General features: G+C 46.3%; 2 protein-coding genes across 2 annotated transcripts; both read right to left on the reverse strand.

The window, feature by feature from the left end:
* Positions 1-24,112: 24,112 nt before the first annotated feature.
* LOC132657153 (epididymis-specific alpha-mannosidase-like) lies at positions 24,113-31,250 on the reverse strand. The gene is made up of 3 exons (XM_060417688.1): positions 30,711-31,250; positions 26,220-26,340; positions 24,113-24,352 (listed from the first exon to the last, which is right to left on the reverse strand). Exons 1-3 carry the CDS (start codon positions 30,846-30,848, stop codon positions 24,255-24,257), a joined length of 357 nt encoding a protein of 118 aa, XP_060273671.1. The 5' UTR covers positions 30,849-31,250; the 3' UTR covers positions 24,113-24,254.
* A 134-nt stretch (positions 31,251-31,384) lies between these two features.
* Positions 31,385-48,850, reverse strand: LOC101117079 (epididymis-specific alpha-mannosidase-like; the record flags this gene model as incomplete). The annotated part of the gene is made up of 9 exons (XM_060417739.1): positions 31,385-32,387; positions 33,360-33,552; positions 33,630-33,740; positions 34,854-35,106; positions 35,603-35,794; positions 41,836-42,110; positions 43,696-43,829; positions 48,193-48,331; positions 48,581-48,850. Coding segments are annotated over 9 exons (2,136 nt in total), but the record flags the coding sequence as incomplete, so codon positions are not given.
* Positions 48,851-62,452: the final 13,602 nt, after the last annotated feature.

Here is a 62,452-nt window from a genome sequence, read left to right on the forward strand (position 1 = left end):
GTTCTGTTACTTTGGCGCATGACTCTAGTACACAACTGTTTGTTGTTGTTCAGTCAGTGACTCTTTGTGACCCCATGAACTGCAGCACACCAGTCTCCTCTGTCCTTCACCGTCTCACGGAGTTTGCTCAAACTCATGTTCATTGAGTCAGTGATGCCATCCAACCGTCTCATCCTCTGCCACCCCCTTCTGTTGCCTTCAGTCTTTCCCAGCATCAATGTCTTTCCCATGAGTCAGCTCTTTACATCCAGTGGCCAAAGTATTGGTGCTTCAGCTACAGCAACAGTCCTTCCAATGAGTATTCAGGGTTGATTCCTTTAGGGTTGACTGGTTTGATCTCCTTGCAGTCCAAGGGACTCTCAAGAGTCTTCTCCAGCACCACAGTTCCCAAGCATCAATTCTTTGACACTCAGCCTTCTTTATGTTCCAGCTCTCACATTGTACATGACTACTGGAAAAACACAACTCTGTTAACTCTATTAATTCCTTTTCCCACTATGCCAGCTGGGGTGAATCTTTTCCCAACCCTCCTGTCTTCATGCCAGGAGAAAGTTATTCCCCCCGCCCCCACCCCCACAGATTAGCTTCCACTAAAATGACGCCTGATATGGACTCACCCTACTTCTCTTAACAATAAGCCTCAGAAAGTTTCCATGGAATCTCTTCTAATTGCTTGTGATTCCCTCTGTGTCTTGCCCCTTTCAACTCTCTGTCCCCACTCCAGACACAGTTGTAGTCCTACTTAGCAGACTGTTGTCACTCATCAAATATGCAGAATGGTGCACAATGGAAGGCAGAAAAAATGTGATAGGATATGCATCCAAAAGACAGAAGCAGGCTGCAGTGCTGTCTTGAAAACATGTGGAAAGGTCAATGTTCTATCAAGTTTAACATGAAGTCCTGCAGACAGTTCTTTACAATCAATAACATAAACACAAAATTTGGGCAACAGTTTATATGATAAACATCTGAGGGTCGTGGGACATGTATTCATTCATTCAACAAGTGCTGAAGTTTCTGCAAGTAGAGCAGTGAACAGACAAAATTTCCTGCCCCTGCAGAGATTTTGTTTTCTGAGAAGCTGTGGTTGGGTGGATATTGGTGGTTGGTGACTCATCTCTGACAGCTTGTGAGCTCCTAAAAAATGCCAGCCTAAGCCTTAGCTTTCACCCTGATCAGACTCAGGTCTGTGCAGACTCTCAGGTGGTGGAAGAGTGAATTTGGTTTTGCTTCTAATAGTAGAATTGCCTTATCAAGATGGCAACCTTGATGAAGATCCATCTGCTCCATGGTGTCAAAGGGCAGGTAAGTGTGTAGTTTTTCAGTGACAGGATCTACAGCTTTCCAAAAGGTTTCAGAAGTGTCTATTTTCAAGCCCTGGTCTACCAGGCAGCGACCTCCATGCTTCTGGAGATAGTCAGGTTTGGTCTGAAAGGTGTCTCTCAGGAATATCACAGAAGAGCTTCCTATATGGAATGTACTGAGTTTTGTTAGGAGTGAGGGGAGGAAGAGTGGAGACGATACATGTCTGGGCCACAGTGCACTCACATGAGACTCAAAGGTACAGAGAAAGTATCACAACTTTATTCTGACCATAGTTAATCTGGTCATTTTATGAGTCAAAAAAAGAAAAATAAATGCATAATTCAGTTTATTATTTTCCTTGAAGACTTGAATATTACATTTTTTATTTTTTAAATTAAATCTATTTATTTTAATTGGAGGCTAATTAATTTACAGTATTGTAGTGGTTTTTGCCATACATTGACATGAATCAGCCATGGGTGTACATGTGTTCCCCATCCTGAACCCCCCTCCCACCTCTCTCCCTATCCCATCTCTCAGGGTCATCCTAGTGCACCAGCCCTGAGCACCCTGTCTCATGCATCAAACCTGGACTGGCAATCTGTTTCATATATGATAGTATACATGTTTCAATGCTATTCTCTCAAATCATCCCACCCTCGTCTTCTCCCACAGAGTCCAACAGTCTATTCTTTACGTCCATACCTCTTGCTGTCTCGCATACAGGATCATCATTACCATCTTTCTAAAATCCATAGATATGTGTTAATATACTGTATTGGTGTTTTTCTTTCTGACTTATTTCACTGTATATAATAGGCTCCAGTTTCATCCACCTTGTTAGAACTGATTCAAATGCATTCTTTTTAATAACTGAGTAATATTCCATTGTGTATATGTACCACAGCTTTCTTATCCATTCGTCTGCTGAACAGCGTAAGAGGGTTGGTTCACTTTCTCCTCACCCTCTCCAGCATTTATTGTTTGTAGACTTTTTGATAGTAGCCATTATGACCAGCATGAGATGGTACTTCATTGTGGTTTTCATTTGCAATTCTTCTTTGGAGAAATGTCTGTTTAGTTCTTTGATCCATTTTTTGATTGGTCATTTATTTTTCTGGAATTGAACTGCAGGAGCTGCTTGTATATTTTTGAGATTAATTCTTCATCAGTTGCTTCATTTGCTATTATTTTCTCCCATTCTGAAGGCTGTCTTCACCTTGCTTATAGTTTCCTTCATTGTGCAAAAGCTTTTAAGTTTGATTAGGTCCCATTTGTTTATTTTTGCTTTTATTTCTGATATTCTGGGAGATGGATCACAGAGGATCCTGCGTGACTTATGTCAGAGAGTGTTTTGCCTATGTTTTCCTCTAGGAGTTTTTTAGTTTCGGGTCTTACATTTAGATCTTGAATCCATTTTGAGTTTATTTTGCTGTATGGTGTTAGAAAGTATTATAGTTTCATTTCTTTACAAGTGTTTGACCAATTTTCCCAGCACCACTTGTTAAAAAGATTGTCTTTTCTCCATTGTATATTCTTGCCTCTTTTGTCAATGATAAGGTGTCCATAGGTGCATGGATTTATCTCTGGGCTTTCTATTTTGTTCCATTGAACTATATTTCTGTCTTGTGCCAGTACCATACTGTCTTGATGACTATAGCTTTGTAGTATACTCTGAAGTCAGGCAGGTTGATTCCTCCAGTTCCATTCTTCTTCCTCAAGATTGTTTTGGCTATTCGAGGATTTTTGTATTTCCATGCAAATTGTGATATTATTTGTTCTAGTTCTCTGAAAAATACCATTGGTAGCTTGATAGGGATTGCATTGAATCTATAGATTGCTTTGGGTAATATACTCATTTTCACTATATTGATTCTTTCAATATATGAACATGGTATATTTCTCCACCTATTTGTGTCAACTTTGATTTCCTTCATTAGTGTTTTATAGTTTTCTATTTTTAGGTCTTGTGTTTCTTTAGGTAGATATACTCCTAAGTATTTTATTCTTTTTGTTGCAATGGTGAATGGAATTGTTTCCTTAATTTCTCTTTCTGTTTTCTCATTGTTAGTGTATAGGAATGCAAGGGATTTCTGTGTGTTAATTTTATATCCTGCAACTTTACTATATTCATTCAGCTCCAGCAATTTTCTGGTGGAGTCTTTCTGGTTTTCTACGTAGAGGATCATGTCATCTGCAAACACTGAGAGTTTTACTTCTTTTCCAATTTGGATTCGTTTTATTTCTTTTTCTGCTCTGATTGCTGTGGCCAAAACTATGTTGAATAATAGTGATGAGAGTGGGCACCCTTGTCTTACTCCTGACTTTAAGGGAAATGCTTTCAATTTTTCACAGTTGAGGATAATATTTCCTGTGGATTTATCCCGCAAAATTGCACTTGTCTCACATGCTAGTAAAGTAATGCTCAAAATTCTCCAAGCCAGGCTTCAGCAATACATGAACCGTGAACTTCCAGATGTTCAAGCTGGTTTTAGAAAAGGCAGAGGAACCAGAGATCAAATTGAAAACATCTGCTGGATCATCAAAAAAGCAAGAGAGTTCCAGGAAAACATATATTTCTGCTTGATTGATTATGCCAAAGCCTTTGACTGTGTGGGTCACAATAGACGGTGGAAAATTCTGAAAGAGATGGGAATACCAGACCACCTGACCTGCCTCTTGAGAAACCTATATGCAGGTCAGGAAGCAACAGTTAGAACTGGACATGGAACAACAGACTGGTTCCAAATAGGAAAAGGAGTACGCCAAGGCTGTATATTGTCACCCTGCTCATTTAACTTATATACAGAGTACACTGTGAGAAACGCTGGGCTGGAAGAAGCACAAGCTGGAATCAAGATTGCTGGGAGAAATATCAATAACCTCAGATATGCAGATGACACCACCCTTATGGCAGAAAGTGAAGAGGAACTAAAAAGCCTCTTGATGAAAGTGAAAAAGGAGAGTGAAAAAGTTGGCTTAAAGCTCAACATTCAGAAAATGAAGATCATGGCATCTGGTCCCATCACTTCATGGGAAATAGATGGGGAAACAGTGGAAACAGTGTCAGACTTTATTTTGGGGGGCTCCAAAATCACTGCAGATGTTGACTGCAGCCATGAAATTAAAAGACACTTACTCCATGGAAGAAAAATTATGACCAACCTAGATAGCATATTCAAAAGCAGAGACATTACTTTGCCAACAAAGATCCATCTAGTCAAGGCTATGGTTTTTCCTGTGGTCATGTATGGATGTGAGAGGTGGACTGTGAAGAAAGCTGAGCGCCGAAGAATTGATGCTTTTGAACTGTGGTGTTGGAGAAGACTCTTGAGAGTCCCTTGGACTGCAAGGAAGGAGATCAGTCCTGGTGTTGTTTGGAAGGAATGATGCTAAAGCTGAAACTCCAATACTTTGGCCACCTCATGCAAAGAGTTGACTCATTGGAAAAGACTCTGATGCTGGGAGGAATTGGGGGCAGGAAGAAAAGGGGATGACAGAGGATGAGACGGCTGGATGGCATAACCAACTCGATGGACATGAATTTGAGTGAACTCCAGGAGTTGGTGATGGACAGGGAGGCTTGGCGTGCTTCGATTCATGGGGTCACAAAGAGTTGGACAAGACTGAGTGACTGAACTGAACTATCATATATGGCTTTTATTGTGTTGAGGTATGTTCCTTCTATGCCTGTTTTCTGGAGGATTTTGTCACAAATGGATGTTGAATTTTGTCAAAGGCTTTCTCTGATTGAGAAAGGCTTTCTCTGATTGAGATAATCATATGGGTTTTATCTTTCAATTTATTAATGTGGTGTATCACAGTTTTGCGAATATTGAAGAATCCTTACACCCCTGGGAAAAAGCCCACTTGGTCATGATGTATGATCTTTTAAATATGTTTTTGGATTCTGCTTGCTAGAATTTTGTTAAGGATTTTGCATCTATGTTCATCAGTGATATTGGCCTGCAGTTTTCTTTTCTTGTGGCATTTTTGTCTGGTTTTGGTATTAGGGTGATGGTGGCCTCACAGAATGAGTTTGGAAGTTTACCTTCCTCTGCAATTTTCTGGAAGAGTTTGAGTAGGATAGGTTTAGCTCTTCTCTAAATTTTTGGTAGAATTCAGCTGTGAAGCCATCTGGACCTGGGCTTTTCGTTTGTTCAAAGATTTCTGATCACAGTTTCGATTTCTGTGCTTGTGATGGGTCTGTTAAGATTTTCTATTTCTTCCTGGTTCAATTTTGGAAGGTTATACTTTTCCAAGAATTTGTCCATTTCTTCCACGTTGTCCATTTTATTGGCATATAGTTGCTGATAGTAGTCTCTTATGATCCTTTGTATTTCTGTGTTGTCTGTCGTGATTTCCCCATTTTCATTTCTAGTTTTGCTGCTTTGATTCTTTCCCTTCTTTTTCTTGATGAATCTGGCTAATGGTTTCTCTATTTCATTTATCTTCTCAAGGAACCAGCTTTTAGCTTTGTTGATGTTTGCTATGGTCTCCTTTGTTTCTTTTTCATTTATTTCTGTCCTAATTTTTATGATTTCTTTTCTTCTACTAACCCCTGGGGTTCTTAATTTCTTTCTTTTCTAGTTGCTTTAGGTGTAGAGTTAGGTTATTTATTTGATTTTTCTCTTATTTCTTGAGGTAAGCTTGTATTGCTATAAACCTCCCCCTTAGCAGTGCTTTAACTGAATCCTATAGGTTTGGGGTTGTTGTGTTTTCATTTTCATTCATTTCTATGCATATTTTTATTTGTTTTTTTATTTCTTCTGTGATTTGTTGGTTATTCAGAAAGGTGCTATTTAGCCTCCATATGTTTGCATTTTTAATAGTTTTTTTTTTCCTTTTCAGTTCAGTTCAGTACAGTTGCTCAATCGTGTCTGACTCTTTGCGACCCCGTGAATCACAGCACACCAGGCATCCTTGTCCATCACCAAGTCCCCGAATTCACCCAACACATGTGCATTGAGTCAGTAATGCCATCCAGCCATCTCATCCTCTGTCATCCCCCTTCTCCTCCTACACCCAATCCCTCCCAGCATCAGGGTCTTTTCCAATGAGTCAACTCTTTGCATGAGGTGTTTTTTCCTGTAGTTGACATCTAATCTTACCACATTTTGATCAAAAAAGATGCTTGGAATGATTCAATTTTTTTTTTAATTTACCAAGGCTAGATTTATGGCCCGGATATGATCTATCCTGGAGAAGGTTGCATGTGCACTTGAGAAAAAGGTGAAATTCATTGTTTTGGGGTGAAATGTGTTATAGATATCAATTGGGTCTAACTGGTCCATTGTATCATTTAAAGTTTGTGTTTCCTTGCTGATTTTCTGTTTAGTTGTTTTGTCCATAGATGTGAGTAGGGTATTAAAGTCAGCCACTATTATTGTGTTACTGTTAATTTCTCCTTTCATACTTGCTAGCGTTTGCCTTACATATTGCAGTGCTCCTATGTTGGGTGCATATATATTCATAACTGTTATATCATCTTCTTGGATTGATCTTTTGATCATTAGGTAGTGTCCTTCTTTGTCTCTTTTCATGGCCTTTATTTCAAAGTTTATTTTATCTGATATGAGTATTGCTACTCCTGCTTTCTTTTGGTCTCCATTTGCATGAAATATCTTTTTCCAGCCCTTCAATTTCAGTCTGTATGTGTCCCTTGTTTTGAGGTGGGTCTCTTGTAGACAGCACATATATTGGTCTTGTTTTTGTATCCATTCAGCCAGTCTTTGTCTTTTGGTTGGGGCATTCAACCTATTTACACTTAGGGTAATTATTGATAAGTATGATCCCATTGCCATTTATTTTGTTGTTTTGGGTTTGAGTTTATAAACCTCTTCTCTGTTTCCTGTCTAAGAAGATCTTTAGCGTTTGTTGGAGAGCTGGTTTGGTGGTGCTGAATTCTCTCAGCTTTTGCTTGTCTGTGAAGCTTTTGATTTCTCCTTCATATTTGAATGAGATCCTTGCTGGGTACAGTAATCTGGGTTGTAGGTTTTTCTCTTTCATCACTTTAAATATGTCCTGCCATTCCCTTCTGGCCTGAAGAGTTTCTATTGAAAGAGCAGCTGTTTTCCTTATGGGAATCCCCTTGTGTGTTACTTTGCTGCTTTTAATATTTACTTGTTGTGTTTGATCTTCATTAATTTAATTGATATGTGTCTTGTGGTGTTTCACCTTGGGTTTATCCTGTTTGAGAGTCTCTGGGTTTCTTGGACTTGGGTGGCTATTTCCTTCTTCATTTTAGGGAAGTTTTCAACTATTATCTCCTCAAGTATTTTCTCGTGGCCTTTCTTTTTGTCTTCTTCTTCTGGGACGCCTATGATTCCAATGTTGGGGCATTGTCAAATGTTTGACATTGTCCCAGAGGTCTCTGAGGTTGTCCTCATTTCTTTTAATTCTTTTTTTTTTCTTTTTTCCTCTCTGCTTCATTTTTTTCCATCATTCTATCTTCCCCTCACTTATCCTATCTTCTGCCTCAGTTATTCTATTGTTAGTTCCCTCCAGAGTGTTTTGATCTCAGTTATTGTATTATTCATTATTTATTGACTCTTTTTTTTTTTTTCTTCTAGGTTCTTGGTAAATAATTCTTCTGTTGTCTCAATCCTTGTCTCCAGACTATTTATCTGTAACTCCATTTGGTTTTCCATATTTTGGATCATTTTTGCTATCATTATTCTGAATTCTTTTCAGGTAGACTCCCTATCTCCTCCTCTTTTGTTTGGTTTGGTGGGCATTTATCCTGTTCCTTTACCTGCTGAATATCTCTCTGCCTTTTCATCTTGTTTAGATTGCTGTGTTTGGGGTGACCTTTCTATATGCTGGATGTGTGAGGTTCCTCTTTATTGTGGAGGTTTCTCTCTGTGGGTGGGGTTGGACGAGTGGCTTGTCAAGGTTTCCTGGTTAGGGAAGCTTGTGTTGGTGTTCTGGTGGGTGGAGCTGGATCTCTTCTCTCTCGAGTTCAATGAAGTGTCCAGTAGTGAGTTTTGAGGTGTCTATGAGTTTGGTGTGACTTTTGGCTGCCTGTGTTTTAATGCTCAGGGTTATGTTCCTGCATTTTTGGAGTTGGTATGTCTTGCTCTAATACTTGTTGGCTCTTGGGTGGAGCTTGGTTTCAGTGTAGGTATGGAGGCTTTTGGATGAGCTGTTGTTGATTAATGTTCCCTGGAGTCAAGAGTCTTCTGGTGTTCTCATGTTTTGGATTTAAGCCTCTTGCCTCTGACTTTCAATCTTATTCTTACAGTAGCCTCAAGACTTCTCCATCCATACAGCACTGATGATAAAACATCTAGGTTAATGGCGAAAAGATTCTCCTCAGTGAGGAACACATAGAGAGGTTTACAGAGTTACATGGAGAAGAGAAGAGGGAGAAGGGAGATAGAAGTGACCAGGAGAAGAAGAGGGGGAATCAAAAGGGGAGAGAGCAATCTAGCCAGCAATCAATTCCCTATGTGTTCTCCACAGTCTGAAACACTCAGAGAAGTTCACAGAGTTACATACAGAAGAGAAGAGGGAGGAAGAAGATAGAGATGACCTGGAGGGGAAGAGGGGGAGTCAAAAGGAGAGAGACCAATCTAGCCTGTGATCAGTTCCCTAAGTGTTCTCCATAGCCCAGAATATCCAAAGAGATTCACAGAGTTGGATAGAGAAGAGAAGGGGGAGGAATGAGATAGAGGTGACCTGGGGGAGAAAAAGGAGAGTCAAAAGGGGGAGAGAGCAATCAATCAGTAATCACACTCCTGAGTAAAATTGGGTACCGAAGATTGGATTCTTAAAGTTACAAAATTGATAACAAATACCAAAATCAAACATTAAAAATCTAGAGTAGAGGTTTGACTCTCAAAAATACAATATTAAAAAAAAAACAAAAAAACAAAATCACAAAAATGAATATATATAAAAATAAATATATATAATGAAAAAATATATATATGAAATTTGCTTTAAAATAGGGTCTTTTTTTGCAAGGTAATAGTAGGTTATAAAAATGAAAATTAAAGGAGTAATAAAGAACTTAAAAATAAAAAAATTTTAAAGATGTTGTTTGTCAGTTGCTTCATTTGCTATTATTTTCTCCCATTCTGAAGGCTGTCTTTTCACCTTCCTTATAGTTTCCTTTGTTGCGCAGAAGCTTTTAAGTTTAATTAGGTCCCATGATAATAATAAAATATACCTAGGAATTCCTCTGGAGCTGTCGAGGGCAGTGTGGGTTAGTTCAGTTTCAGATAGTTCCTTGTTCCAGCTTATACTTCTTCTCAAGGTCTATAGGCCCCTTCCAATGTAGTCAGTGCTAACTACAGGGTTTTAATCTGTTGCACCTGTCACTTCCAAAGCAGCTCCCTCTTCTTTGTTTATTTTGGCTTCCTCTGTTTGCAAGTCTCTTCAGTGTCTAATTTCTGCCCTGACACAAGGGGGTGAAGGTGGTCACTTATTAGGGCTTGCTTGTTCAGTTGTGCTGTGGGGAGGGAGGAACACTGAAAACAAATGTCATTGGCGTGTGTGGGGAGTGCAGTGTTGGGGCCACACTGGGTTTGCCCCTGCTCACGATGTGTGTGCTTTCCCAGTCTACACTGCTCAAGCTCCAGGTTGCTCTGCAGGAGAACTCTCTAAAGCGGGCCCTGGGTTGCATGCACTTCCCAGGTCTAAGCCACTCAAGTTCAGGTTCTGGGGTATTCCACAAAGGCATAGACTCAGGTGGGCCTGCGTTTTGTGCCCTTCCCAGGTCTGAGCAGCTCAGGCGACCAGGTGCTTGGCAAGTCACTCTCCCAGGTGGGCAGTGCGTCTTATCACCTCCCTGGTCCTAGCCGCTTGGTTTCCTCGGTGCACAGCGAGAGTGCCATCTCAGGTGTGCTGTGTGTCTCCTCTGGGGGGCTGATCTCTGACTGTGAGCCTCCTGTTGGATGTCAACTGTCTAGGATCCCAGGAAGACTTGGTTAGCAGCTGGGAGCCTGCTCACAGTTTGGTGGAGGATGCGTCTCTGAAGCCAAGATTGCCCCTAGCCTTCTGACTGGCTGTTGCCTGCTTGTCTCTCTGCCTCTGGCAGGGGGAATGGGCCAGTCTGCTCTCTTCTGGTATTCTCTCAGTCCTTTGTTCTGTGAGTGCACCAGGCTGTGCCTTAGAGCTTTTTGTGGGAAACTTCTCTCTTTTTCTCTCTCTGGCCATCCCACAGTTTGGGCTGCTCTCTCACATTAGCTACTTCAGATTGTCCTCAGGGCATTCAGGCCCAGTCCTTACCCTAAGCAATGCAGCCCATGCCTCCCTGTTTAGCCCCTGCTCACTGCTGGTAGATGTGACTGTCTGGGCTACTTCTCCCCTGGGAGTTGCAATTAGGCATGTCATCTGTGGGGTTTTTTGGTTTTTATTTTCCTCCCAGTTATGTTGCCCTCTGAGATTCCAAAAACTCCCCACAGACCCACTGGTAAGAGGGTTTCCTGGTGTTTGAAAACTTCTCCTTCATGATTCCCTCCCCAGGACCCATCTCCATTCCTGACTTTTTGTCTCTCTTTTTATCTTTTATATTTTGTCCTACCTCCTTTCAAAGAGAATGGGCTGCCTTTCTAGGTGCCTGGTGTCATCCGCCAGCGTTCAGAAGTTGTTTTGTGGAATTTGCTCAGCATTCAAATGGTCTTTCAATGAATTTGTGGGAGGAAACAGTCTCCCCATCCTATTTCTCCACCATCTTAGGACCACCTCCGTAATTCAGTTTAAAGGTAATCCGACCTGATTGTTTATGTGTGTGTGCCTGTGTGCTCCGTTGCTCCAGTCTTATCCAACTCTTTGTGACCCCATGGACTGTAGCCTGCCAGGCTCCTCTGTCCCTAGGATTCTCCAGGGAAGAATACTGGAATGAGTTTCCATTTCCTTCTCCAGGAGATCTTCAGAACCCAGGGATTGAGCCCGTGTCTCCTGCATCTTCTGCATCTCAGGCAGATTCTTTACTGCTGAGCAACTGGGGAACCCCCGATTGTTTATACCTAGGATAATGCTGAGCCTCTCTGGGGTAAAGTGATTGGCTCCTCAAATAACCACACTGCCCCTGCATCTCTCCTGAAGGTCCTGGGGTTATGGAATGGAAGTCAGGCACACACAACTCCTGATCTTTGGGAAGCATTCCCTGGTGTCCTGATGGTTCTATGGGGCTGGGGCATTGGCTGGGCACACTGGGCTTCTATCCCTCTAGATGCTCCTTTCCCTGCCAGCCTTCCCAGTGCAGCCTGAGGGTGGAATAATATATGAAATGTTCTTCCCACTTGTCAGAGCCCAGTCACTGCCTGGAGGACTTATCCTCATCTTGGATCCTACCAGCTGCAGTCCCCTGAGTGACCACCAAATCCACCTTCCAGCTCACCTGTCCTCTTGTTCATACCCAGCTCCACTGCAGAGCCACCCACCTGCTTCAGCAGCAGCCTAGGAGCCCTACCTGGTGTCAATACAGCATCATACCCCAGGGAGCCTGGTGATACCACTCCATCCACATCAACAAAGTAACCAAGGTAGTTCACAGGCTCTTATTTCCCTCAAAACAGCAGACTCAAGAAATCCCCTGCTGCTAATATGACCTAGTTTAAATATGAAATAAGCTTTATTCAAAACATTAATTCTTCAAAATGTTCACCATTGTTAAAATTAGAAGATGGGTATTTGTTATATAAGGCCATCCCTGGTGGCTCAGTGGTAAAGAATCCACCTATGATGCAGGAGATACTGGATCGATCCTTGGGTCAGAGGATCCCTCTGGAGAAGGTAATGTCAACTCACTCCAGTATTCTTGCCTGGAGAATCCCATAAACAAAGGAGCCTGGAGTCCCAAAGAGGTGGACACAGCGACTAAACAACAACAGCAATTCGTTATTGTTCTATCTCTCTTTGTGTTTAAAAATTTTAAGAAAGAAGAAGGAAAGAAAGAAAAAATAAATAAATGAACAAGCACACGCATGAAATTTAAGTCTTTGCTTTTCAAAATCACCAGAAAGAGTTGTGAGTACATAGCCAGTATAAAGCAAAACCTCAGACTGAGAGCCCATTGAGACAGTTATATTTTTTCACACCTAGGAAAAAACTCACCAAAGTCACTTAATGCCTCAAGGAGGCTCAACAGTGGCTGCAGGCCAAACAGGGGAAACCTGTTAATATGCCTAGGGTGAGGCCTGGCCATTTCCAGATTTCTATTCCCTCATTTCTAAAATAAGAGACTTGTACTACATGATAATGAGCACCATCTAGCATGAGTCGGGCACTTTACATGCTTTCTCCCCAATTTTGAGCACAATTATTGAAGATATGGGGCTTCCCAGGTGGCTCAGTGGTAAAGAATCTGCCCGCCAATGCTGGAAGATGCAGGAGATGTGGGTTCGACACCTGGGCCAGTAAGATCTCCTGGAGGAAATGGTAACCCACTCCGGTATTCTTGCCTGGGGAATCCCATAGAGAGTGGAGCCTGGCAGGCTACAGTATGTAGGGTTGCAAACAGTTGGACATGACTGAGAACAGAAACACACACATTAAAGATATATATTAATATCTGCATCTTTAGATGGGAAGTTTTATTTTTATTTTTAAAATTTATTTATTTTAATTGCAGGCTACTTACTTTACAATATTATAGTGGTTTCACCATACACTGACATGAATCAGCCATGGGTGTACATGTGTTCCCAAACCTGAGCACCCCCTCCCACCTCCCTCCCCAACCTATCCCTCTGGGTCATCCCAGTACACCAGCCCTGAGCACCCTGTCTAATGCAATGAACCTGGACTGGTGGTCTGTCTCACATATGATAATATACATGTTTCAATGCTATTCTCTCAAATCATCCCACCCTCGTCTTCTCCCACAGAGTCCAAAAGACTGTTCTATACATTGGTGTCTCTTTTGCTGTCTTGCATATAGGGTTATCATTACTATCTTTCTAAAATACAAAAAAAAAAAAAAGTGTTACTGTACTGAATTGGTGTGTTTATTTCTGGCTTACTTCGCTCTGTATAATAGGCTCCACTTTCATCCACCTCAGTACAACTGATTTAGATGTATTCTTTTTAATGGCTGAGTAATACTCCATTGTGTATATGTACCATGGCTTTCTTATCCATTCATCTGCTGATGGACATCGAGGTTGCTTCCATGTCCTGGCTATTATAAACAGTGCTGCGATGAACATTGGGTACACGTGTCTCATTCAATTCTGGTTTCCTGGGTGTGTATGCCCGGCAGTGGGACTGCTGGGTCATATGGCAGTTCTATTTCCAATTTTTTAAGGAATCTCCACACTGTTCTCCATAATGGCTGTACTAGTTTGCATTCCCACCAACAGTGTTCCCTTTTCTCCACACCCTCTCTAGCATTTATTGTTTGTAGACTTTTGGATAGCAGCCATTCTGACCAGCGTGAGATGGCACCTCATTGCGGTTTTGATTTGCATTTCTCTGATAATGAGTGAACCTGAGCATTGTTTCATGTGTTTGTTAGCCATCTATATGTCTTCTTTGGAGAAATGTCTGTTTAGTTCTTTGACCCATTTTTTGATTGAGTCGTCTATTTTTCTGGAATTGAGCTGCAGGAGTTGCTTGTATATATTTTTAGTTTAATTCTTTGTCAGTTGCTTCGTTTGCTATTATTTTCTCCCATTCTGAAGGCTGTCTTCTCTCCTTGCCTATAGTTTCCTTCACTGCGCAAAATCTTTTAAGTTTAATTAGGTCCCATTTTTTTATTTTTGCTTTTATTTCCGTTACTCTGGGAGGTGGGTCGTAGAGGATCCTGCTGTAATGTATGTCAGAGAGTGTTTTGCCTGTGTTTTCCTCCAGGAGTTTTATAGTTTCTGGTCTTACATTTAGATCTTGAATCCATTTTGAGTTTATTTTTGTGTATCATGTTAGAAAGTGTTCTAGTTTCATTCTTTTACAAGTGGTTGACCTGTTTTCCCAGCACCACTTGTTGAAGAGATAACCTTTTCTCCATTGTATATTCTTGCCTCCTTTGTCAAAGGTAAGATGTCCAAGGTGTGTGGATTTATCTCTGGGCTTTCTATTTTGTTCCATTGATCTATATTTCTGTCTTTATGCCAGTATCATAATGTCTTGATGACTAGCTTTGTAGTATAGCTTGAAGTCAGGCAAGTTAATTCTTCCAGTTCCATTCTTCTTTCTCAAGATTGCCTTGGCTATTCAAGGTTTTTTGTATTTCCATACAAGTTGTGAAATTATTTGTTCTAGTTGTCTGAAAAATACTGTTGGTAGCTTGATAGGGATTGCATTGAATCTATAGGTTGCTTTGGGTAGTACACTCATTTTCACTATATTGATTCTTCCAATCCATGAACGTGGTATATTTCTCCATCTATTTGTGTCATGGATGATTTCTTTTATCAGTGTTTTATAATTTCTATATATAGGTCTTTTGTTTCTTTAGGTAGATATATTCCTAAGTACCTGAATGGTCTAGTGGGTTTCCCTGCTTTCTTCAATTTAAGTCTGAATTCAGCAATAAGGAGTTCATGATCTGAGCCACAGACAGCTGCCAGTCTTGTTTTTGCTGACTGTATAAAGCTTCTCCATCTTTGTCTGCAAAGAATATAATCAATCTGATTTGGGTGTTGACCATCTGGTGATGTCCATATGTAGAGTCTTCTCTTGTGTTGTTAGAAGAGGGTGTTTGCTATGACCAGTGCGTTCTCTTGGCAAAACTCTATTAGTCTTTGCCCTGTTTCATTTCGTATTCCAAGGCCAAATTTGCCTATTACTCCAGGTGTTTCTTGACTTCCTACTTTGCATTCCAGTCCCCTATAATGAAAAGGACATCTTTTGGGGGGTTTTGTTCTAAAAGGTCTCATAGGTCTTCATAGAACTGTTCAACTTCGGCTTCTTCAGCGTTACTGGTAGGGGTATAGACTTGGATAACTGTGATATTGAATGGTTTGCCTTGGAAATGAACAGAGATCATTCTGTCGTTTTGAGATTGCATCCAAGTACTGCATTTCGGACTCTTTTGTTGACCATGATGGCTACTCCATTTCTTCTGAGGGATTTCTGCTCTCAGTAGTAGATATAACAGTCATCTGAGTTAAATTCACCCATTCCAGTCCATTTTAGTTCACTAATTCCTAGAATGTCGACATTCACTCTTGCCATCTCTTGTTTGACCACTTCCAATTTACCTTGATTCATGCACCTAACATTCCAGATTCCTATGCAATATTGCTCTTTACAGCATTGGATCTTGCTTCTATCACTAGTCACATCCACAGCTGGGTATTGTTTTTGCTTTGGCTCCATCCCTTCATCCTTCCTAGATTTATTTTCCACGGATCTCAAGTAGCATATTGGGCACCTACCGACCTGGAGGGTTCCTCTTTCAGTATCCTATCATTTTGACTTTTCATACTGTTCATGGGGTTCTCAAGGTAAGAATACTGAAGTGGTTTGCCATTCCCTTCTCCAATGGACCACATTCTGTCAGACCTTTCCACCATGACCCACCCATCTTGGGTGGCCCCACATGGCATGGCTTACTTTCATTGAGTTAGACAAGGCTATGGTCCATGTGGTTAGATTGACTAGTTTTCTGTGATTATGGTTTCAGTGTGTCTGCCCTCTGATGCCCTCTTGCAACACCTACCATCTTACCTGGGTTTCTCTTAGCTTGGACGTGGGGTATCTCTTCACGGCTGCTCCAGCAAAGTGCAGCTGCTGCTCCTTACATGGGACGAGGAGTAGTTCCTCACTGCCACCCCTCCTGACCTTGAACGTGGAGTAGCTCTTCTCGGCCCTCCTGTACACATGCAGCCACTGTTCCTTGGAAGTGGGGTTGCTCACGTGGGGTTGATTTAAGGGACTAGATCTGATAGATAGAGTGCCTGATGAACTATGGATGGAGGTTCGTGACATTGTACAGGAGACAGGGATCAAAACCATCCCCATGGAAAAGAAATGTAAAAAAGCAAAATGGCTGTCTGGGGAGGACTTACAAATAGCTGTGAAAAGAAGAGAAGTGAAAAGTAAAGGAGAAAAGGAAAGATATAAGCATCTGAATGCAGAGTTCCAAAGAATAGCAAGAAAAGATAAGAAAGCCTTCCTCAGCGATCAATGCAAAGAAATAGAGGAAAAGAACAGAATGGGAAAAACTAGAGATCTCCTCAAGAAAATTAGAGATACCAAGGGAACATTTCATGCAAAGATGGGCTCGATAAAGGACAGGAATGGTATGGACCTAAAAGAAGCAGAAGCTATTAAGAAGCGGTGGCAAGAATACACAGAATAACTGTAAAAAAAAGATCTTCACGACCCAGATAATCACGATGGTGTGATCACTCACCTAAAGTATGATCACTCACTTCACATCCTGGAATGTGAAGTCAAGTGGGCCTTAGAAAGCATCAGTATGAACAAAGCTAGTGGAGGTGATGGAATTCCAGTTGAGCTATTTCAAACCCTGAAAGATGATGCTGTGAAAGTGCTGCACTCAATATGACAGCAAATTTGGAAAACTCAGCAGTGGCCACAGGACTGGAAAAGGTCCGTTTTCATTCCAATCCCAAAGAAAGGCAATGCCAAAGAATGCTCAAACTACTGCACAATTGCACTCTTCTCACACGCTAGTAAAGTAATGCTCAACATTCTCCAAGCCAGGCTTCAGCAATACGTGAACCGTGAACTTCCTGATGTTCAAGCTGGTTTTAGAAAAGGCAGAGGAACCAGAGATCAAATTGACAACATCTGCTGGATCATGGAAAAAGCAAGAGAGTTCTAGAAAAACATCTATTTCTGCTTTATTGACTATGCCAAAGCCTTTGACTGTGTGGATCACAATAAACTGTGGAAAATTGTGAAAGAGATGGGAATACCAGACCACCTGACCTGCCTCTTGAGAAACCTATATGCAGGTCAGGAAGCAACAGTTAGAACTGGACATGGAACAACAGACTGGTTGGAATAGGAAATAGGAAAAGGAGTACGTCAAGGCTGTATATTGTCACCCTGCTTATTTAACTTCTATGCAGAGTACATCATGAGAAACGCTGGACTGGAAGAAACACAAGCTGGAATCAAGATTGCCAGAAGAAATATCAATAACCTCAGATATGCAGATGACACCACCCTTATGGCAGAAAGTGAAGAGGAACTAAAAAGCCTGTTGATGAAAGTGAAAGAGAAAAGTGAAAAAGTTGGCTTAAAGCTCAACATTCAGAAAACGAAGATCATGGCATCTGGTCCCATCACTTCATGGGAAATAGATGGGGAAACAGTGGAAACAGTGTCAGACTTTATTTCTTTGGGCTCCAAAATCACTGCAGATGGTGACTGCAGCCATGAAATTAAAAGACGCTTACTCCTTGGAAGAAAACTTATGACCAACTTAGATAGTATATTCAAAAGCAGAGACATTACTTTGCCGACTAAGGTCCATCTAGTCAAGGCTATGGTCTTTCCAGTAGGCATGTATGGATGTGAGAGTTGGACTTCAAAGAAAGCTGAGCACTGAAGAACTGACGCTTTTAAACTGTGGTGTTGGAGAAGACTCTTGAGAGTCCCTTGGACTACAAGGAGAACATTCTAAAGGAGATCAGGTGAAAAGACAGCCTTCTGAATGGGAGAAAATAATAGCAAATGAAGCAACTGACAAACAACTAATCTCAAAAATATACAAGCAACTTATGCAGCTCAATTCCAGAAAAATAAACGACCCAATCAAAAAATGAGCCAAAGAACTAAATAGACATTTCTCCGAAGAAGACATACGGATGGCTAACAAACACATGAAAAGATGCTCAACATCACTCATTATTAGAGAAATGCAAATCAAAACCACAATGAGGTACCACTTCACACCAGTCAGAATGTCTGCGATCCAAAAATCTGCAAGCAATAAATGCTCGAGAGGGTGTGGAGAAAAGGGAACCCTCCTACGCTGTTGGTGGGAATGCAAACTAGTACAGCCACTATGGAGAACAGTGTGGAGATTCCTTTAAAAATTGCAAATAGAACTACCTTATGAAACCAGAATTGAAAGAGACACGTGTACCCAATGTTCATTGCAGCACTGTTTATAATAGCCAGGACATGGAAACAACCTAGATGTCCATCAGCAGAGTGGATAAGAAAGCCGTGGTACATATACACAATGGAGTATTACTCAGCCATTAAAAGAATACATTTGAATCAGTTCTGATGAGATGGATGAAACTGGAGCCGATTATACAGAGTGAAGTAAGCCAGAAAGAAAACACCAATACAGTATACTAACACATATATATGGAATTTAGAAAGATGGCAATGATGACCCTGTATGCAAGACAGCAAAAAGACACAGATGTGTATAGCGGACTTTTGGACTCAGAGGAGAGGGAGAGGGTGGGATGATTTGGGAGAATGACATTGAAACATGTATGTCCATGGTGGATTCATGTCAATGTATGGCAAAACCAATACAGTATTGTAAAGTAAAATAAAGTAAAAATTAAAATTTAATAAAAGAAAAAAATAAAATAAAGGAGATCAGCCCTGGGTATTCTTTGGAAGGAATGATGCTAAAGCTGAAACTCCAGTACTTTGGCCACCTCATGGGAAGAGTTGACTCACTGGAAAAGACTCTGATGCTGGGAGAGATTGTGGGCTGGAGGAGAAGGGGACGACAGAGGATGAGATGGCTGGATGGCATCACTGACTCGATGGACATGAGTTTGAATGAACTCAAGGAGATGGTGATGGACATGGAGGCCTGGAGTGCTGCAATTCATGAGGTCACAAAGAGTCGGACACAACTGAGCGACTGAACTGAACTGAACTGATTCCTAAGTACTTTATTCTTTTCATTGCAATGGTGAATGGAATTGTTTCCTTAATTTCTCTTTCTGTTTTCTCATTGTTAGTGTACAGGGATGCAAGGGATTTCTGTGTGTTAATTTTATATCCTGCAATTTTACTATATTCATTGATTGGCTCTAGCAATTTTCTGGTGGAGTCTTTATGGTTTTCTATGTAGAGAATCATGTCCTCTGCAAGCTGTGGGTTTGTCACATACAGCTTTTATTATGTTGATGTATGTTCCTTCTATTCCTGCTTTCTGGGGGCGGGGGGGGCGGTGGAGCGGTTTATCATAAACGGATGTTGAATATTGTCAAAGGCTTTCTCTGCATCTATGGCAACCCACTCCAGTACTCTTGCCTGGAAAATCCCATGGACGGAGGAGCCTGGAAGGCTGTAGTCCATGGGGTCGCTGAGGTCGGACACAACTGAGTGACTTCACTTTCACTTTTCACTTTCATGCATTGGTGAAGGAAATGGCAACCCACTCCAGTGTTCTTCCCTGGAGAATCCCAGGGATGGGGGAGCCTGGTGGGCTGCCATCTCTGGGGTCGCAAGAGTCAGACAAGACTGAAGCGACTTAGCAGCAGCAGCTTTGAGATAATCATATGGTTTTTATCTTTCAATTTGTTAATGTGGTGTATTACGTTGATTGATTTGTGGATATTGAAGAATCCTTGCATCCCTGGGGTAAAGCCCACTTGGTCATGATGTATGATCTTTTTAATATGTTGTTGGATTCTGTTTACTAGAATTTTGTTAAGGATTTTTGCATCTATATTCATCAGTGATATTGGCCTGCAGTTTTCTTTTTGTGTGTGTGGCATCGTTGTCTGGTTTTGGTATTAGGATCATGGTGGCCTCATAGAATGAGTTTGGAAGTTTACCTTCCTCTGCAATTTTCTGGAAGAGTTTGAGTATGATAGGTTTAGCTCTTCTCTAAATTTTTGGTAGAATTCAGCTGTGAAGCCGTCTGGACCTGGGCTTTTGTTTGCTGGAAGATTTCTGATTACAGTTTCAATTTCCATGCTTGTAATGTGTCTGTTAAGATTTTTTATTTCTTCCTGGTTCAGTTTTGTAAAGTTGTACTTTTCTAAGAATTTGTCCATTCTTACAAGTTGTCCATTTTATTGGCATATAGTTGCTGATAGTCTCTTATGATCCTTTGTATTTCTATGTTGTCTGTTGTGATCTCTCCATTTTCATTTCTTATTTTGTTGATTTGCTTCTTCTCCCTTTGTTTCTTGATGAGTCTGGCTAATGGTTTGTCAATTTTATTTATCTTCTCAAAGAACTTTTAGCTTTGTTGATTTTTGCTATGGTATCTTTTCTTTTTCATATATTTCTGCCCTAATTTTTAAGATTTCTTTCCTTCTACTAACCCTGGGCTTCTTTATTTCTTCCTTTTCTAGTTGCTTTAGGTGTAGAGTTAGGTTATTTATTTGATTTTTTCCGAGTCTGAGTGAACTCCAGGAGATGGTGATGAACAGGGAGGCCTGGCATGCTGCGATTCATGGGGTCGCAAAGAGTCGGACACGACTGAGCGACTGAACTGAACTGAACTGAACTGAAGCCTGTAGTGCTATAAACCTTCCTCTTAGCACTGATTTTATGGTGTCCCATAGGTTTTGAGTTGTTGTCTTTTCATTTTCATTCGTTTATATGCATATTTTGATTTCTTTTTTTATTTCTTCTGTGACTTTTGGTTATTCAACAGCGTATTGTTCAGCCTCCGTATGTTGGAATTTTTAATAGTTGTTGTGTTTCCCACCCCACCCCACCCCCCTCTAATTGATGTCTAATCTTACTGCATTGTGATCAGAAAAGATGCTTGGAATGATTTCATTTTTTTAAATTTATTTATCAAAGCTAGATTTGTAGCCCAGGATGTGATCTATCCTGGAGAAGGGTCCATGTACACTTGAGAAAAAGGTAAATTTCATTGTGTTTGGGTGAAATGTCCTATAAATATCAATTAGGTCTAACTGGTCCATTGTATCAATTAGGGTTTGTGTTTCCTTTTAATTGGCAGTTTTAAGTTCAGAGAAATAAGTGAATTGCTCAGGCCACATTATTCACCAGCCATGGAGAAAGGATTCAGTCACCACCTATGCAATGTCAAGGTCACCATTTTCCCACAGCAGGATTGCACTTCTTGTGAGACTTCCAGGGCTCCTTCCCAAGACTCCTGCAGATAGCTGTTCAGGTTGAACCTCACCCACGGGAGAACTGCTCACATCTATCCCATCCTCAACTGACCTCTTGTGGCCTGATCCCTGCAGATGCTTCCACCAGAGAAGATGCTTTCTCTTCCTGTTCACGAAGGTGCCTGGCAGGATCACAGCACCTCAACCCAGTCCATGAACAATCAAACTGTTAATCATAATATTACTTTATGACATTGGTTATCAGGGTTACAGTCTGTGATCTACTTCCTGGTAGTCAGTAGTTTTTTTCTGGTGTTGGTGGTGTTGTTCAGTTGCTAAGTCATGTCTAACTCTTGTGACCCTATCGACTGTAGCACCCCAGGCTTCTCTGTCCTTCACCATCTCCCTGAGTTTGCGCAAACTCATGCCCATCAAGTTAGTGATGTCATCCGACCATCTTATCCTCTGTCATCCCCTTCCCCCTTTGCCCTCAATCTTCCCCTGCATCAGGGTCTTTATCAGTGAGTTAGCTCTTTGCATCAGGTAGCCAAAGTATTGGAGCTTCAGCTTCAGCATCAGTCCTTCCAATGGATATTCAAGATTGATTTCTTTTTGAATTGACTAGTTTAATCTCCTTGCAGTCCAAGGGACTCTCAAGAGTCTTCTCCAACACTGCAGTTCAAAAGCATCCATTTTTCAGGGCTCAGCCTCCTTTATATTCCAACTCCCACATCCATACATGACTACTGGAAAAACCATAGTTTTGACTAAACAATGCACGTCATGAAATATCCTTCCTGCCCTTGATGTCTGTGCTCCACAAAGGAGGGAATTTTGTGAGTTTCTCTCTGCTCTTTCCAAGTTCTTGCACAAGCAGTTGCCTGAAAAACACTAAATAAACTATGAAGTAAGTTATTGTACACCTCAAATTTGTCCCTGAATGTCTGTATTGTGATGGGTTAAATTGCGTCCTGTCCCAAATTTGGATATTAAAATTTCAATGCCTAGTAACCATGTTTGAAAATAAAGTCTTTGCAGATTTAATTCTTTAATCAAGGTCTTGAGAGTGAGTCCCTAATTCAATTTGACTGGTGTCCTTACAAGGAGTGGAAATTTGGACACAGGCCTTGGGAAGATGAAGGCACAGAACAAGTGATGCTTCTACAACACAATGAAGGACAAAGATGGCCCATTCATCTCCAGAAGCTGGGACAGAGGTGTGGGACACATTATCCCACACAGACTCAGAAGGCAGCTGCCCTGCTGACCCTTTGATCTGGTCTTTTCTATGGCTTAACCCACCCAGTTTATGGCTCTCTGTTATAGTAACCACAGGAAACCATTATATGAATATCTGTTGACTGATTGATCACTCTCTAGGTTAGGTATAACTTGCACACAATTCCAGATATTGAATTTTGTTATCATATGTTTTATCATCATCAAACACATATTGTGTAGAAACCCTGGCATTAAATAAAAGCCAGTGAAGCACCAATATGAAATTCCATATAGTGGCTACCTTACATAGTGCGGTGTGTGAGATCCTGATACAGTGTGATATGGTATCATAGATGGCTTCTAATGTACCAGAAAATTTACCAATTCTGGACATTCTTCTAAACATGATTCCACAGTATACCTCTTTCATGTCTGCCTTTCTTCACTAAGTACCATGTTAGGAGATTCTTTGTTCTTCTTAAGGTGGTGTAACGTTATAACCAACTTAGACAGCATATTAAAAAGCAGAGATATTACTTTGCCAACAAAGGTCTGTCTAGTCAAAGCTTTGGTTTTTCCATTAGTCATGTATAGATGTGAGAGTTGGACTGTGAAGAAAGCTGAGCACCGAAGAATTGATGCTTTTGAACTCTGGTGTTGGAGAAGACTCTTGAGAGTCCTTTGGACTGCAAGGAGATCCAACCAGTCCACCCTAAAGGAGATCAGTCCTGAATAGCCATTGGAAGGACTGATGCTGAAGCTGAAACTCCAATACTTTGGCCACCTGATGTGAAGAACTGACTCATTTGAAAAGACCCTGATGCTGGAAAAGATTGAAGGCAGGAGAAGGGGATGACAGAGGATGAGATAGTTGGATGGCATCATTGACTTGATGGACATGAGTTTGAGTAAGCTTCAGGAGTTGGTGATAGACAGGGAGGCTTGGTGTGCTGCAGTCCATGGGGTCGCAAAGGGTTGGACAGGACTGAGCAACTGAACTGAATTGAATGGTGGTGTAATAGTCCACTGTGTACATAAGGAAAGTTTTCCAGTATCTAGGTATCTTGAATGGGCACTTGAGTTGTGTCGATGAGACACATTTGGTCATTGAGAATAATGCTGCTGTGAATATGCATGAAATAGCTCCTGGTGGTTGAATGCTTTAATCCTTTGGGCACACTCCTAGGAGAGGAAGTTGTACTTTTCTTATCATTAATAATTCCCATACTAAATGTCCTCCATTTCACATGGTGTGGTTTTCTTTCATCTTTTGGTGGCCTGAGTTTCAGGGCCTTCTTGCTGGACAGGTGTGCCTGGGCAGGGGAAGAGTCTGGGGTTGGACTCCCAGCTTGATCCACACACCAAGCCGGCACAGAAGCTCCCTTCACTGTACAGTAGGCAGAGCCGGGCCCTTGCAAGGGTGTTGCCACCGTGAGGTGGGTGCCCAGCATGCAGTAGTGGACTTGCTGAGATCTGGCAAGGTTGCAGGCCTTTTGGTGTCACTGGGGATTATTCCTTCTGTCTTTGGGAGAACTTTCTGGCTTTGACTCTTGCAAGTAAAGCAGGAGTGTGAGCGTGTGTGAAGCTACCCTCTGTGACAGGAGAGGAGAGAGGGCTGGCTCCAGTGGGCAGGGGAAGACATAGGTCCTTAATGCAATTTTATTTAAGAAGTCAGGACACCCCCCCTCCATCCATTTCCTGCCCTTAGCCCACCAGATTGGCAGCTTTCCCCTCATCCCTCTAGGCTGCTTTCCTGTGTTTTCGGTCCAAGAATCTGCCAAGGGCTCAGTGCTCTTGAAAGTGAATGAAGAACGTCCAGATCTCCTTCGGGTAGATGGTGACCTCGGGGCCTCCTGGCGGTGGCGAGGGCCGACTGGAGTTGCCTGGGAGCAGAGAGGGTCAGTCCAGCCTGGCCCCTGGACCTCCTGCTTCGTCAGGTCCCCCCCTTCCTCATCCCCCTGACAACACAGCTCCTGCTGCGTCTGTGGCTCCCACTGTGGTCACGGCCTTCAGCTGCCCCCTCTTGACAGGACTCCACTTCTGGGGGGCCTCTTTCATTTCTGGCTTCCCCTGAGGGCACAGCACTTTGAAGACATGTACAGGGGTCCTTGCCCCACTTGGCCTCATATTTCCATGGGTTGCAGCACCATATATGTGCCTAAGAGCCTTCTCACTGAGGCCATGAGGGGGCCCTGCCCTTGATCTCAATGGGCTCTCCTTAGACACACCCTGGGGTTTAGGCTTCACGCTTGGGATGGAAGTATTTCATCCATTCATCCACACCTGCTGCCATCCATCTGTCCATCCATCCATCCCTGAATCCAATTTCTCCACCCATCTATTGTCACTCCATCCAAACTTCAGTCTTCCATCAACCATCCAACTTCTTTCCATCCATCCTCTAATCTATCCACCCATGCATACATCATCCATGTTCCTTCCTTCCTTACATTCATCTTTCATCCATCCATTATCCAACCATGTATCTTCCTGCATCCATACTTTCCTTCCTTCCTTACATCCTTTTTTCCAACTAAATACCCTTAATTCCATCAGTCTATAATACACTGGCTAGGTGTCTACGAAAATCACTGCAGATGGTGACTGCAACCATGAAATTAAAAAACACTTGCTCTTTAGAAGAAAAGTTATGACCAACCTAGACAGCACATTAAAGAGCAGAGACATTACTTTGCCAACAAAGTTCTGTCTAGTCAAAGCTTTGGTTTTTCCAGTAGTCATGTATGGATGTGAGAGTTGGACTGTGAAGAAAGCTGAGTGCTAAAGAATTGATGATTTTGAACTCTGGTGTTGGAGAAGACTCTTGAGAGTCCCTTGGACAGCAAGGAAATCAAGCCAGTCAATCCTAAAGAAATCAGTCCTGAATATTCATTGGAAGGACTGATGCTGAAGCTGAAACTCCAATATTTTGGCCACCTGATGTGAAGAACTGACTCCTTGGAAAAGACCCTGATGCTGGGAAAGATTGAAGGTGGGAGGAGAAGGGGACAACAGAGGATGAGATGGCTCGATGGCATCACTGACTTGATGGACGAATTTGAGTCAGCTCTGGAAGTTGGTGATGGACAGGGAAGCCTGGTGTGCTGTAGTCAGTGGGTTTGCAAAGAGTCAGACATGACTGAGTGACTGAACTGAACTGCAGTGTCTACCTACATACCCAGACTATGCTGTGGTGCAGTAGATAAAGAAGAGATAAACAGGTCAGAGCCAATTGACAAGGAAGGAGGAGCAGAGGAGGCACCTGGCTCAGACATGAACCTGAGGGAGCCTGACTAGGAGCTGGTCCAGATGAAGATCAAAGGCAAACCAGGTGGAGGGGGGAGCAATGGTAAACGCTGGGAGGCAAGAAGTAGCCTGGGATTCACAGGAGTAAATGTCGGGTGTGCAGTGTAATGCACACCATGGAGGGTATCACAATCCCTCAGGGTACACATGCAAATCTTGGGTTTATCTAGACCTGGGTGGCATGTGTGGTCTTGAACGCACATGTGCACAAACATTCACACAGCCACACACACATAGACACATACACTCTGTGTGGAGCCCTGGCAGATGGAAACTGAACTGGAACTTAGAGTCTATGATCTTCTTTGGTTGATTCAGGAAGACTGAGACCCAGAGAAGGAGGATGGTCAGCTCCAGGTCACACAGGCCTTAGGGGCAGAGCTGGGGTCTGGCTGGGGGTCAGGCTGGGGACCCGGGGCAGGGTCAGGACCAGGGCATCCAAACCTCTGTGGCGGTGAGGGTCCCCCGTGCTCCAGGTCCAGCGATACATCTCGCTCACATCCCAGGTCTCTGTTAGTGAGCGCTCCTCCACAGACACCACGGAGCCCAGTCCCCGCAGCACAGACTGCAGGACAGAGCACAGGGAGGGTGAGCACCCGGACCCCAAATCTGAGCAGAGAATCCAACAACAGCAGGGTGGCCGCACCAGGGCCCAGGGCCCAGCATCCCCCACATTCATTGTAGTGCAAGTCCGTGTGAGAGGAGGGGCAGTCCCATTTTACAGATGAGGAACTGAAGCTGGGGGGGGGGGGGGGGGGGTGGCAGGCTGAGGTGGATCAGCACTCCCAGCAGGTGACAGTCACGTTGAGCCACTCCAACATCGAGTGCCTGTCTCTCCGTGATGCTCCCGGGAGCCCTGCATGGCCCTGGGATGATGTCAGTTATGTTCCACATCCCCTTTCCCCGAATGAGCATCAAACCAGCCTCCAGGCTGAGAGGGGAGGTGGGTGAACACTCTTCCTGGGAAGGAAGGACAGGCAGCTGCCCTGAGAGCAGGGGTTGTTCTGCAGGAGCTTTCCTGACCTGGGGAAGGGGAAGGCATGGAGGGCAGGCTCCCTGTGCTGCTTCTATCTGCCCTCTGCCTTTACATCTACTCCTAAGGGTCGTGCAAGCTTGAGAGGACAGGGGTCTGGGACACTGACACCCATCAGGTATGCTAAGTGCCAGGCACCTGTGTGCACACAGTCCCATCCCAGCCTCTCAGCATCCCTGTGGGCAAAGACTCTCTCCTCCCCATTTACAGGTGAGGAGACTGAGGCCCAGAGCCCAGGGGCCCAAGAAGCCCAGAGGAGGCATGCAGACTCGCCCCTGGACTGTGTGACTCTGATAACCCACTAGGGAGTCTGTGCAACAATCTGTTCACTTTCTTATTAAGCATTTAACTTCTGTGTTGTGTAAGAAGATGTACTACAAGAAAAAATGATAAACAAAATACATGTGTGCTACATGATGGTAAATTCAGAAGACCACCGTGAGGGAGGGTGAGGGACCCCCAGTTCCTTTTTGAGACCACCCTGATGCGGTGTTTGCCAGGTGCCATCTGAGTCTGGAGCAGTGGCTGCACTTTACTGGAGCAGCCGTGAAGAGATACCCCACGCCCAAGCTAAGAGAAACCCAAGTAAGATGGTAGGTGTTGCAAGAGGGCATCAGAGGGCTGACACACTGAAACCATACTCACAGAAAACTAGTCAATCTAATCACACTAGGACCACAGCCTTGTCTAACTCAATGAAACTAAGCCATGCCCTGTGGGGCCACCCAAGACAGGCAGATCATGGTGGAGAGGTCTGACAGAATGTGGTCCACTGGAGAAGGGAATGGCAAACCACTTCAGTACTCTTGCCTTGAGAACCCCATGAATAGTATGAAAAGGCAAAATGTTAGGATACTGAAAGAGGAACTCCCCAGGTCAGCAGGTACCCAATATGCTACTGGAGATCAGTGGAGAAATAACTCCAGAAAGAATGAAGGGATGGAGCCAAAGCAAAAACAATACCCAGTTGTGGATGTGACCAGTGATAGAAGCAAGGTCTGATGCTGTAAAGAGCAATATTGTATAGGAAGCTGGAATGTCAGGTCCATGAATCAAGGCAAATTGGAAGTGGTCAAACAAGAGATGGCAAGAGTGAACATTCTAGGAATCAGCGAACTAAAATGGACTAGAATGGGTGAATTTAACTCAGATGACCATTATATCTACTACTGCAGGCAGGAATCCCTCAGAAGAAATGGAATAGCCATCATGGTCAACAAAAGAGTCCAAAATGCAGTACTTGGATGCAATCTTAAAAACGACAAAATGATCTCTGTTCGTTTCCAAGGCAAACCATTCAATATCACAGTTATCCAAGTCTATGCCCCAACCAGTAACGCTGAAGAAACTGAAGTTGAACGATTTTATGAAGACCTACAAGACCTTTTAGAACTAACACCCAAAAAAGATGTCCTTTTCATTATAAGGGACTGGAATGCAAAAGTAGGAAGTCAAGAAACACCTGGAGTATACAGTCAAATTTGGCCTTAGAATGTAGAATGAAGCAGGGCAAAGACTAATAGAGTTTTGCCAAGAAAATGCACTGGTCATAGCAAACACCCTCTTCCAACAACACAAGAGAAGGCTCTACACATGGACATCACCAGATGGTCAACACTGAAATCAGATTGATTATATTCTTTGCAGCCAAAGATGGAGAAGCTCTATATAGTCAGCAAAAACAAGACCAGGAGCTGACTGTATTGCCGAAATCAGACTTAAATTGAAGAAAGTTGGGAAAAATGCTATACCATTCAGGTATGACCTAAATCAAATCCCTTATGATTATACAGTGGAAGTGAGAAATAGATTTAAGGGCCTAGATCTGATAGACAGAGTGATGAACTATGGAATGAGGTTCGTGACATTGTACAGGAGACAGGGATCAAGACCATCCCCATGGAAAAGAAATGCAAAAAACGCAAAATGGCTGTATTGGGAGGACTTATAAATAGCTGTGAAAAGAAGAGAAGTGAAAAGCAAAGCAGAAAAGGAAAAATATAAGCATCTGAATGCAGAGTTCCAAAGAATAGCAAGAAGAGATAAGAAAGCCTTCTTCAGTGATCAATGCAAAGAAATAGAGGAAAAGAACAGAATGGGAAAGACTAGAGATCTCTTCAAGAAAATTAGAGATACCAAGGGAACATTTCATGCAATGATGGGCTCCATAAAGGACAGAAATGGTATGGACCTAACAGAAGCCGAAGATATTAAGAAGAGATGGCAAGAATACACAGAACTATACAAAAAAGATCTTCATGACCCAGATAATCACGATGGTGTGGTCACTCATCTAGAGCCAGACATCCTGGAATGTGAAGTCAAGCGGGCTTTGGAAAGCATCACTACGAACAAAGCTAGTGGAGGTGATGGAATTCCAGTTGAGCTATTTCAAACCCTGAAAGATGATGCTGTGAAAGTGCTGCACTCAATATTCCAGCAAATTTGGAAAACTCAGCAGTGGCCACAGGACTGGAAAAGGTCCGTTTTCATTCCAATCCCAAAGAAAGGCAATGCAAAAGAATGCTCAAACTACCACACAATTGCACTCACTTCACATGCTAGTAAAGTCATGCTCAAAATTCTCCAAGCCAGGCTTCAGCAACATGTGAACTGTGAACTTCCTGATGTTCAAGCTGGTTTTAGAAAAGGCAGAGGAACCAGAGATCAAATTGACAACATCTGCTGGATCATGGAAAAAGCAAGAGAGTTCTAGAAAAACATCTATTTCTGCTTGATTGACTATGCCAGTGCCTTTGACTGTGTGGATCACAATAAACTGTGGAAAATTGTGAAAGAGATGGGAATTCCAGACCACCTAACCTGCCTCTTGAGAAACCTATATGCAGGTCAGGAAGCAACAGTTAGAACTGGACATGGAACAACAGACTGGTTGGAATAGGAAATAGGAAAAGGAGTACGTCAAGGCTGTATATTGTCACCCTGCTCATTTAACTTCTATGCAGAGTACATCATGAGAAACGCTGGGCTGGAAGAAGCACAAGCTGGAATCAAGATTGCTGGGAGAAATATCAATAACCTCAGATATGCAGATGACACCACCCTTAGCCTGTTGATGAAAGTGAAAGAGAAAAGTGAAAAAGTTGGCTTAAAGCTCAACATTCAGAAAATGAAGATCATGGCATCGGGTCCCATCACTTCATGGGAAATAGATGGGGAAACAGTGGAAACAGTGTCAGACTTTATTTCTTTGGGCTCCAAAATCACTGTAGATGGTGACTTCAGCCATGAAATTAAAAGAAGCTTACTCCTTGGAAGGAAAGTTATGACCAACCTAGATAGCATATTCAAAAGCAGAGACATTACTTTGCCGACTAAGGTCCGTCTAGTCAAGGCTATGGTTTTTCCTGTGGTCATGTATTGACGTAAGAGTTGGACTGTGAAGAAGGCTGAGCACCGAAGAATTGATGCTTTTGAACTGTGGTGTTGGAGAAGACTCTTGAGAGTCCCTTGGACTGCAAGAGGATCCAACCAGTCCATTCTGAAGGAGATCAACCCTGGGATTTCTTTGGAAGGAATGATGCTAAAGCTGAAACTCCAGTACTTTGGCCACCTCATGCGAAGAGTCGACTCATTGGAAAAGACTCTGATGCTGGGAGGGATTGGGGACAGGAGAAGAAGGGGACGACAGAGGATGAGATGGCTGGATGGCATCACTGACTCGATGGATATGAATCTGAGTGAACTCCGGGAGATGGTGATGGACAGGGAGGCCTGGCGTGCTGCGATTCATGGGGTCGCAAAAAGTCAGACACTACTGAGCGACTGAACTCAATTGATCTGAGTCTGGGTAGTCACACCAGGGTTTGTCTCCCAAGGGTGCCTCCTCCTGGGGGCCTGACTCAGAGATGTCGGAGCAGGACACGAGAGGGGCAGGTTACCCACAGGTTCACCGTCACAGGCCGAGACAACACCGGGTCCTGGTCCACCTCATACAGGTGCTGGAGCCGCAGCAGGACACGGCGGAGGTCTGCCTTCGGCTCGTGCTTTCGGTCTTGGGGACAGAAGGAAGGTGGCATGAGGACACAGTCTCGGCCTGGCACTTTACACTCTCACCTCCCTTTCACATCTTCACCCTCCCTCAGAGGCAGCTAACACAGCCCCACTTTGCAGATGACCAAACAAGGCTCAGAGAGGGGCCGGCACTTGCCCAGACACACAGCTGGTGTGCATTAAGGAGGGAGGACTCCAACCCAGGTGCAGCCAAAGTGGTCACCTCCCACCACCCACACTGGGGCCGTTGCTGAAGTCTGGAAAGTCTTCGTTCTTATTCACTGGTGAGGTCCTCATTGGGCCTGTCCCTCCAGCCTCCTGTTCTCTGGAAGATTCTCTCTGCCTCAGCCCCTCTGAAGGGGGGTGTGGCCTTGTAACCCCGAAGATGAGGCACCATCACAAATGTGACTGTACACAGTCACTGAGGTGTTATTTCTGCCACCGAGACATAGGAAACGTGTTATAATACAGCCTCCATCTTCTGGTCCTTTGAGACCAGATGAGGAGGGCAGTCCTGCCAATCCCGCAGAACACGGGGACAAAATGACCTATGCTGTGGGAGGATGGTGATGCTGTGGGTCCTTGTTACTGCAGCCTAAGAGGTCTGCAAATTCTCTTCTCTCCATTTGTAAAGCCAAGGTTAGGGACTGGAGCTCTAGAATCAGGGAAGGACTTCTCGGTGCAGAACTTGAAGTTGACGAGCATAATGGTGATGAAGATGGTGGTGACGATAATGATAATGATGGCAATGATCATGCTGGTGGTGATTCCTTGAGGTTTCAAGCAACATGAGGGGCGGCAGGCCTCACAGCATCCCTTGTGGCTGTGGCTCCCCTGGCTCAGTCTATACCAACCTCTCTCTAACAGGATGGACTTGACCAGCCCAGCCACTTTCATCTACAGAGTTGAGCCAGCAATTCAGCAACACCCCTATATCAGGGACAAAGATGACCTTTGGCTTCTGCCTCTTTTTCCTCCTCCTCATTCCACAGACACTTACACTGGAGGGTGACAGCCCTTGGTGGGTCTCTGAGAGCAGAAGAGCAATTGAGGCATAGTGAGCCATGCCGTTGAGATACATGCAGTGTAACAGAGCAGGTACAGTGGAGCAAACGCCTTGGTGATATGAATAATGGGTACCTGGCAGTTGTTTCCTCCTCCAGGAAGCCATTCCTGATCACCTGCTGGGGGCTTCCCTCTGTACACAGTCACTGCATCTGATATTATCCAGACCCACCTTGTTCCTGCTTGCTGAGTGATCTGCCTCCCTGTGGGCCTCAGATCCCTCATTGGGCAGATAAGGAAACCAGGTGACCTCACAGAGCCTGGACAACTCTGAGGAGGGCCCTTTGTCTGGTGAAGGGTTGGAGGACCAGGCTGACATGGGGAGGCAGGAGTGAGTCTGGACACCTGAACACCTGCCGCACCTTTCTGGAGAGTCTGCAGGTGCTCTGTGTGGTTTGAGCTGTACTTCCAGCCGGGGATGCTGAGGATCTGCAGGTGGATGCCTGGAGGCAGCGTCACAGCCTTTTGCTTCCAGGGACCTGAGCCATGCGGGGCAATCTCTGAAAGGCAGATGGACAACAAGGAGAGGCTTTGGGCCAAACTCTCCTCCTGACTCTCACAGCTTGCCACACTAAGTCCCCCACTTCAGCTGATCTCACTCCCTCCCACCTGTGGCCCACACGGCCGGCAGCCTGAAGCACCTGTTGGTGCAAACGCCCCAGCCTGCCTTGAATATCTGGTCCAGTCAGTTCAAACTGCAGACTGGGAGATGGGAGCAGAGAGAAGACGCCATTTCTTCAAGAACTTGCAGGGAGTTCAGACAGAGACCTGCTCTGAGAACAAGATGTCAGACGCCAGCTCCCGTGCTGTCATCTATCGCTGCCTCTGCCCAGAGGGACTCAGCCCTCCACTTCCAGGAGATGCTCTGTTCAACTCTGGGCTCCAGCTGGAGCTGCCATCTCTTCACAACTCCCAGGCCTCAGTGATTGGCCAGGCTTGGGTCACGTGATTCGATCTGGGCCAATCAGAACCTCTCCCTGGCATCTCTGCTCTTGAAACAGGAGGGTCAAGACTGCTTCCCTGGGGCTTCCTTGGTGGCTCAGACGGTAAAGAAACTGCCTGGAATGCAGGAGACCCAGCTTCGATCCCTGGATCAGGAAGATCCCTGGAGGAGGAAATGGCAACCCATTCCAGTATTCTTGCCCGGAGAATTCCTTGGATAGAGGAGCCTGGTGGGCTACAGTCCGTGGGGTCGCAAAGTCAGACGTCACTTAGCGACTAATACACACACACACACACACACACACACACACACACACACACAACTGTATGACCTTTAACAAGTCATTGAACCCTCTTTGCACCTCAGGTTGCTCACATTTAAAATGAGAGGCCTGCATCTGAGGCCCCTGATCACTTCCTGCCCCATAGTAGCCCAGATCCCTGCGGGCACCAGCTCAGCCCCAGTGCTAGACAGGTCAGCTCGCCCGGGGCAGTGATGACAGGTGCACTGAAAGGACCCCCCACCTCACCGTTCATCTCTCTGAGCATCACGACAGGCCGGTGCTGCAGGGCCAGCCCACTCCTCTGGTGCAGGCCACTGGTGAGGGCCCTGGATCCCAGAAGGAGCCAGAGCACTGGGTGGATGACCGAGGTGTCATTCAGTGTGAGGTTGTTGCCCAGGGCACCCTTGTCATTGTTCCACAGCCGCCGGTGGAGCATGACCTGCAGGGGACAACTGTCTGACTGGGCCTGCCTGGGCCCTGGGGTCCCCGAGAGTGACCAGCAGGGCCTCCTCCTACCTCCACCTGTCCGTTCCTTTGGCTGGAGATGCCGTGTGCCTGTGTGGAGAGCAGCACCAACCTGCTGCGTCTGCTCTGGATGAAGGCTGACTGGACCATGGGGTAGTAATTCTGTGGACAGAAACATTGGCAGGTTGGTGGTGGGGGCAGTGGGCCAGGTCAGCCAGCAGGTCCAGGGTCTCCCTCTGGCCCCAGGTGGCCTCCTGCATGGGCGCAGCAGCAGCCCAGGGTGGTGTGGTAGTGAGGGGAGGGGCTCGGACTTGTGAGATGGACACACTTGGATTCAAATCCAGCTCCACCGCTTCCTGACCTTATGCCCTGGGGGACTCAGCCTGCCAAGCCTCAGTTTTCCCATCTGTAAAATGTGCCCCGAAGGTCCCCCTAGTGCAGGGAGTGAATGAGACATTTGTACCCATCCAGCCTGGGATGCCCCCAGCCAGTGGTTCCCAAGTAGAAAGGGGCTGGTGTCTGGGCTGGAAAGTGCTCATACAATCTTTCGTTCTATTTGTTTGTTCTATTGGGGCAAAATGACCTGTGTTGATGGTCCTGGACCCTCTGGATCCCAGACCACGGTGGGTGAGGACCAGCCACAGAGATGAAGGGACAGAAGCTCATGGAAGACAGAGCAGTGGGGAACCACATCCCTTCTCAGGGCCCCAGTGGAAGGAGAGACAACTAACAGGGACAGAGGCTCAGGAGGCGCCCAGCATGGCGCTGCCCCTGGATCATCCCAGCGCTCAGCACAGATCTGGGGGAGGTCGCTGTCTTCCCAGGAGAGCACCAAGGCCCAGGGACACCTTGGGACGCACCCAAGGTCACGCTGATGGAGGGCAAGGCCCTGGGAGCTGATTGAATTTGGAATTCAGCCCCTGCTCAGCTCTCCCTGGAAGACAGGCTGTGACTCATCTCAGAGCAGCCAGGGAGGGTCACACGCTATTCAGGCCTAGACAAGTACCAGGTGCATAATCCTCAAGCAACCCCCAGTAGGTCACCCATTGACCGAAGAGAACCTGCGGGGCACCCAGGAAACCTCAGGGACACACCTCATACGTGGTGGCTCCAGAACTCTGAGACCAGGTCTGAACATGCCTGGGCCACAGGCCTGAGGGGCAGACACCCTAAGGGAGATGCTCTGGAGCTTAAGGGATCTCTCCTGCCTTCTGAAAACCTGCCATCAGGACTATATCTCTGGCTGCTGTGCCCCCAGGACAGCTCAAGACGTACCCGAGCGATGGTGTTGCTCTTGTAGTTCCTGTAGGACCTGCGCTGCACCTGGTAGCCGTTGTTGTCCGAGTAGAGAACTCGCCCCGTGTCCAGCTTGGTGCTTATCCTCAGGATGGCCTCGCGGTTCAGCTCCAAGGGGCCCACCCGGTACTCCTGCTCTATGCGATGGCAGAGCAGCTCCCCATCAGAGCCCTGGGGTCCATGGGCCAGCTGGGAGTAGATGGCGAATGTGGGCTCACTATCGTTCACCTCCCTGGAGGAGAAGCAGGACAGGTAGGTCAAGCCTGAAGAGTCTTCTGGATGCCCCGCCCTTCTCCTTTCTTCCTTCCTCTCCTTCTGTTTCCCCCCCTCCATCCTTCCTGCAGGTTGGGGGCCGGGTAGCTTGCTTGGGCAATAGAACAGGAGGGACCCTGTCCTCTGAAGACTGGTTATCCGACCAGGCCTGGGGGCTCTGTCTGTCCTGCTCATGAAAACACAAGAACTGCTCTCGTGTCTAGGTCACTGCCACCGTGGGCTCCTGTCCCACCTCTGGACTTAGGTCCCACCAAGGTGACACAGCACAGGCAAGCAGAGCAGGACTGCAGAGACTGGAGCAGCTCATGACTTCATCGAACTTCCATGGAGGAAGGACCGTGTGCCAAGCCCAGGTCCAGGAGCTGGGTGTCTGAAGCATGACGGGCCCTCATTTCCTCATTCCCCTGCCTGTGAGCACCTCCATGAGCTGAGCACAAGCAGGAGGCCGCCCTCACCTGTAGAAGTACTGCCGGATCTCAGTCACCAGCGGCCCCTCCACGATCTCCATCCTCACAGCCTCCCACGCTGGCTCTGCTCTACCATTGGGTGTAAACACATAATTATCTGAAACGGGGCCATGATTGACATCACTCTTCACATGATACTCCCTAAAACTCTGGGTCACCCGTACTGTCCGGTTACTCTGCCTGCACAGAAAGGAAAGAGAAAAGAGTGTCATCGTCATGGACAATGTGCCATCCTTATGCTAGAACCAGGCTCACAGAGACTCTGTGGAGATGCCAGCCTGGAACCAGGGGTGGACACAAACAACCTCATCAGCTCTTCAGTGACAGCTATGAGGTCACTGAGTGAAGTCCACACACTTGGCTTGGAGGAGAGCTGGCTGGACCCACCAGAGCCCACACAGCATCAGACCCTATCTGTGTCCAGGACTGGATTCCACAGAGGAGGGCACACAGGCTTCAGTGCAGGCTCCTGGGGATACAAGTAGAGAGTGTATCATGCCTGCAGAGGCTTTGTCTTCGCTAGCCAGGCCCCATTATCCTAGATGCCAGCAGGGGGATACCTACTCCTTCAGGAGGTCATCAAGCCAGGACATCGTGGAAGCCTGTCACACTGGTGCTGTCCCCATGTCACTTGCCAGGGCCTTCAGTTAACCCTTCATCCTCTTCTCCGGACCCTCACAAGTACGGATTATGAACACATCTCAGGGCAGAGGCATAGCCCTCTGGGAGATGCGACCTCACTTCCTGAGATCCCACACACAGGAAATGCCAAGAAGAACTCAAAGTCACACTCCATTCTCACTCCCTTAGGTTAGGACTGGTGGCATGGATACGCCAGGGATAAGGGAGGAATGGGCTCAGAGCCTTGCACACATGGGTTTGCGCTGTCGCCCTGGGTGTGGCCTACGCAAAGGCACAGCTATGCGCTTGCATCCCAGCTGGCCCTGTCTGGCCGCAGGGGTTGAAGAAGTGCCATGTCTGTGCTCCTTGCGGATTTCTGTAGGGTTCTTGTGGCCAAGGGAAAAAGAGGTTTTGGAGGAGTGCCCTCCTGAGCTCCTTAGAAGAGGGGAGGAGGAAAAGAACCCTTTTCATTAGTCTGGCACCCAGGCCTTTCTCATCTGACCCCAGGCCTCCACCCCTGGCTTCCTTGCATAAGAGGTCCTCTCAGTGCCATGTTGAGACTTGCAAGTCAAGCCCCACTATGGGAGACATTCCCAAGCCATGCACCTGATGATGGATGTGTATCTAAAAATAGGAAGAACTCATATTGTTGTTGTTGTTCAGTGGGATAATACATGTCCAACTCTCTGTGACCCCATGGGCTGCAGCACAACAGGTTCCCCTGTACTCCACTTTCTCCCAGAGTTTGTTCAGATTTATGTCCGTTGAGTCAGGGGTGCTATCCGAGCAACTCACCCTCTGTCACACCATTCTCCTTTTGCCTTCAATCCTTCCCAGCATCAGGGGCTTTTCCAATGAGTCGTTTCTTCACATCAGGTGGCCAAGGTATTGGAGCTTCAGCTTCAGCATCAGTCCTTCCAATGAATATTCAGGGTTGATTTCCTTTAGGATGGACTGCTTTGATCTCCTTGCAGTCCAAGGGACTCTCAAGAGCCTTATCCAACACCACAGTTCAAAAGCATCAACTCTTTGGCACTCAGCCTTCTTTATGTTCCGGCTCTCACATCTGTACGTGACCACTGGAAAAACCATAGCTTTGATATATTTTGGACTTCCCTGCTGGCTCAGATGGTAAAGCATCTGTATATAATGCAGGAGACCCAGGTTCGACCCCTGGGTCGGGAAGATGCTCTAGAGTACTCTTCTTGGAAAATCCCATGGACAGAGGGGCCTAGTAGGCTAGAGTCCATGGGGTCACAAAGAGTCAGACACTACTGAATGACTTCACTTCTACTTCTTCTTGATATATATGGACCTTTGTTGGCAAAGTGATGTCTCTGCTTTTAATACACTGTCTAGGTTTATCAAAGCTTTCCTTCCAAGGAGTAAGCATCTTTTAATTTCATGGCTGCAGTCACCATCACAATGATTTTGGAGCCAAAGAAAATCAAATGTGTCATTACTTCCATTTTTTCCCCTCCTATTTGCCATGAAGAGATGAGACCAGATGCCACGATCTTAGTTTTTTGAATGCGCAGTTTCAGGATGGCTTTTGCACTTTCTTCCTCACCCTCATCAAGAGGCTCTTTAGTTCCTCTTCGCGTTCTGTCATTAGAGTAGTATCATTTGCACATCTGAGGTTGTTGATATTTCTCTCAGCAATCTTGATTCCAGCTTATGATTCATCCAGCCCAACATTTTGCAAGATACACCCTGTATGTAAGGTAAATAAGCGGGAGACAGTATGCAACCTAGATGTACTCCTTCCCTAGTTTGCAACCAGTCCATTGTTCCATATCCACTTCTAACTGCAGCTTCTTAACCTGCATACATATTTCTCAGGAGAAGGATAAGGTGGTCTGGTATTCCAATCTATTCCAGAATTTTCCACAATTTGATGTGATACATAGTCAAAGGCTTTAATGTAGTCAATGAAGCAGATATTTTCCTGGAATTCCCTTGCTTTTCTATGATCCAATAACTGTTGGCAATTTGATTTCTGGTTCCTCTGCCTCTTCGAAACTGAGCTTGTACATCTGGAAGTCCTTGGTTCGCTTATTGCGGATGTCTGTCTTGAAGGAATTTGAGCATAACCTAGCTAGAGTTGGTGCAAAATAATTGTGACTTTTGCATTGTTGAAATTTGCTGTTTGATACTGGAATATATTCTTTAATGAATGAAGTTATATGTCATTTCAATGTGCATTTCTCACTTTATGCTTTTCTGCTAATGACATTGCTTCCTGTTTGTTTTATATTTATTTTAGGCTACAGAAATGATGTTAGATAAAAAGCAAATGTCAACGATTTTCTTATTTGAGTTCAAAATGAGTTGGAAAGCAGCAGAGACAACTTGCAACATCAACAATGCATTTGGCCCAGGAACTGCTAACAAATGTACAGTAATGTGATGGTTCAAGAAGTTTTGCAAGGTAGATGAGTGTCTTGAAGATGAGGAGAATATTGGCTGGCCATCGAAAGTTGACAACAACCAATTGAGAGCCATTATTGAAGCTGGTCCTCTAACAACCAGGTGAGGAGTTGCCAAAGAATACAGTGTTGGAAATCTATCATCATTCAGCATTTGAAGAAAATTAGAAAGATGAAAAAGCTTAACAAATGGGTGCTGGCAACCCACTCCAGTACTCTTGCCTGGAAAATCCCATGGACAGAGGAGCCTGGTAGGCTACAATCTATGGGGTTGCAAAGAGTCGGACACAACTGAGCAGCTTCACTCACTCATGAGCTGACCAAAAATTTAAAAATCAGCCTTTTGAGTCTCATCTTTTCTTATTCTATACAACAACGATGAACCAATTCTCAATCGAATCATGAAGTGTGGCAAAAGTGGATTTTGTTTAACAACCATCAACAGCCAGCTCACTGGTTATCCGAGAAGAAGCTACAAAATCTTCCCAAAGCCAAACCTGCACTAAAAATGAAAAGTCATGGTCACTGTTTGGTGGTCTGCTGCCCATTTGATCCACTACATCTTTCTATATGCCAGCGAAACCATTACACCAGAGAAGTATGCTCAGTAACTCTCAAATGCTTCCACAACCAGCAGGAGACAGAAAATGCTTTCCAAGAGTTCCTGATATCCTGAAGCACAGGTTTTTATGCTATAGGAATAAACAAACTTCTTTTCTCATTGCCAAAAATGTGTTCATTGTAATGATCCCTATGTTGATTAATAAAGATGTATTTGAGCCTAGTTATAATTATTTAAGGAGCTTCCCGGGTGGCACTAGAGGTAAAGAACCCACCTGCCAATTCAGAAGATGTAAGCCACGTGGGTTAGATCTCTGGGTTGGGAAGATCAAGTGGAGGAAGGCTCGGCAACTGACCCCAGTATTCTTGCCAGAAGAATCCCACGGACAGGGGAGCCTGGCAGGCTATGGTTCATAGGGCCGAAAAGAGTTGGACATGACTGATGTGACTTGGCATGCATGCACGCACATAAGGGATTTAAAATCCACTGTCTGAAACCGCAAATACTTTTGCCCCCAAAAAACGAATTGTTTTTGAAATGAGCACAGTTGTACAGTAGCTGGAACATTCTTTGGCATTGCTGCTGTTAGGGACTGGAATGACAACTGACCTTCCCCAGTCCTGTGGCCACTGCTGAATTTTCCAAATTTGCTGACATATTGAGTGCAGGACTTAAACAGCATCATCTTTTAGGATTTGAAACAGCTCAGCTGGATTTTCATTACCTCCACCAGCTTTGTTTGTAGTAATTCTCCCTACGTTGAAAGAACTTTTACAACTCCATAATAAAGAACTACCCAGTTTTGAGACGGGCAAAGGATCTAAAAACACATTTCACCAGAGGAGACGCACAAATGGCCAACAGGCCCATGGAGAGATGTTCAATGCCTGTAGTTCTCAGGGCATGCAAATCAAAGTCACAATGAGATGCCACATCATATCCACTAGCATAACTATATCCAAAAGGCAGATAAACCCAAGTGTAGGTGGAGATGTGCAGAAATGGGACCCTCACACACTTGGATAAGAATGCAAAATGGTGCAGCAACGTGGGAAACAGTCCAGCCGTTTCACAAAGAGCTTAACATAAGAGTTTCCTGTGACCTAGTAATTCCACTCCTAGGAACTAACCCAAGAGAAAGAAAAGCTTTTGTCCACACAAAATCTTGTACATTCATATTCACAGCAGCCTTTTTCACCATAGCCCCAGAGTGGAAACCACCCACATGCTCATGAGATGAGGACTGGACAAATGAACCAAGGGATATCTGTCAGAGGAATATTATTGGGCCCTGAAGAGAAATAGAGTTTCACTCACACTGCATTGTGGATGAAACTTGGAAAGTCAGGAAGATAGACAGCAGGACATGAGTTCTCCTGGGAGGCAATGTGTAGGGTTGTGGCTTAGACGTGAGGCATCTGAAGGTGGGCAGGGAGGGGTTGGGAGCTGAAGCTGGTCTTTCAGGGGTTCTGCAAGAGGGGCATGGGGCCTGAGAAGGTGGGCGGGAAGGGGTTGGGAGCTGGAGCTGGCCTTTCAGAGGTTCTGCAGAAGGGGCATAGGGCTCTGATGACAGCTCAAGCTGGCCTGCAGACTCCACCTTTCCCAGCCAGACACTGGGACGGGGTAGCACTCAGAACCTGCTGGGGTGAAACCCCATTTCTGCTGCTCCCCCACACTCTCTGCAGTCTATCCTGCCTCCGTGCCTCATGCCCTCTCAAGAAGGACTTGTGGGCTGACTGGAAGACTGAGCCCCATCAGGGGCAGGGGTGTACTGGTCTGTTCTTTCAGACTGCTGACAGATGACGGGGCTGAGCTCCAGGTGACACTCACTTCACACCAATGCACCCTGCCTTCCTCCCCTTCTCTGTCTGCCTCTTCCTTCTCTTTCCTTACCTCACTTTCTGCCAGATGCTCCCCCAAGCTTCCTGTCCACTCCCCCCACCCACAGACTTCTGCTTTGTTAGGAGACCACATCAGGAAACAGATGTGGATGTGCTGGACAAGAAGCTGAAGAGGAATAGAAACTGCCTGGGATGAAACCTGAGCATGCACACGGAGGCTTCAAACTCTGGGGAGACTTTCCTGGGCTCAGCTGCCAAAGAGTGCTGGTGAGTGAATAAATACTTGAGGGGATGAATGGATGGATGGGTGGATGGATGGATGGAAGGATGGACGGAAGGATGGGTGAATGAATGGGTGGATAGGATGGATGGATACATTGACGGATGATGGACGGAAACGTGCAGGGTTAGGTGCATAGATGAGCGGGTGGGTGAGTGCGCAGATGGATGGGAGTGTGCGTGAAAAGATGGATGTTTGTGGCTCTGAATATTAAAAAGTAGATAATACGACTATTACCAATTCCCAGGATGTGATCTGCAATGCCCCATTTTCCGTGAATCAAACTCTGGAATAAGCAAATTCAAGAACGGCTCTATGGATCTGGCCTAGATTCTCGCTACTAAACATACACCTGATTGCACTGCAGGGAGCTTCCCCACCATCACACTCTCACCCTGCAGCTGAGGAAATGGAGACCCAGGAAGGGCATTACTTGCCCAGGTCCCAGGGTCCTCCTGGCCTCAGAGGCAGCAACAACTGCACCTCACCTCTCCCAGATGCTGTGCATCAGGTTGGTGTCCTTGTCTAGGAATACGGTGTAGCAGTCATTCTTCACAGGCACTAGGCTTCCGCCCACCTGCTTGCCACTTCTCCTGAGTCTAAGTCCAAACCGCCTGGAGCTGGCCAAGGAGGTCACAGGCTCCCCAGTGTCCTCCTGGGGCCTCCTGCTGGGCTGGATGCTATAGTGCCTGTAACTGAGTCCTGGGATCATGGTCAGCACGTGCAGGTCATAGGCAGAGGGCATCTCCTTTGATCTTTGGAACTGAAAGGCATGAGGGACAAGATGAATGATGGATGTCAGATATGGAAGATGCCTTAGTCTCCTTGGAAACCCTGGGCTTACACACCTGGTGAATGGAGTGCTTGCTCTGCACAGAGATAGCTGGGTCATCCATCACTGGGCTGAGCTGCTTTCCTCTCCTGCATCTTCTCTGCACAACAGAATCAGTCCTCGTCCCCCTTCTTCCTTCTCCAGCAGGGCTGCAAACCACCTGCCCTCCTCCCACACTCCTTCCTGTTCCTGCCTCTGAGCCTTTGCTCATTCTGTTCCCTCAACCTGGAAGCCTCTTCCTTGGAGGGTGGACTCTTGTCTCTTAATCCTCCAATTTCCCTGAGGAGGGAGGCTTCCAGGTCACCCCTGCAGGCCTTTCTCCATCTCCACATCATCGGATTCAGGCAAGGGAATTGGGTGACACCACTGAATCCACGTGTGGAGTGGGGGATGGGGCTCACTCGATAGGGCACAGATGTCATCTCTGGGTCCTGTGGGGAGGATTTACGGAGCTATGAGCAAGTTCATGTTGCTTCTTACAGCCTCCAGCCTGGCCTTTCTCTGAACTAGCAGACACCCTGTCCCCACCCCACATGCCATACCTTTCCTGAAGGTTTTCCTTCACCACACTTATCATCTGTCCCTTTCTACACTTTCTTATTTTGTGCCTGCCTGGATCCCCCACTAGAATAGGAGCCCCCTGAGGGCAGGGACTTTTGTCTACTTGGTTGTTAAAGTTTCTCCAGTGCCTAGAGTAACGCCTGACACATAGTAGGTGCTCAAGAATATTGAAGTGCATTGACACTTAGAGAGAGCTGCCTTTGGGTGGGGAGGGGGATGTTTTGTGTTGGGTCAGCTCAACCCACCCCCTCCCCACACCTGACCACAACAGAGGAATCTTCCTCTGCTGTCTCAGTTAAGGACTGCTGCCCTGGCCAACAGGTCATCACTCCGCACTTCAACTCTCTATATCTGTGTCTGTTCCTTGAATTCCATGGGGACTTCAGTGTCAGGGACAAGCACTCAGCTAGGGGCCACGCCAGAACAGACATGCAGTCGTGTTTACTGAATGGCTGACTAATGGCATCACCTCCTCCACCTCATCTGGGAAGGGCTGGTGGGGTGACAGTAGGGTCACTTTTAGACAAGTCTAGCTCCAGGTCTGGGAAGGCCATGGGGAGGGACAACACAGGATGTGGGTGCCTTAGAGAGGCGGTTGGGCCCTACCTGTAATACAGCACCTCCATAAAGATGCACATTTAGGACTTCTGATGGACTTCTCATGCAAAGCGGATATTTTCCTGAGAGCATATATGCTCTCCATGTATCCCAGACCACTGTGAGACCTTATAGGGTAAGCACAGCAGAAGGGACTTCTGGTCAACTCAGATGCCCAAAGCCTAGGGTCAGACCCCTGGGTGGATCCACTGACCCTGATGGTGACTCACCCCATGACACTGTCCTCACGGTGAGGGCAGCATGTCCCATGTTCCCTTTAGATACCCTATGTCTGGGGGCCCCGCGCAGAGCAGGGGCAGCAACAGGGCATGCACCATAGGCGGGGTGTCCCCCTCACCTGTGCAGGCACAGGGTGGCCTGACTCGTCTGTGATGCTGACATTGGGGAATTCCACAGTCAGGGTGATGATGGTGGTGACCGTCCAGGCCAGCGGGTTGTAGACCACTGCAAAGTGTCCCCCACGCTCTGGGCCTGCACACAGAGAACAGGCTCTACTGACTGCTGGACCTGACCCACATCTCATCCCTGGTGCCCCTCGGAACAAGAGAAACGGAGGCAGGTGAGCCTGGCCTGCAGAGTCCAGAGGGAAGGGCAGGCAGACACATGGGCTCCCACGTGCAACTTCCTCCTCATCTGTTCAGGCTGTGTCCTGGATCCCAGGTGGGGTGGGGGAGGCGTCACCCCAGAGATGAGCTCCTCACTCATCTCTTCCTGTCAGCCCACTTTACTGGTGAGGACACAGGTCCAGAGCAAATGGTCAGCTGTCCAAGGTGACCCGTGTCTTAAGGCATGGCTCCAAAGCTTGAGTGCTTGGCAATGTAGACAGAACTCTCTGGACCTTGGAGGATCAGGGTCAATCACCAAAGTCAGCACTGGAGCACTCTTTGGTATGAACCTGGATTCCCTTTCCACTCCTTCCCCACCCCGTATGCCCCAGGCTATGACCATGTTTGATGACTTCTGGATCTGGCCTCCGCCCATGCAGTTCCCATGGCTGGATGCCTTTCTGGGGTCTCCACCTGCCCCTTCCTTGGGGAGCTGCCCCCGTGAGCTCATGGGAATGGCTGGCCTCACCAGACACTGGAAGGACCCAGTTCTACCTCCATTTCTATGCCCATCATCCCCTCCCCACCCCAGTCCCTATGGACAGGATTCCAGTCTGCTGCACTCCTGACCCCAGGGCTCTTCCAGAGTCTGAAGGTAAGATGGGACTGTACACAGAGCAGAGGGCAGAGCTGGGCAGGTGAGGGGAGGGGCAGGGTGGGGAGGGCACAGTGAGAGAGAGCAGGGTGAGTGTGGACCCTGGGAAGGTGGGCGGCCCACATGCTCCTGCAGGGACAACAGTTGTCTCTGTTGGCCCAGGATTTTCAAGGATGAAGCCCGTCAGCTTCAGGCAAATGGAGTGATACTCACTCTCCACCTGTGAAACCCTCATAGACAAAGAAGCTAGTCACATGGCCGCCCAGATGTGATGTGCCTCCAAGCAGAGCTCAGGAGGGAGTGCAGGGGCCAGACTGGCCAAGGTCCCTGAGAAAACTGCATGCGGTCTGCAGAGCTGGGGAGCACTTGGCTAAGGGTCCCAATCCAACCTGTCTGACCCTGGGCAGGGCCATGAGCTGTGTGTTGTGCATGGGTCCTCAGCTATGAAGTGAGGACAGTGACCATTTCAGCTTTCAGGATGTGTGATTCCTGTTAAGTCGCTCAATAGTGTGTGACTTTTTGAGACCCCATGGACTGCAGCATGCCAGGCCTTCCCATCTCTCTCCATCTCCTAGAGCTTGCTCAAACTCATGTCCACTGAGTTGATAATGCCATCCAACCGTCTCATCCCCTGTCATCCTCTTCTCCTGCCCTCAGTCTTTCTCAGTATCAGGCTCTTTTCCAATGAGTCAGCTCTTCACATCAGGTGGACAGACTATTGGAGTTTCAGCTTCAGAATCAGTTCTTCCAAGGAGTATTCAGGGTTGCTACCTTTTAGGATTGACTAGTTTGATCTTCTTGAGTACAAGGGACTCTCAAGAGTCTTCCTCAGCACCATACCATAGTTCAAAAGCATCCATTCTTTTGCACTCTGCCTTCTTTATGGTCCAGTTCTCATATCTGTACATGAACACTAGAAAGACTATAGTTTTGGCTATATGGACCGTTGTCAGCAAAGTGATGCCTCTGCTTTTTAATACCCTCCCTAGGTTTGTTGCCGGGAGCCAGTGTGAGGAATCCCGCCCGTGACAAGGTCATGAGGAAGGAAGCTGACATACGCAAGGCGTGCTCAGACTTCAGGGACCCCTCTGGAAATTCCTAAGCATGTACCCCAATAAAAATCTGCCAGCTTTTGTGCTCTGCTTTTCCACTCTTCTGACATTTTCTGGAAAAAGTCAATTCAGGGCTTTAGTCTTCTGCATTTGAAAGAGTGTTTCAATCCAAAAACCCCTCTGATGGCTTTCTAGCCTGCCTGCAGGACTCGTACAGCTGCGCGTGTGAATGTTTGAGGCCTCCTGACCGCAGGAGGCACAGGAAGCTTAAAACATCCTAGGAATGTAGGAGCTTCCGAGGAGTCAAAATCTTTAGAATAGGACTGATTAAAGGTTTCATTTGTTGAGTCAATATTTGCTGCCAAATTTTCACATCCTTTAGTTGTAGATATAGTTAGAAAAACAAGTAGTAGACCTTGTATTAGCAACATTAGATCTTTGAGTTAAGTACCTTCTTTGTTATATCCCACTGCACCTTTGTTCTATAGAGATGTAACTTTAATGTTAATACTTTAAGGAGATGTAGATTAAAGAAAAACACTTCAGGGGAAACAAGATTAACATTCATTAAGGAAGAGAGCCAAAAAGTGTTAACAAGCCTCTTGGCCAGAAGATAATGTAAATCACCTGAGACCTTTTGTATACCAAATGATGTATAGAAAGAGCCTGAGCTGCGAACGCTACATAATCTTGTGTTACCCATTGATCTCTGTGTTTTATCAAAAGTATAAAAGGCCTTCTGAACAATAAAGGATGGGGCCAGCTTCGGGGGCCAGGGGCCGGGGGCCAGCTTCTTGGACCAGCTTCTCTAACTAGTCTCCCGGCCTGGTTTCTTGGGACTCTGGTTCCCCCCGTGTCTCTCTCTCTCTTTCTTCTTCTCTCTCTTTCCCTCTCTCTGCTCTTTACTTTAACTTCAGGCTGAATCTCCATCTGGGGCGTGGAGGCTCGCCAGGTCTACTTACTTGCCCTGGCTGTTAAGACCCGCGAGAAAGGGAGCTTAAGGCGAGGCACCCTTAGATATTCAAGCGGGCGCCGGTGGCCCTACGTAGATGGTGCAAATTCCTTGTCTGGAATATTGGCCTTCCGCGTAAACCAAGCTATTCAGCCCTCTTCCTCCACTTAATCTTCTTACTACACTATAGTTTCTTAATCTAATCTTACTTTAATAAATAAACAAGTCTTTCCACGCCGACGCCGTCCACCCTTCGAATTCCCTGGATCCACCGGGGCTGGACCCCGGCGGTTTGTCAAGGCTTTTCTTCCAAGAAGTAAGGGTCTTTTAATTTTATGGCTGCAAGTCACCATCTGCAGTGATTTTGGAGCCCAAGAAAATAAAGTCTTCCACTGTTTTCATTTTTCCCCATCTATTTGTCATGAAGTGATGGGACCAGATGCCATGATCTTCATTTTTTTTGAATGTTGAGTTGTAAGCCAGCTTTTTCACTTTCCTCTTTTACCTTCCTCAAGGGGCTCTTTAGGTCCTCTTCACTTTCTCCCATAATGGTGGTGTCATCTGCATATCTGAGGTTATTGATTTTTCTCCTGGCAATCCTGATGCCAGTCTGTGCTTCATCCAGCCCAGCATTTCACATGACGCATTGCGCATGTAAGTTACATACGCAGGGTGACAGTATAGAGCCTTGATGTGCTCCTTTCCCAATTTTGAAGCAGTTCATTGTTCCATGTCCGATTCTAAATATTGCTTCTTGACCTGCATGCAGGTTTCCAAGGAGGCAAGTAAGGTGGACTGGTATTCCTATCTCTTGAAGAATTTTCTGCAGTTTGTTGTGATCCACACTGTCAAAGGTTTTAATGTAGTCAATGAAGCAAATGTAAATGATTTTCTGGCATTCTCTTGCTTTTTGTGATCCAAGGGATGTTGGCAGTTTGATTTCTGATCCCTTTACCTTTGCTAAATCCACCTTGTACATCTGGAAGTTCTCCATTCACATACTGCTTAAGCCTAGCTTGAAAGATTTTGAGCATAACCTTGCTAACATGCAAAATCAGCACAATTGTGTGGTCATTTGAGCATCTTTGGCATTACTGTTCTTCGGGATTGGTATGCAGACTGACTTTTCCAGTCTTGTGGCCACTGCTGAGTTTTCCAAATTTGATGGCATGCTGGGTGCAGCACTTTAACAGCATCATCTTTTAGGATTTAAAAGAGCTTAGCTGGAATTCAGTCACCCCCATTAGCTTTCTTCATAGTAATGCTTCCTAAGGCCCACTTGACTCACACTCCAGGATGCCTGACTGTAGGTAAGTGATCACACCATTGTGGTTATCAGGTCATTAAGTGTTACATTAAATTGTGCAAACAATATGTTGGCAACATCCAGAATGTGTTAGCATTTTTCCCTCCCTCTAGGAACAACAGCCCTTCCTCAATCATAGAGAGGAAACAGGGCTCAGAGAAGTGAAGGCACCTGCCCAGCTCACACTGAAATGAGGGCCTCCACTGAATGGGACTTGAGTCTGACGTTCAGATATCCTGGTCCATCCCCTGACCCTCAGGCTCTCTTCTCAGAATGGGGCAGACGCCTGCCAGGGCTCACTGTGCCCCTAGGGGCCTCACTTACCCGAGTGGGCTGGAGACCTGTCCTGGATGATCGAGGCCATCAGCTTGTGCACCCCTTCCATCCTGGTGCTCAGGTTCTCTACAAACATGTCACCAACCTTGACAGCATGAGTCCCAGTGATGGCATCATGGTGCTGGACCTGGGCCCCCAGCAGAGCAGAGCAAGAGTGGGGTCAGGCCGGCCTCTCCTCAGCACCTGCTGTCCTGATGCCCACTGGGCCCTGACTCCCCTTCCCTCTCAGCAGGTGTTGCTGGAGAATTGGGGTTTTCTCATCTGTAAAGTGGACCTGTAGTGACCATGGACTGGGAGGTGTGCTGGGTTGGGAAGGGGGAAGCACACAGCCCAGGAGGGTCCAACCCTGTCCTGTCTCTACGAGGCACTGCATTACCTCGGAGACTGCCCAGCGGAGCTGCTGGAGCTGCTGCAGGCCCCAGGCCGGGTCCAGGAACCAGTGGGGAGCCAACAGCACGTAGCGTGTGAACATGGACTCCCCGGCATACAGCAGAGCGCTGGCTCTCCTCACCAGCCCCTTGAGACCACTTCGGGAGGCGTAGAATCCAGTCCAGGCATGAAATAAATCTAGGAGCAAAGGCCAGGAATGGGTGTGAGGTCCTGCCCACAGAGGCCCCTGAGCCCCATCTGGGAAATGCTGAGGAAGATGAGGTCAGAGATGGATCTGCCTGGGTTCCCGTAGATACAGTCTAGGCCTGGGATGATCTCAGGGTTCCTGGTCCAGCCAAGTTAGCAATGGTACAAGATCCCTGGAAGGCCTAGGCAGCTGGTAGCATCAGGCGGGGCTGGGGCAGGCCTGGAGAATCCCAAGTGCTGAAGGACTGTGGCAAGGACAAGATACCCAGTGTGCACCTGGGCCCCTGGAATGGCCTGTGGGGAAAGGCCCTGGAATGGGGGATGATGGCAAGACCCAGAGGGAAGGGCTGGAGTGTGGCAGCCCTGTATACCTCTAAGGACAAAAGAGATCCTTTGCTGGCCTGCATCTCAGTAGGTCCCTCTGTCTGCCTATCAGGAATGAATGGCATGGGGGTGGGAGCTGGCATACCCCTGGAGCTACTTCCCTGACCCTGGACAGAGTTCAAAGCAGGATTGGGAGGAAACATGCCAAGCACATGAGGTCTGAGCTGTCTCTCAGCAAGTGTTTCATCTCCCACTCTTCTCGACTCCTATGGCTTCTGCAGACTGTGCTGTGCCTTCACTTCAAACACTCTCTTGCTGAGTGCTCCCGGTTAGGCCCTAGGGCTGGGCAAAGGTGGCTGGGTGGCAGGGCCTGGTCAGGGTCCCTGGGCTGCCCTGGCTCATGGAGTCCTGGCCACAGTCTCTCCCCACACCCACACCCCCTAGCTCCTCTTTCTCTGCAAAAGGGAGCAGGACAACAAGGATCTTTGAAGGATTCTGGCATTGTATGCAGTAAGGGTTTCAGATGTTCAATAATTTCACCAACACCTTCCCCCGCAGATGCCCTGAGCAAGGGCTGGACTGGGCTGTGGAGGGCATTTCTGTCTCCCCAGCTGTCAGTGGGAGGCTGTGTGTGCATAATTCCTGTCTGGCTTACAGATAGAGGAGCTGGACCTTCTAGAGGGTCCGCTTGGAGGTGGGTAGGGCTGGACCAGGAAGAGGCACTGATGCTGGGCTTCCTTCAGGGCATCATGCCCTGGGCTAGCTTCCTCAGCATGGAGTGCCCACAGCATGTCCAGGATGGCACCTGGCCTCCCAGGATGGAGATGCTGCTGTCAGTGTTAACAGCTGCATCTGCTGAGCTCTGGCTCTGGCCCAGGCACTAGGCTAAGGGCTCTCCTCATCTCACTTCATTCTCACACTGGATGCGCTAACCAAGATGAACGTCCCTGCTTTCCTGACACGGAACGGTTCCACGGTGCATACAACCCACCACAAGGCTCAGTCCATGACCTTTCACCCTGAGCCTTGCTGGCCACAGCCAAACCCGTCCTGGCCTCCAGGACACAGGTTTGTGGGAGACAAGGTCCCCCAATAATGCCTCTGTGGCAATAGGTGAAAAGCGGGACCCTGAGGGGAAGAGGAGACAGCCGATCGAGACTTAAGGTCAGGAAAGGCTTCCTGGAGGAGGTGACACGCATGCATGCATGCTCAGTCGTGTCCGACGCTGTGGCCCCACGGACTGTAGCCCACCAGGCTCCTCTGTCCATGGGATTTCCCGGGCAAGAATCCTGGAGCGGGTTGCCATTTCCTCCTCCGAGGGATCTTCCCGACCCAGGGGTCCAACCTGCATCTCCTGTGTCTCCTGCATTGGCAGGTGGATTCTTTACCACAAGCACCACGTGGGGATCAGAGGAGGCGACACTACAGGACAATTGGGACTTTGCAGGAAGAGGAGGTGGGCACGGGCCAGTCCTCCGGCAGCACTGCAATAAAAGGCAGAGACGGGACCTGCTGCATGTGGACAGCGTGCGAGGCTCTGGGAGCTAGGAAGAGGGCAGAGTGTGGAGGGTGTCAGGCAGGAGGGTCAGGGCCTGTACCTCCCCCAGATCCCCTAGCAGGCTCCAAGCAGGGGCCTGAGCAGGCACTGAGTTTGGGGGCCCCTTTCCTCCCTGGCACCGAATCCCTCCCTGATCCCCCACCAGAGGCTCCTACCTGAGGAATAAGGCAGAAAGTCTTGGTGGTCTCGGACCTTCCAGGAGAGCTGGTGAGCGTGCACAGCCTGGAAGTAGTTTCCCAGCGTAGCATACTACACCGAGATGCCGTGCTGGTATGTGAACTTGTTGACCTCCTCCATTACACGGTCCATGTTGGTGAATTGCAGTGAAGCATTGAAGAACTGCCTGTCACATCCCTGCAGGCCCGGGGACAGAAGCAACGCCCTGCCCTTCTGGGTGCAGAGCCTAGCCTGCAGGGGGAGAGCCCCTCCTATCCCCATGACCACCCGCACTCCCCACGGCGGGCATGAATCCCAGGCCCTGTGCTGGGGTGTGTCTGCCTCTCTGCCATGTTGAGGGTGTTTCCCCGGCACTGGTTTGTCTTACAGCTGCAGCTTTGGACCCTTTCACAACATTCCCCAATTCTGCACACTCTCTAGGGCCACCTTTGGCTGCCAAAATCTCATCTCTTTCTCTATAAGACTTGTGAAATTCCGCATGAGAGATGATTCAGGTTTTGGCTTTCTGTGTCTGATTGACTTCACTTCCTGACTGTTTCTTAAACCCCAGCACATTACTAGATATTAATAACCTTAATTATGGTAAGATACTAAACGTGAATAAAAAGGATAATGGCTTACTTGAATTTACTGACCTTAATTACATCCTCTGAAAGATGCCAAAGTATAAAAACCAATAAATTCTTGGAAATATATAATCTAAACTATGCATAAATAGAAAGAATGAACAATGGATTCCTAGTAATAAAATTGAACCTGGATTCAGATACCTCTCAAGAAACCAATGATCAACTCTCAGTGGAAATTTCTATCAACTATTGAAGAAGAACTGATACACATTCTTGTTAGTCTGTCCCATAAACTAGAACTGGACAGAAAAGTTTCAATATAATTTCTTGGTCAAATACAAGGCCAAGGTCACCCTGACATGAAACTAGGCAAAGAAGCCTCAATATCTCCCAGGAACATAGACACGAAATCAACAACACATTAGCAAAACAAATTCAAATACGTGAAGACAATATTATACCATCTTCAAGCAGGATTTATTCCAGGAATGCAGGGATTGTTCAACATCCTCAAATCAATCCATGTACTACAGCACACTAAGAAAATGCAAGATAAAAATTGTATGATCATCTCAACAGATGCAAAAAAAGCATATGACATAATTCATCTTCCATTTATGATAAAAACTCTCATCAAAGTAGAACTGAATGGAAAGTATGTCATCATTTGAGAGATCTTATATGACGTCTGACAACTGACATCAATTCAAGGATGAAAAGATAAAACCTATTCCTGTGAGATCATGAAAAAGACAAGGGTGATCCCACTCACCACTTATTTAACATGGTTTTATAAAGCATAGAGAGTAGCAAATAGGAAAGGAAAGACATGTAAATTGGAGCAGAACCAGTAAAATTCTCACTAATGGCAATTATAATGGTGTTATAGAAATAAAGATCATATAAAACCCGAAAGACAAATCTTAAATGAATAACAGCAGTAAAGTTGCAAGATAAAAATATCAATACACATAATCACCTGCTCTGGTGTTCCCACACACTAATAACTAATCATCAGAAAGAGAAATGAAGGAAACAATCCGATTTATAGTTATATCAAAAAGGTAAAATACCTAAGAATACATTTCATGGAGCAGGTGACAGCCCTGTACACTGAAAACTAGATGACACGGTGATGATAGAAATGGAGGAAGACACAAGTGAGTGGGAAAACACTCTGTGCTCACGACTGCAAGAAGAGGGCCTCCTTTTCCAAAGCCATCTACAGATTCAATGCAACACCTATGAAAATTCCAAAGACGTTTTTCACAGAAAGAGAACAACCAATCTTTAAATTTGTGAGAACCACAGAAGACTCTGGGTAGTCAGAGCAATCTTTAGTGGGAAGAACAAAACTTGAAACACCGTGCACCCTGATTTCAGACTTCACGGCAAAGTCACAGCAAGCCAAATAGTCTGGCACCAACAATAAAAGATACAGATGGATCAATGGGATAGAATAGAGAGCTCAGGAACAAAGCCATGTGTGTATGGCAATTCTATTACAGCAAAAGGGCAAGAATATAAACTGGGGAAAGGACATCTTCTACCAGAAACAGTCTGGTGAAAACTGAACATCCTCATGTGTAGAATGAGGTGGGACCACTGCCGGACACAGTACTCAAAGAGTAACTCAAGTTAAGCAAAGACTTGATTGTAACTCCTGGAACTATAAGGGCTTCCCTGGTTGCTCAGCTGGTAAAGAATCCACTTGAAATGCAGGAGACTCTAGTTCAATTCCTGGGTTGGGAAGATCCACTGGAGAAGGAATAAGCTACCCACTCCCATATTCTTGGTCTTCCCTGGTGATTCAGCTGGTAATCTGTCTGCAGTGCAGAAGACCTGGGTTCAATCCCTGTGTTGGGAAGATCCCGTGCAGAAGGGAATGGCTACCCACTCCAGTATTCCAGCCTGGAGAATTCCATGGACTGTGTAGTCCAAGTGTTCACAAAGAGTAGGACACGTGAAACTATAAAACCTCCAGAAGGAAGTGTAAGCAGTAAATTCCTTATCACTGGTCTTGATGATGAGTTTTTGGATTGGTACCACGTGGAAAGGGATAAACAAGCACAATCAACAAGCAGACTACATCAAACTAAAAGCTTCTGCACAGCAAAGAAACACCATAAATAAAGACAGCCTAGGAAAGGAGAGAAAATATTTGCAAGTCATAAATCTGAAAAGGGTTAATATCCAAAATATATAAAGAACACACACAAACCAGTAGTAGTAATGCAAACAAGTCAGGTAAAAAATGGACAGAGTTCTTGAAAAGACATTTGTCCAAGGAAGACATGGAGATACCAACAGATGGGAAGAGATGCTGAACAAATAAAATTAGACAGAGGTACAACCTCACAACTATTAGGACAGCTATTGTTTATGAGAAAAGAAACAACTCACGTATGTCAGGATAAGGAGAAAAGGAGACATTCATGCGCTGTTGGCCTGAATGTAAATTGGCCCAGCCATGATGAAAACAGTATGGAGATTCCCCCCAAAATTAATAAAAGAGCTGATTCAGCCATCCCCTCTCTTCATACTTATTCAAAGGCAACAAAAATACTATTTTGAAAAACTTTTGTATCCTCATGTTCACTGCAGCATCATTTATAACAGTCAAGGCGTGGAATCAACCAACCATCAATGGATGATCAGATCAAGAGAACGTGCTTTACATACACAGTGTTATTCACCATCAAAAGAGGAAATCCTGCCATTTGCAACAACATGGGTGGAACTTGAGAGCATTATGCTCAGGGAAACAGTCAGACAGAGGAAGATGAAATACTGTTGGTGTCATGCATATGTGAATTAACGGAAAAGAGAAACCATGTGAAAAATGGGTTCATGTACAGAGAGAACAGATTGGTGGATGCCAAAACCAGGAGGGTAGGGTGGATGCATGATGGAGGCCGTAAGGTACAAATTGCCCTCTACAAAGTTACAAGGTTGTAAGGCTGTACTGCACAGAGTGGAGGCTGTGGTGAGCCATACTCTACTGTTGAATTGAAAGTTGTTACAAGGTAAATTTTAAAGTTTGCATTACAGGAAAAAATTGTGTAACTATTTGTGGTGACAAATATTAACGAGATCTTTGTAGTGATCATATTACAATACATATATATGCAAACATAAAAGTGAAAGTCAAAGTGAAGTTGCTCAGTCGTGTCCGACTCTTTGCAACGCCATGGACTGTAGCCCACCAGACTCCTCAGTCCATGGAATTTTCCAGGCAAGAATACTGGAGTGTGTTGCCATTGCCTTCTCCAGGGGATCTTCCCAACCCAGGGATTGAACCTGGGTCTCCCATATTGCAGGCAGATGCTTCACCGTCTGAGCCACCAGGGAAGCCTCATAAGCATACATACATACATATAATTCTTGAGACAGTAAACATTTCATTGTTTTTTTTTAACTGGCAGCCTGTCAAGCTGCCAAATATTAATATATTTTGATTTAAGTTATCATATCAGTTTTCCTGTTTACCTAATATATACAATTTGTTCAAAAGTTATTAATATTTGCTCATATATACTGGAGTAGGAAATGGCAAACCACTACGCTATTCTTGCCTAGAGAATCCCATGGACAGAGGAGCTTAGAGGGTTACAGTACACAGGATCACAAAGAATTGGCCACAACTGAGTGACTAACACACACACACACACACACACACACACACTCATATATTAAAAATAATTTAACTCCCCCCCCCCAAAAAAAAGAGACAGTTGTACGCAAAGAAAGCAGGCTGTATAGCTTTTCTGATGGCCTGAGCACAAATTCCACTTTCCTAGCTGCCCTGCTAAGTACCTGTGTGGCGTCAGAAAGATTCCCTAACCTCTCTGGCTCTTGGTTCCTTATGAGTAGCAGATAGGACACCATAGGGCCTGCCCCTGTGCCCAGTTGGGCAGAGAAAATGGGGGAGACTCATGCATCCCATAGAAGAGTACCAGGCACACATTGGGTGCTCCATACAGTTTAGCTGTGACAACAGTGGTGACTGGGTGTTGGGCACTGTCCCCTGGGGGTGTCTTTCCCTTCTTGACCTCAAAACCAGCCTATGAAGCAGGTCCTGTCATCATCCCCATTTCACAGATGACAAAAGTGAGGCCCAGAGGGTCCCAAGTCTCACAGCCCCTGAGTAGGGAGCCAGGATTCAGGCCCAGGCCTCTGCTGCCAGCATTGAGAAGGAGAAAGGAGGGGAGAGCTGGGGAGAGGCTGGAGCCTGCGTCGGGGAGGGGATACCTCAGAGGTGGAGGTGGTGGGGGTGATCCAGGGTAGGGGGAGGAGATGGTAGACTGGGTGAGGACTTGAGAAGGAGGACGGAGCCGGGGCTGGGATGGCCTATTGCCTGGATGGACACTGGCCTGGCTAACACTGAGCACCAGTCCCGAGTGGACCCATGTGCTGAGATCGGACGCATGACAGCACACCCTGGGCAGAATTGAGGAACCAGGGCCTGGTTGGGTCCCCAACTTACCCAGGGCCAGAGGAGGTGTGGTGTCTGGAACCAGGTGGCTCGTTCCCCCACGTAGTACAACATGGCCTCAACAAAGGACTGGAGACTTTTCTGAGTGACAGGTAATTGCATGTTGGGGTACCAGCCATCCGCAGGTGGATGTGGGAAGATGGGTTCACCATCCCAGTAAAATCCTTCACTGAGAGAGGGAGAGGAGTATTAGGGGGCCCAGCCCTGAGAAGGGCAGCAGCCCGAGGTCTGGGAGACAAGCAGAGCTCAGCAAGGTCAGAGCATCGGAGCTTCTGTTGCAGACAGGGTGGTGGTAGGCAGATGAGAGCTATGTGGACAGAAGGTGTCACATTTCAGTCCTGCAGGACCTTGGCCACATTACCCTGAAAGGCCCATGATTTTTCAGCTGTTCTGTGGAGCACACACCCTCTGCGCCCCAGTTCTTCCACATGGATCAGGTATGATTTGTGTGATCATTCATTCTTTAGGTGACCTCTGGGTCCATCAAATCTTATTCCAAGAACCCCGAGCAGGGCTGTGACCTAAACGACGCAAGTGAGATATTCACCTTTGCACAAAACTTCGCACTTGCAAAAATCTCAGTATCACCATGATGAGATTTTCACACTTTTGAAATAAAATATAATGAAAAAAACATCATGATGAACAGAATCACAAAATTCTATACAAAGATAGAGCAGTAGCACAAAATCCTCAGACTCCAATATAGCCCGGGAGGCTCTGACCCCAGGAAGGAACCTCAGGGCTCTGGACAGCCGCTGGTGAGGGTCTCGCCATTCATGCTGGGCAGCAAGGAATCACATAGGGGGGCCCATTGACCAGCCCACAGGAATGACCAATTTGAAACACTGTGAACCTCAGTCTCCTGATCATAGAATGTATGAAGATCACTAAGAGGACTGAGTGAAAGTACTGGTGGAAAAGCTGAGAAGCAATGCCAGGTGCAGAGTGGAGCCCAATGTCAGTAACCTGCTAGTGAGTCCCCCCAGGTTCTTCTCCAAGCTGCCCCTTCATCCCACTTCCCCTGTTCATGAGGGCTCAGCCCCTGCCCACAGCCTCGCAGGCACAGAGGGCAGAGGGGACTGGATGTAGAGCTGCCCACAAGACAGCCCACAGCGGGGCTGAGGACACAAAGGCCTTGATACTGCCTCCAGAGCTCAGTGCAGCTGCCCCATGGCTGCTACTGTGGGACCTTGGCTGCACGTCCAGGCCACAGTTGTTCTTTCTGTAAGATGGGTGCTCAGTGTGTGCCCTCAGGGCTGGCCATGAGGGGCGTGGCTGAGGTGGTCCAAGGAGGGTGCTGGGACGGGGACTGGCCAGAGGCAGGTGCTCACGAGCAGTAGCCGAAATGGTCCAGGACGTGTGTGAAGATTTCCTGCTGCGCCGACAGGGATCTGGACCCTCACCACACGAACTGCAGCTGCTGCAAACCCGGAGGGATGGAGTGAGTGCCCGGGGGCAACATGGCTTCCAGCTCCCCCGCTCCAGGCCCCGCCTGAGTTTCATCGCTCACCACCCCCACTGCTCTCAGAGGTTCCGGTCAAGATCCTCCTCTGCTGCCCCTTCCTCAAGGTTCCCCCTGACCTCCCAAAGCCACAGGAGGCAGAGGAATCAGCCCTCCAGATGCTGCCTATCTGCACCTTCATCTGACCCTCCTCAGGGCAGGACTCTCTGCCAGGGCCTGCCAGCCAGGCTGTCTGTAACTCGGCTTGAATGTCCCCAAATATTGTGGAGCTCATTATGGATCATTATAGGTGCAGAAGTGTTTTTCAGTTCTGATGGTTAGAACGTGGATGAGTAGATGCAGCTCACGACTCACCTGGTTAATCTGCATGGCCTCCTTCAGGTCGTAGTCAATCGTGGAGATAACATGGGCATTGAAGCCCGCCAGGGCAAAGAGGGTGGGGGTCGTGGCAGATGCATCAAATGGGTCGACCTGCCAGGAGAATTGTGGTCGAATCCCAAATGTTTCATAGAGAAAGCTGTGTCCTTCTGCAAAGAGATAAAGCTCCTCAGTGACTGAATGGTGGCCCATCACCCCCTCACTCTCTCAGGCTTCGTGCCCTTCTCCAGGGCTGAAATTCTATTCCAGACCAAGCAGGGTCTTGGTGAAACAGATACAAAGTCAAATGGCCCATTCCAGAATTACCTAAATATTCATCTATTTATTCATGATTTTCATGGCATCCCTATGTGCAGAGATCAAGGTGACTGCAGAAGTCCCCAGATTTGAGAATCTATTGGTTAAACTTCCCAAAGATGCTCCTGAAATATAATACCTGAATACTCTGAGCTGGGGCTAAATTCTGCATGTTAGGATGAGAGAACAAAGCCTCAATGAATTCAAGTGCCTGGTGCCAAGTCAAACTGCCCTTCACTGATGAGCTCACCAGTCTGGGACACTGGCTCTGGCCCAGAAGATTCCAGGGTTCTGGGGCAAAAATGAGATCAGATTCACAAACAAGGCCCAACCAGGAGGTGGGTGACTGCTGGGAGGCTGGGGGGAGCCTGGAGTAGACTTGGGGTCTGGTGCAGAGGAGGTGATGAAGTCCACCAGGTGGCTGGACTGGGGGCGGGCTCTGAGGACTCAGGGGCCAATGGGAGCAGCAGATGGTGTGTATGAAACAGAGGAGACCAAGAAGGAGCAGCTGGAGAGGAGGGGGAAGACCTGGGGATGGTGGGTCTGAGATAGGGGGTCAGTAAACTGTGTAGAGCACACCCTGACCCCAGATGGTCTGTCTGAGGAGGGCAGGCCCAATGGGTGTTGATTTGGTGGCCCCTAATTCCACATTCTATTCTTGTCTGGAGAATCCCATGGACGGAGGAGCTTGGTGGGCTACAGCCCACGGGTCGCAAAGAGTCAGACACAACTGAGCGACTTCACTTTCACTTTCACTTTCAATTCCACATTCAGTCTTTACTTCATTCAGGGAACACAAACCCAGTCTAAAGGGATGACTTATCACTAGTCTCATCGGTCATGGCAAGATCATTCACATCTGCCAGACTTTAAACACAAAGAACAAATATTAAAGGCAGCAAGGGGAAAGCAACAAATAACACACAAGGTGTTTCTCATAAGGCTAACTGCACATCCTTTACCAGAAGCTCTGCAGACCTGAAGGAAGTGGCAGGATAGACTTAAAGGGATTACAGGAAAAAACCTGCAACCAAGATTACTCTACCCAGCAAGGACTGCATTCCGGAAAAATCAAAAGCTTTCCAGACAAGCAAAAGTTAACACAATTCAGCAGCACCAAAGCAGCTTTACAACAAACGCTAAATGAGCTTATCTAGACAGAAAACACAAGAGAAAGAATAGACCTAAAAGAAACCCAAAACAAGAAAGTAAATGGTAATAGGATCACAGGTATCAATCATTACCTTAAATGTAAATGGACTCAATGTTTCTACAAAAAGATAGCGACTGGCTGAACTAATACAAAAACAAGACCACTGTGCATGCTATCTACAAGAGATCCACCTCAGACCTAGGGACACACACAGGCTGAAAGTGAGGAGCTGGAAAAAGATACTCCACACAATGGAAATCAAAAGAAAGTGAAAGTAGCAATACTCATATCCGATAAAATAGACTTCAAAATAAAGCCCTTTACAAGAGACAATGAAGGATCCCACATAATGAGCAAGGGGCCAATCCAAGAAGAAGCTACAGCAAGTATAAGTATATATGCACCCAACAGAGGAGCAGATCAATACATAAGGCAAATGCTAAAAACTGTTAAAGGGGAAATCAACAGTAACACAATAACAGTGGGTGGCTTTTATACCCTACTCACATCAATGGACAGATCATCCGGACAGAAAATTAACAAGGAAACAGAAGCTTTAAATGATACATTGGACCCTTTGGACTGTTTCATCCAAAAGCAGTAGATTTCACATTTTTCTCCAGTGCACATGGAATATGCACAAGATAGACCACGTCCTAGGTAACAAATCAAACCATGGTAAAGTTTAAAAACCGAAATCATTTCAAGCATCTTTTCTGACCACAGGCTATAAGAATAGATATCAATTACAGGGGGAAAAATCTATAAAAACACAAACACATGGAGGCTAAACAATATGTCTTGAATAACTAAGAGATTACTGAAGAAATCAAGGAAACATAAAAAAAAACCTAGAAGCACATGACAATGAGATCATGACAACTCAAAGCCTGTGGGTTTCAGTAGATGCAGTGCTAAGACGGAGGTTTACAGCAAAACAAGAAACAAGAGAAAAAGAAAAAAACAAGAAGCAAGAGAAACATCAAATAAACAGCCAAATCTGACATATAAAGCAAATAGAAAAAGAATGACAAAAAATACTCAAACTTAGGGAAGAAATCATAAATATCAGAGCAGAAACAAATTAAAGAAGAAATGAAGGCGGTAATCACAAAGATTTTAAAAAAAACTAAAAGATGATTCTTTAAGAAGATAAACAAAACTGACCACCCATTAGTGAGACTCATCAGGGAAAAAGGTGAGAAATACAGAGACACATATACCCCAGTTTTCACTGCAGCACTGTTTACAATAAGTAGGACATGTGAGCAACCTGATGTCTGTCAACAGATGAAAGGATAAAGATGCTGTGGTACGTACATATGATGGACTATTACTCAGTCATAAAAAAGTGCATTTGAGCCAGTTCTGATGAGGCGGATGAACCTAGAGCCTATTATACAGAGTGAAGTAAGGCAGAAAGAGAAAACCAAACATATATTAATACACATATATATGGCATCTAGAAAGATGGTACTGATGATCCGATTTCCAGAGCAGCAGTGGAGATGCAGACATAGAGAACACGCCTGTGAACACAGCAGAGGAAGGAGAAGGTGGGACGATTGAGAGAACAGCACTGAAACATATACATCACCATATGCAAAATTAGATAGCCGGTGGAACTTTGCTGTATGATGCAGGGAGCTCAAATTCAGTGTTCTGTGACAACCTAGAGGGGTAGGAAGGGCTAGGTGGGTGGGGAGGGAGTTTCCAGAGGGACCAGACATATGTATGCTCATTAATGTTGACATAAGGCTGAAATCAATGCAATATTATAAATCAATTAACCTCTAATCAAAAATAAAACTTTTTAAAAGACATGCCTGAGAAGCCATGCTACAGCAGCAGAAGGTCACAGGCCTGTCCTCTCCCAACAAGATCCTGCCCATTCTGACCCCTACCTGAGAAATCATCTTGACCTTAGACTGAGCCCATGTTGACCTCCTTGCTTCATTCTTCCTGTCCAGAGCCTGACACTCAGCAGGGGCTCAACAAAGGTGAAGAGGAGGGAATGGATCCAGGACCAGCGAGGTGTGGTCCAGCATGACCCGCCCATAACATCAGAGAAATATGACAGACTGTGGATACAACCACACGTGGTGGTCCAGGGAATCAGGGATGGCGGCTTGAAAAGGCCCCACTGCAAGTAAGATGTACACCCCTGCCCCTACACACACACACACACACACACACACACACACACACACACACACACACTCACTTGGGGGCACAAGTTACACAGCAGGACCAGATGGGCCCGGCTAGAGTCATTTGACTGCTGGCTGCATGGACGTCCTTGCAGCTCTCTGTGCCTCAGTTTCCTCACCCTGAAAACGGGGCTTGAACACCACCACCTGCCACCAAGCTGTTCAGAGGCCCCCAGGAGAGAACAGATAGGCAGGCACTTGCTTCAGCCTCCTGAGAGGGGGGCTGAGCTCTCAAGCACATTACTGACTGGGCCAGGCTTGGTCAGAATGAGCCCCTCACCTGCTGGCAGCAGGATTCGGGTAAGACTCAGCAACTTTTGAGCCTCAAATTCGACCTCAATGAGTGGGAGTTTGTAAGACCCCCTCATCTCTAGGACTGCCTCTTGGACTGAAGGACCGAAGGAATTAAGTGAATGCCTTGTTCTTAGAACAGGAGGTCATTATGGGATGAAGTGAGACCCATCATCTAGGGTCCCAGCAGCCTGGCTGGTGTTGGAAATGGAGCCCCAAAGAATCCCCTGGGGAGGATCCAGGGGTCCACATCCCTTCCTGTCCCAGTCATGGGAACTCGACTTTGCCTGGATTCTGGCTGCTGTGGTTAGCCCAGCAGGGTCAGCTCTGGGGTGTTCAGGACGGTGGGCATCATGGGCTGAGACCAGAGGCGAGGGATGCTTCTGCTGTGGGCACCTGGAGGAGGATTGCTCAGTGCTTACTCCCTCCCTCTGTGCCCACTAGCCCTGGTCAGCCCTGGACTAAGTCCTGGGGACCCAGAGAAGAATCAGACTCTGGTCACTGTGGAAGCAACCTGTAGTTCATGGTGAAGACGGGAGGTGCTCGAGTACTGTGGTCCCAGGGGAGAGAGCCTGGACCATGAGACTCGTCAGCTGAGTCTGGGTGCAAGCAACAGGAAAGCTTGTTCTGAAAGCACAGAAGACTCTGATATGGGAGCAGGTCAAGGGAAGCAGGAGGCAGAAGGAACAGGTGGTCAGAAAGTGATCCCTGAGGCTGCATTTTGCAGGCTGGGGAATTCATATGATAAAACTTAA

This window comes from Ovis aries, chromosome 6, assembly GCF_016772045.2.
Source record: "Ovis aries strain OAR_USU_Benz2616 breed Rambouillet chromosome 6, ARS-UI_Ramb_v3.0, whole genome shotgun sequence".
NCBI lineage: Eukaryota > Metazoa > Chordata > Mammalia > Artiodactyla > Bovidae > Ovis > Ovis aries.

Bases quoted from the DNA above. Each gene is read 5' to 3' on its own strand.
- LOC132657153 (XM_060417688.1), bottom strand. From the start codon at position 30,848: ATGCCACCTTCCTTCTGTCCCCAAGACCGAAAGCACGAGCCGAAGGCA. The intron at 26,341-30,710 runs GTAACCTGCCCC...TCTGTCCTGCAG, and splicing joins CTGTGACGGTGAACCTGTGG to TCTGTGCTGCGGGGACTGGG. The intron at 24,353-26,219 runs GTTTGGATGCCC...CTCTGCTCCCAG, and splicing joins GGACCCTCACCGCCACAGAG to GCAACTCCAGTCGGCCCTCG.